Source organism: Schistocerca piceifrons, chromosome 3, assembly GCF_021461385.2.
Source record: "Schistocerca piceifrons isolate TAMUIC-IGC-003096 chromosome 3, iqSchPice1.1, whole genome shotgun sequence".
Lineage (NCBI taxonomy): Eukaryota > Metazoa > Arthropoda > Insecta > Orthoptera > Acrididae > Schistocerca > Schistocerca piceifrons.
This window is the reverse complement of record NC_060140.1, coordinates 556869630-556941718: the sequence shown is the minus strand read 5'-3', so window position 1 is coordinate 556941718 and position 72089 is coordinate 556869630. Positions and strand designations below refer to the sequence as shown.

The following is a 72089-nucleotide window of genomic DNA, read 5'->3' as shown; positions in this document are numbered from 1 at the left end:
GTACGTACGTGGCTTGAAGAGCTCGGACACCAAACTCCCAGATTTTAAACCCAATTGAGAATCTATGGAACCACCTCGATCAAGGAGTTCGAGTCATGGATTCTGAACCGAGAAATCTAGCACAGCTGACCACCGCACTGGAGTCGGCATGAATCCACATCCCTGTCAGTACCTTCCAAAACCTAGTTGACTCTCTTGCTGTATATGTTCTCGCAATGGCCTGCACTGCAAATGGTGGTTATTCAGGCTTTTGACAGGAGGTCACATTGATGTGACTGGAAAGTACATTGTTGAGGTCTTTGGAATGAAGACGCACGTGTTCACGTTCCTGTGCGAACCTCTTCTTCTCTGTAACTATGCAGTTTGCACCGAGTTGAACATGCTTAATGTAGGCAAGTCTCGGATTCCCTCTTCAATTTTTACTTCTGAAACTTACCATAATTACCAAATTGACATTTCTGCGATGCCTCAGGATGGGCTTACCAGCTGATTTCTTCTTCCAGAGAAATTATGTCGTAATTTTCTTTTCTCTTTAAATTCCAGTTGTGATGTATCCTTTCTTGCTGGCAGAATAGAAATCGGAAAAAAATATTTAGTTGCAAACAACATGTATGCATTACAATTAAGAGTTTTAATCTGCCAATTTCATATCAGCACACACTCCGCTGTAGAGTGAAAATTTCATTCTAGAAACATCCCCCAGGCTGTGGCTAAGCCATGTCTCTGCAATATCCTTTCTTTCAGGAGTGCTAGTTCTGCAAGGTTCGCAGGAGAGCTTCTGTAAAGTTTGGAAGGTAGGAGACGAGGTACTGGCAGAAGTAAAGCTGTGAGCACGGGGCGTGAGCCGTGCTTGGGTAGCTAAGTTGGGAGAGCACTTGCCCGCGTAAGGCAAAGGTCCCGAGTTCGAGTCTCGGTCCGGCACACAGTTTTAATCTGCCTGGAAGTTTCATATCAGCGCTCACTCCGCTACAGAGTGAAAATCTCATTCTGGCTCAAAGTTTTTATTTCTTCTCCCTGAACTTTAATTACTACTCCAAATTTTTCTTTTGTTTTGTTTACAGTTTGCTTATTATACATTTTGAATAACATTGGGGGATAGGTTACAATCCTGTCAGACTCCCTTCTCAACCACTGCTCCCCTTTTGTGCCCCTCGACTCTTATAACCGCCTTCTGGTCTCTGTACAAATTGTAAATACCCTCTTGCTCCCTGTATTTTACCCTTGCAACCCTTAGAATTTGAAACAGAGTATTCCAGTCAACATTGTCAAAAGCTTTCTCTAAGTCTACAAATGCTATAAACGTAGGTTTTATCTTTCCTTAACCTATCTTCTATCACACCTGTCAACGCCTGCTTTCTTTGGGATTGGAATTATTATATTCTTCTTGGAGTCTGAAGGTATTTTGCCTGTCTCATACGTCTTGCCCACCAGATGGAAGAGTTTTGTCATGGCTGGCTCACCCAAGGCTATCAGCAGTTCTAACGGAATGTTTTCTACTCCCGGGACCTTGTTTAGAATTAGGTTCAAATGGCTCTGAGTACTATGGGACTAAACATCTGTGGTCATCAGTCCCCTAGAACTTAGAACTACTTAAACCTAACTAACCTAAGGACATCACACACATCCATGCCCGAGGCAGGATTCGAACCTGCGACCGTAGCGGTCACGCGGTTCCAGACTGAAGTGCCTAGAACCGCACGGCCACACCGGCCGGCTTAGAATTAGGTCTTTTAGTGTTCTGTCAAATTCTTCACTCAGTATCATATCTCCCATTTCATCTTCATCTACGTCCTCTTCCATTTCCAAAATATTACCTTCAAGTACATCACCGTTGTATACACTCATTATATACTCCTCCCACTTTTCTGCTTTCCGTTCCTTGCTTAGGACTGGTCTTCCATCTGAGCTCTTGATATTTATACGAGTGGTTCTCTTTCCTCCGAAGGTCTCTTTAAGTTTCCTTTATGCAGCATCTATCTTACCACTAGTAATAGGCGCCTCTATATCCTTACATTTGTCCTCTAGCCATTCCTGCTTAGTCATTTTGCATTTCCAGTCGATCTCATTTAGACGTTTGTATTCCCTTTCACCTGCCTCATTTATTGCAGCCGGCCGGTGTGGCCGTGCGGTTAACCGCGCTTCAGTCTGGAACCGCGTGACCGCTACGGTCGCAGGTTCGAATCCTGCCTCGGGCATGGATGTGTGTGATGTCCTTAGGTTAGTTGGGTTTAAGTAGTTCTACGTTCTAGGGGACTGATGACCACAGCAGTTAAGTCCCATAGTGCTCAGAGCCATTTATTGCATTTTTTATATTTTCTCCTTTCATTGATTAAATTCAATATCTTTTGTGTTAGCCATGGACTTCTACTAGCCCTCATCTTTTTACGTACTTGGTCCTCCGTTGCCTTCACTATTTCGTCTCTCAAAGCCACCCATTCTTCTTCTACTGTATTCAGTTCCCCTGTTCTTGTCAGTCGTTCTCTAATGCTCCCTCTGAAACTCTGTACAACCTCTGGTTCTTTTAGTTTATCCAGGTCCTACCTCGTTAAATTCCAGACTTTTGCAGTTTCTTCAGTTTTAATCTGCAGTTGATAACCAATAAAATGTGGTCAGAGTCCCCATCTGTCCCTGGAAATGCCTTACAATTTAAAACCTGGTTCCGAAATCTCTGTCTTACCATTATATAATCAATCTGAAACCTTCCAGTGTCTCCAGGTCTCTTCCACGTATATAACCTTCTTTCTGTAACACTGTCGTTCGAATATTCTCTCCTTGTATGAACTGTGAAATGAAGTCGTAGCACTTCTATTCATTTTCGATGTACGCAAATTTTGTGTTTTGAGAAATGCTAATCTTGCTAACTCGAAAGTTTTCATTTCTTCTCCTTGAAGTTTAATTCCCTTTTCAGATGTCTCCTTTTTTGCCTATACTATTTGCTCAATGTACAGATAAAGTATCAGAGAAGATAGATTTGTTGGTATACCAACGCGGACTGTTCAACGTGCCTACGAAGCTCTAAACTTGACAGGAATTTCTGTTGTCAGTGAACGCAGATCCCTTTCAACGAGTTTTCGAGCGAACATTGAGAAGAGATGTTCGTTTTGTAAACAAAAACTGTCTTTTCTTGCTGCAGTGTGTTTTATTTCCTTTAGACGTGTCTTGCATTTTACTTTAATGCATCTTCAGTGGGATAGTTCTTGGAATCGGAGTTTCTTCTCATCTGATCACATGCGGGAGGTGGCACTTTAACTTGACTTACGAAAAATAAGCGCGTTTTCATATTCCGAATTTTTTTCTTAACAATTTTCATACTGTTTGCCCTTATTGCTTTGGAGCACTAGTAGTCTTTTGTCACTAGTTGTAGATATTTCAATTAAATTTGTGATTTAAAGCCGTAACTTCTGTGAGTTCTGAACTCACAGCATTAATTTCGTTACGCAAATTCTCTTTACTAAATGTGACTGGCTTTTCGTCACTGCCAGTAGTTATGTTACGGATTTTGTCTACTTCATTGTTCAATTCGTTGCACTAGATCCGTACGCCGTTAACCATTATACTCATCGATTTTTGTCCTTCTTGCTTGTATTATTGGTTTTAATGATCTCATCATTTTGCGCCTGTGTTTTCTCAAGAGCTTTACTAACCAGTTCAATTATTTACTTCCATTTTTTTGTCAACGTGGGTCCGAAATTCTTGGGTTTCCGTTTCGATTTCTTCGCGTTTGACTTTACATCAATTCTGAGCTTATCATGGTTTTCATCGAACATCTCAGTAAGCTCGGATCGCAAATTATTGACAGTATCTGTTAACGTGTTCAATTTAGTTTTGATTTTCTCCTGAATTTATTTGTTTTCCTCCCACATTTCTTTGTTTTCCTCCCGAACAGATTGTAAAATCCTTTGCGATTATTTCATTTTGTCGTCCATCATTAATTCCATTTCCCCTAATACCTGAATAGAGACGTTATTACTAACAGCAGTGGTCCCCCTTTTGTTGAGTAGCCAACGGCGTTGAACTAGGCTTGGGCAGATGTTTTCAATAAGCATCAAGTTATAGAGAGATGCAAGCTGCGATTGCTGATGAGCTTCATCGTCCTGCCCGTTGAACGTATCCTAGGTGGCCAGTTATCACAAAAGGATTTAGCAGCCTCCATCAAGCATACTTAATTGACATGATTGCATATTCGAAATGGAATTCTGGATATAAATATTTATCAACTGTGGTTGACGTTTATTCCAAATAAGCATGGGTTGGTGCTCTGAATACCAAAGGCGGTGTTGCAGTTGCAAACGCGCTTAAAAAAATTTACACAGATATCAGGCGGGTTCCAGTACACTTACAAACTGATCTTGGGAAATAATTCTCCAATACTAGCTTCAAAAAGTTAATGCAACATCTCAGAATTAATAATTAGTCCACTTTTTCGAGTATGAAACCTTCCGTAGTTTAACGTTTCAGCAGAACTCTCAAGAGTCTTATGTTCAGAAAATTTACTGCTCAGGGCTCCTACAAATTGATTAGTACTGTACAAGGATTTGTAAAGCAATATAATCACACGAAACACAAGACAATTAAAATGCAGCCAGCGGAGGTGTATAATAAAATCAAAATGATCGTTCCACGCCCTTCGAAACTTAAAATTGGCGATTGTGTCAGTATTAGCAAACAGAAGACAGTCTTTGACAAAGGATACACTGCAAACTGGTCAACGGAAATTTTCAGAATACGTAAAGTGCAGTTTCTCAGATGCAAATGTTGGTGGTACGTCTTCCACTTCAAAAATTTGCGAGCTCGCAGGCGGGCTCTTACCTGCTACCTTTAGTTCCCATTACTGCAAGGGGTGAGGAATCTTGGCTGCTACATTTCGCTACAGTTCTCCTTGCCGCCGCCACTCTTCTGGTAAAGTCGAAGAATAGCGACAGACTTGATCAATCGCGGTACACAGGACGTGGTACACAGAACGAACTATCTCCTTGGTACTTAAACCAGACTGTGTTAGTGGTTGACCGATCGACCTATTTCCGTGGTACGCAAATCGAACTAACCTACATTTGCAAAACACACTGAAAAACGACACATGCAAGGTGTTTTTTTCCACCTCAATTGGTCTAAACCGATCCTTTTAATACTTGAACTGATAATTCGTAAGAAAGGGAAGTTCACAACATTCCCATATTAAATTATGCAAATTTTAACCTCTTGTACACACACACAGAGAGAGAGAGAGAGAAAACTGTAACTGTAAACCTTGTGTGTGTGTGTGTGTGTGTGTGTGTGTGTGTGTGTGTGTGCGTGTCCTTCAAAGACCTTTAAAGAAACAAATCAAAGTATATTTGATCACAAAAGCAAATTGTAATTGTAAATATTGTGTGTGTGTGTGTGTGTGTGTGTGTGTGTGTGTGTGTGTGTGTGTGTGTGTGTGTATGTGTGTGTGTGTGCGTGTGTACGTAACCGACTCATCTGGACGGCAGCCCGACCTTGCGCAACTGCCAGAGGGCGATGACTCAGATGTGTTGTGATAATACATACGAGGTGTGGATAACGCACTTTGTTTAACAGAGGACGTTTTGGACTTAGTATCTTTGAAAGGGACTACTACAGGTGCGGACTTACTCCAAGCTGTCGAGCAAGCGATTGATGGTGTCGGTATGGACTGGAATCGGTTAGTCTCAGTGGCCATAGATGGAGCACCATCAATTCAAGGCCATCAGAGAGGACTCATATCACGGATGCGCAAAAAGCTAGGGCGCACAGCCGAGACGTTGTATGGAATTCACTGCATTCTTCATCGAGAGGTGTTTTGTGCAAAATCAGTGACGTTAGCAAACGTCATGCAAATTGTTGTGCGTACTGTAAACTATCTGAAGACACATGGGATTACGCATCGCCAGTTTCGGCGGTTCTTGGAGTAATTAGGAGCGAAGTACGATGACATACCTTACTATACCGAAGTACGCTGGCTGAGTCGAGGTAAAATGCTGAAAATATTTTTTTGATTTACGTTTGGTCATAGTAACATTCTTACATGAGAAGGGAAAAAGTGAACCTATGTTGGAAGACCCTTGTTGGATAACAGGCCTTGCATTTCCCGTGGACATTACGTCTCACATGAACAGCCTGAACGTCAGTTTGCAAGGTGAAAATAATTTAATTTCTGACATGTTGGAAAAACTAAATGCCTTTGAAACGAAGCTTGCGCTTTGGGAGAGCCAGCTATTGACAGAAAACACTGCACATTTCCCGACCCTTGGACTGGTCTATGAAAGTGCTAGATTTCAATAATACGCGTCAATAGTTTGTAAAAATTAAGAAACAATTTCGAGCACGATTTGCTGATGCTACGAGTTTGTCTCCTCTCATTCGCCTCTTTGCTCGACTGTTCTCGTCGTCGGTTGAAGATGCTCCGAGTGATCTACAGATGGAACTGATGGACGTACAGTGCAATACAAGACTGAAGGACAAGTTCCTTGCAGTGCGAAGTACAAAAGAATTCTACGAAAATATTTCACAATAAGAATTTCCACGCCTGCATTGAGAATCCGCGAGCGTTATGTCCATGTTCGGGTCGACATATGTTTGTGAAAGATTTTTCTCGGTGATGAAAATGAGTAAATCAAGGTTTCGATTAAGCATAAGTGATGAAAATCTTCGCAACTGCTTGCGTTTGTCAATGAGCAGTGCTTTCTTGCCCGATATTAACTATATCATTTCTCATGACCAGTGATAAACGTGTTTGGATTTATTCCTTTCATAATTAAAAATTATTGTTTAATAACTGTGCATTATTGCCTCATTCTGCTCCATGTTACATTATTATCAGGAAAATTGGTCATTAAACCGATTGTTCCAATGTATACTTACATTTAAGTTTTTTTTTAATGTGTGAAGGGCTACGCTCAGCTAAAGTCGATAAAACACAACATTCATCTAATTGTCGGTTATTATGCAGATTTCAGACGGAACTGATGAAAGATATAGCAATAATGGTATTGAAATAACAGGTGATCATCGAGAGGTCTGCGGTTATCATTCTGTTCAGAGGTCAGTGAGACAGAAATTATGTGGGTATAACTGAGGGCACCGAGAAATAGTTATAGGAAACCTTGCATTAGTTTAATGTTATTTGAAATCATGAATAAGGTTCTTTGGAAGTCGCTAAGTGCTCTTTTTCTTAAATACTAGATCAAAAACATTACGCGTATTTACGTGCCGTCAGTCAAGCTGCCTTAATGAAAAACTACGGTTATTAACTGTATTACTTGTCTTTCTGGGTTAAACTGTTAACATAAAAGTAGACGTCTCAATGAGTAGCCTGTGACAGTATTTTAAATGTTTAATACGCGAAATACCTCCCCATGGTTGGCCTGCAAGTTGTGGAAAGAGCACTAGAATGCGCCTGTACAGGGAATCCCAGCAAGTGGATAAAGCGACATCTGTGCGTAGAAACATGCACTACATGAACGCTGACGGCTGCGACGTGCACGCTGTGACCCCGAAGTTGCACATGTATAGGAGCACCGCACGCCTGCAGAATTTCTGGCCGGCCCTGGCCTTACACTATGCAAGATGGAAGTGTTCCATTTCACCTGAACACTTTGTTTAGGTGGGCGAGCTGTGTAGGCAAACTATCTAGATCCGAGACAGTGTGAGCTCTGTGTCGAATGTCTTTAGCATCCTCACAGTTTTCGACAGGTGATGAGAATGTAATGCTTGCAAAACAAAAAATCAATATGAGCAGGGTTGCGATAAACCTGAATGCTCTAGACAGCCATAATTTTTTCGGCCAACTAAGACATCCAAAAAGATAAACAACCGTCTTTCCTTATTTTCGTAGTGAGCCGAATGCTATCTTCAATAAGGATAGAAGGTGAAGTAATGAGTTAAAATCTTTGCTAAGACCACAACTTGAACCCATGCCTCGTGCTTATTAGGCAGGTGTGTTATCCACTACAGCACCCTGAATAACAAAGCTGCATGGACTGCTCTAGTCCAATGACCTCCGTAACACAAACTTCACACAGCCCAACTCCTTCTTAAATCGTCATAGTACCCCAGCTTTGTACGTAATATAGTTCGTGTTAGAATGAGCATTGGACTAGAGTACTTTGTGTAGCTGTTGTAGGCGCTTTTGCAGTGGTGTACTGGATAATACAGCTATCTGGTAAGTGGGAGTCACGGGTTCAGGTCCTGCCAGTCTCACAAATTTTAATTCATTACTTCGGCTTCTATTCTTATCGAAGATGAAGTTGAGACTCAGCGTGCCTCGAGGCAAATGTACTTCCATTAGATCAATAGAGCCGAATGTTATTACGAATGGAACTAACAAGGGAACCTCCCCATCGCCCCCCCCCCTCCTCAGATTTAGTTATAAGTTGGCACAGTGGATAGGCCTTGAAAAACTGAACACAGATCAATTGAGAAAACAGGAAGAAGTTGTGTGGAACTGTGAAAAAATAAGCAAAATATACAAACTGAGTAGTTCATGGCAAGATATGCAACATTAAGGACAAGAGAAAGGCAAGAGCGCCGTGGTCTCGTGGTAACGTGAGCAGCTGCGGAACGAAAGGTCCTTGGTTCAAATCTTCCATCAAATGAAAAGTTAAATTTTTTATTTTCAGTTTATGTGACAAACTCTTATGTTTTCATCACTTATTTGGGAGTGATTATCACATCCACAAGAAAACCTAAATCGAGCAAGGTAGAAGAATCTTTTTACCCATTCGCCAAGTGTACAAGTTAGGTGGGTCGACAACTTATTCCTGTCATGTGACGCACATGCCGTCACCAGTGTCGTATAGAATGTATCAGATGTGTTTTCCTGTGGAGGAATCGGTTGACCTATGACCTTGCGATCAAATGTTTTCTGTTCCCATTGGAGAGGCACGTCCTTTCGTCTACTAATCGCACGGTTTTGCGATGCGGTCGCAAAACACAGACACTAAACTTATTACAGTGAACAGAGATGTCAATGAACGAACGGACAGATAATAACTATGCAAAAATAAAGAAAGTAAAATTTTCAGTCGAGGGAAGACTTGAACCAAGGACCTCTCTATCTACAGCTGCTCACGCTACCACGGGACCACGGCGCTCCTATCCTCATACGGCCCACAATGTTGCTTATGTAGCCCATGGACTACTCAGTTTGTATATTTTGTTTATTTTTTCACAGTTCCACACAACTTCTTCCTGTTTTCTCAATTGATCTGTGTTCAGTTTATCAAGGCCTATCCACTGTGCCTACTTATAACTAAATCTGAGAGGGGTGCGATGGGGAGGTTCCCTTGTAAGGTGGTGAAGAAACTCCATCAGTTTATCTTCTCCATGAGAACGCACTACGAAGGTATCGTCCACATAACTCCAAAATGCAGTTGGTTTAATGGCAGCTGATTCAAGCTCTGTCTCCTCGAAGTCCTCCATAAGAAGGTTGGCCACCAACGGAGTCAGAGGGCTGCCCATAGCGACGCCGTCAGTCTGTTCAAAACATTCTTGGTTGAACGTAAAGTAGGTTGAGGATAGAGCGTGCAGAAACAAACCAGTAATGATCATCAGAAACTTTTGGCAATTAATGCCAATGAATCTGCGAGAGGGGGTATTCGTAAAAAGTTATACCACATCAAAGCTAACTAAACGGTCAGGACTTCTTAGAAGGAGAGCCCCAGTCTACTGATAAATTCAGCTGTCTATATTAAGCAAAGAACGCAATTTTGCACTACACCTAAAGTACTGCCTTTAATAAGCTTTGTGAATGGCGTGGACGGATTGATACATCATCTTCCTTCGGATACTGTAGAAGAAATAAGAAGGGAAAGTTGTCGTGCTCTTTCGAAACCTCCTCCTCAACGTAGTAACTTATAAGGTAAATTGAGGGAGTTTCTTCACCATCTCAAGTCTATTCGTGACAACATTCGGTTCGCTACGGAAACAGAGCAAGATAGTTGCCTGCCTTTCTTGGAAATCTTGGCTGGACGAAAGAATGATGGCTCTCTGGGCAGTCAGTTTGTCGTATGCCACCTAATGTTGATTTGCTTTTGCAAGCATCACATTCTCTTCACCTATCGCAAACTACGGGCGTGCTTAAAAACACTAGTACACAGTGCTCATATTGTCCTACATTTAGGTAGTTTGCCTACAGACCTTGCCCACCTAAGGACAGTGATCAGACAAAATGGATGTTCCATCTGGCGTATTAACGATTCACTGCCAGTTAAAAATTAAGAATCAGAAAGTAGATGAAGAGGAGAATACACCTCCAAAATAATTAGCTTTCTTCCATTTGCGGGCAATATGACGTTTAAAATAGCAACAATCGTTAGTAAATTTGAGGTGAAAGGGATTTTTTGTCCACCATCTAATGTTGCAGACCTTTTGGGACCAGTGAAGGACGACTTGTTACTGCGGAAGGGCGAAATTAACAAAATACCTTGTCAGTGGGGAATAGCTTACAAATAACAGTGCACAGACACTTTGAATGAACGCTACACTTAACATCACCGTTGCCCTCGCCTTCAGTAAACAAGCAGGATCGCTATTGCCTAACACTGTATTTCCACTGGAGGTTCAATACAACATGACAAAACTATGATTCTTACCACAGCAACATCTCTTTGGGACTCCATTATCAACAAATCCGTGGAAATATGCCTGTCGGGAAATCTGATGAACCGTGATAGCGACTACCAGTTGGACAGTGCATGGAACCCATCATCTCCACTATTTGTTCTAATCGAATACGACAATGTGTGCCGACGGCCGCGGTGAGTGGTAATGCAGAGGACAGCTGAGTTCCGCTGTTCCACCAGAGTGTACATTGCCGCCGGGAAGTGTGGTCCGTATGTCAACTTGATTTTGACTCATACGTGGAATATCCGCAGGGCGGTATTCAGAACTGGGCAATACGTGGTTAGTCTTCGATGGCTCACTTGAAGATAAGTGGCAAGTGCACATTTGAAATATGGTGGGATGTTTTGAACGATGACAGGCTCCAAGCTCGAAATTTGTTTGAACATTCTATTCGCCGGAAAAATTTTAAAATTCACACATTAAACCGTCACATTCATTCTACTGACAAGAGCGCTTTCTCCCTAAAGCTCATATGTGCACATGTAACCATCACCGTCTATACAGCTATCAAAATAAGGGACTGAGTTTAATTTGACTTTACAAAGTCCATTTACTAGTGGTTTTCTTTAGCACTTAATACGACATACCTCAAATCTGTCAATATTCTTTATCTTCGTCTAACTATGCTTCTTTCCTTTTCCATTGTTCTTGCATTCACCGTTTTTTGCGAAGCTGTAACTTTCAAATGCCGGAAATTTCTTTCAAAAAGTACTCACCAAACAACTCAACTCTTAAATCTGTTTCCTAGATCAATCCCTGTTGCTCTTGTTGTGAGTAATTTTTGAAGTTTTATGAATAGCTACTTTCCATACGCACTTTTCTTATTTTCCTGGTACAGCCTCCGTCTGTAATAATCATGCCCTCTCCCACCTCCCCAAGTAATTGAAGGAGTTTATTCGTTCACATTTCTATATTTTTAGTGCTGTATTTATTACAACTGGTATCCTTGCTACGTTCATCACTTTTGTCTCGGCAATGCTGAAGACCTTCACTTCGTGCCATGACAGCTTTATAATCTGCAAACTTAATAACTTTAACTACCTATCAACTAGTTTCATCTAGTCAACATAAATAAATATTAAACATGACTGGAGAAAGGCAACAACGTTGTCCGACATTTCTTGTAATAGCTGCTTCTTCCTCCTGCATTTTCATCACTTCTCTTTGGCTTACGTATAGTTCCGTTAGTGTCTTTCAGCTTTCCAGTCTACTTCTGTTTCCTCAAATATTTTAAACATTGTTTTACTCCAAAAAAACTTTCTGATAGCCTACAAAGTAGTTTTATCGTTCTTATCACGAACGTTCTCATGCATCCAGTGTCCTCTCTTGTTTACCTTCCGCTCCTGAACCCAAATTGCTACTCTGACAAGTTGTTTTCCATTTATCCCAGTGTTAATATGTCAAACACTAGACATGTGACTCATAGATATGTACGTTATCTTGTCAATAGTATTCAGGTACTTGTTAGTCGACATTACTGTAGGGTTTGTCCAACATTGGCCTTGATGACAGAACGAAGTCTGCTGGGGACACTTTCAGTGAGGCGCCTGAATATCTATGGAGAAGTGGTAGCCATACTTTGCCAAAAGCCGAAACCAAAACAGGTAACGAGTTGGACGCTGGGTGCTGGAGCGAAGTCGACATTCTATCTCATCCCAAAGGCTGGCTTCAGATCGGCACTCTGTGCAGGCCAGTCCGTTTCAGGATTGTTATTATCTAGAAATCGTTGGCTCACAGATGCCGCATTGTCACGGTCATACAATCAGTCATCATGGCGAACTGTTCCTCTGGTGTACGCAGAGGACAGTACTATAAAATGCGTCTGTATCCTTTCGTATTTAGTTTCTCCTTATGCGCACTAAAAGGTCCAAACCCTAATCACGACAAACGGTGCCATACCGTAACATCATATCCTCTGTGATTCACTGTTGGCGCTACACATGACGACCGGTAATATTCTCTAAGCTGTCGCCAAACCCAAATCCTTTCACCGGATTGCCACGGGATGTAGCGTGATTCATCACTCCATCTCATTCGTTTCCATTCATCAATTGTCGAATGGTGTTGCTCTTTCCACCAACTCAATCGTCTCTTAGCACTGAGTATAAGGAGCTGCTCCAGCTTTGGGGCTGATTCTTGTAACTCCCTAAGCGCAGTCACTGTGCTAGATGGAGTGCTGGTAGCTGTTTGGAACCCACGAGTGAGCCCTTCCACTGACTCCATGCGATTTTTTTCAACCTGCCTTAGCAACACTCGACGGTCCCTGTCGCTTAGTACAGAGGCTTACCTGGTCTCCCCTTAGATATGGTTGTTCCTTCACGTTTCGACTTCACGCTCATATTACCAACAGTCAACTTGAGCAGCTTTGAAATGGTGGAAATGTCCCTGATGGATTTGTTTCTCTGATGGCATTCCAATAATAATTAGATCACTTTCGAAGTTGCTGAACTCTTCTGACAACCCATTTGGCTGTTACTGCTTTTCTAGTGACAACACAACACTTCCCAGCTGCTCTCATACTGGTGGGTCGGCCTTTCGCGACATCTAGTGGTTAATTTCGCACTGCATAGCGTTATCCGGATACTTTTGATCAGATATTGTGTATCTTGCAATCGTTTACATTTGACTTCTTTTATAAAAGGACAAGGCTGTCTCAAGACAAGATTTCCATAATATTCCGAAATAACATATTTTGCTCGTGAGTGATGAATGACGTTAGTCTCCTTGTTGCACCATGTTCTGAAACGTTCTGAAACTTTCAGTGTCTCACTGCATGTGCTGTCAGTGCCCAATGCCTTTATTTTCCTTTTATTTTTCTTAGATCTGTTTTGACCTTCTTAACTTCCACTTTTGTAACTTTACGACAGATCAGTCGCCGTTATATTTCTCTGCTTCTTCTAATTCATTGCACCCTTCCACGTAACTCCGAGTGTCACGTAGTTCTTCTTCATAATGAGTCCCTAACCTTTTTCTTAGCTGCTGAGTCTTAGTTTACCATATCTAACCATCGCCGTGTTTCATGCTTATGTCATTCATTTATTTCTTTCTTTTTTGTCAAATTTCTGGCATTTTTATACGTTTCGTCTCTCATCCTCTTTCTTCTAGGATGTCTAACTTTGTACACTGCGTATCTATCCAGATTCCAGGTACATTAGTATAATTCCAAACACACTATGATACTGTTTGGAAGTCTATTACTCTGCCGCACAGGCGGACTTCGCAAATAAGAGGAAAAGGAAACAGATTTACAAAGTGATCTGAAAATAATGCTTCTTGCAGTACAGATAGTAGTCTATCTTTTTGATTACACATCCGTCCCATCCACTGAGGAGACGATGACCTTCAATCTTTCCCATGTTCATTGAAAACACGAATTACACTTCGTGCTGGGAAAAAAGGACTCTGGCAGCTGTCAATGCTACTGCCAGTTCCCAACTGTGAAACGCATAAGGCTCCTGGCGGTATCGAATTGATCTATAGGGCTGCTGCAATACATGAAACAGCATTATCAGTGCTTGACTGATTGTTGTAAGTGGTTGAAGCACCCACGACAGAAGCACTTTAACTACCAGAAGTCTTCGACACGGACTAAAAGGAGGGATGTCATGTATCATTCTCACATACTGGCATCTACGGGATCACACCACAGGAGAGACAAGATCAGTGGTGTCATCCAAAAAGCGGGGAGCCGAAGCAAGGTTGGCACCTCCCGCCAAAACTACAGAAGTATACAGTCGCTGCTTGCCCCCCAAACAATGGCGGCCCAGTCACGCCTCCTAGAGGTTCTCCACGCCATCACAACGGCTCGTTTGCTTACGTCTGAGCAGAGCAACACTTTGCACCATTCTTAGTCATCGATCAAGATGACAACACTGCCTTTGATGGCCACCTCTGTATTAAATATATCAGATGAAACGTTAATATGAACAGTACGTCGGTTATTTTTCAAATGGAGGGTGTTGTGAATTTGTTTGTATCACAGACAGTTGTAAATACTCAGAACATATCTGTGGAAATGTAGTGTACATAGTTGAGTAAAGCTTCATGTCTTTATTGTAATAAAATGAACTAATACTTGATATGTAAAGTTCCCGATGGCGTTCAGCCATAGTCATGCAATACCTTCTAAAAGAGTAAACCGCCATTTGACTCTTTGTTATTATATTTATCTTTTGTACTACCCACATTTCGGCCTTTATGCCGTTATCAAGTACAATGCTAAAAGTCATTAGAAACGTTATTAAGTCATATTTGTTAAGGCAGTTCAAAGCAGGTAAACAAGGCTAACGCATTTCTTTTAGATGTAGTGCAGGCCCAGCTGGCCCACCGACCAGTCGATGCTGCTACCAGCTGTCGCGTATGTCAGACACAGGCACACACAATCACACATCTGCCCACTTGTCCTTCTCAGCAGCGGTCGACAGTTCATCGGTTCTGCACTGACCGCTTAAACTTTGTAAATAATCCCATTTGAAGATAACTACTTACACTGTTACATCTTAAAAACATGTGTTAGCCTTGTTTAGCTGCTTTGGACTGCCTTAACAGATATGAATTTGATAATGGTCTAACAGCTTCTAGAGTTGTGCTTGATACTGGCATAAACGCCAAAATCGGGACAGTACAAAAGACAATACAATAATACACAGTGAAATAGCGGTTTATTCTTTTAAAAAATAATGTTTGATATATTATAGTTCCCATCAATCTGCTCCTGGAGCAAACCAAAGTACCCACAATTGTGCCAGCGAGTTTATTTTCGTAAGGCACAATAAGACAGTTCTGACGGAGATCAGCAGGATACGGAAAGGTATTAATGGTGGAGGACAAAACGCAAATGTTTAATGTAAACGTACTTTATTTCGCATTGGATACAGTCAGTGGATTAGGGTCTCTAGTGGAGCTGTTTCTTGCTGCGGAGAGCTGCCTGCACGTCCTCGAGGATGGACAGGATGCTGTCGAAGGTCTCCTCGCTGGTGGGGATGATCTGGTCCGCGGGCAGCAGGAAACCGTAGCTGCCCGTGTCCCTCAGCTCCCACACGAACGCGTAGCGCAGGCCCAGCTGGCCCATCGCCCAGTCGATGCTGCTGCCGGCTGCCGCGTCTGGTAGACACGCAGACACACAGTCAAACTACCGCCCACTGGTCCCACTCACTAGTCAGCGGTCCATCGGTTCTGCACTGACCACTCACACTTTTTAAATCATCCAAGCTGAAGTAACTGCACGCACAGTGTGCTCAGGTGATGATGACATAACTGTCATGGATGGTAGATAATGTCACATGCGTGGCAATGTAGTCTGCAAGTGAAGTCGGAGACCCTACTAATCGTCTGTCGTATGATGACATAAGGAAATTTAGTATGTACACTTAGCGTAATAGTGTAGCCAAACGAACAGCATGTCGGCGTGTATCATCATGGACGGTGGCAGGAAACTCCACTAACACAATACAGATGGCCTGAATGAACATTCGCACCGCCATTCTTTACCTGAAGAACAGTGTGGACATTTTAAAGTGACGGTGGGCTGCGAGTGTAATCAGTCAGGACCTTAGACCAAATTGGTAAGGGGATCAAGTCTCATCCTCTTATCGCAGAGCTGGTAACCCACATCCCTGAATGGCACTTCCGCACACGGATGGCGTTCTCAGGTCCTTTTTCGGGGCGTCGGAGCTGTACTCGAACAGCCATATGGCTCAAGTGTATCTGTTCACTCATTTCCAAACAAAAAATAAAAACAACGGGCAACACAAGACAAAGCGAAGCGAAGTAGAAGGTGCATTCGATAACGTGTACCACGATTGCTTTCTGAGATCTGCAGCACCGTAAGCGATGTATCAAAGATCAAAGGCCTGACATCTACCAGTACGTCACGCAACGGTAGTTCAAAACGCCCTCTAATGGACAATGATATCCTCTAGAATATCATATTATGAATATACGGTAAATTTCAGAATTTACCCCATTTTATGGTCGTTCGCATATGTGGTTCCTTCATGATAGAGGGCCTTCTCGTTTTGCATATTTTGCACGTGAGTAAATTGCACGTTAAGGACTACTTCAGATCATATGTAAATACAGGCAAACACAGTCCACATCGTAAAATGCTTACGCGAGTATTTCATTTTTCGCCCTACCTACTCAATTGAGCCAAGGAAATGCATAACAAAATCTTCGATTGCACTCTCAGAGCTTCATATCCAGTTTTGATTCTGGCATCTAACTCTGTAATAATCTGCTGAAGATATTGCCTCACTTAAAACAGTAGTACCTACACTGGTGAAGTAAAAAGACGAAATTGTTGTAAAAGCCTCTGACTACATTTTTTAATTGCTTCTGATTACTTCAAATATAGTCTCTCTGATATTTATAAGTGAGGAACAGTTCTTCTGATACAAGTCGTAGGTTGATTACAAGTATAAAATGGAAAGAGAACAAATTGCTTCGGTATAAATGGATATTCTTATCGACAAACACAATGGAAAAAAATATACGGCCTACCCCTATAGACCACATTCTTAGTTTCATAAAGGACTTTATCCATAGCTGACTTGAAGCGAGTAAAAGCTGTGTAATACTTACAGATAGCGTTGACGATGCTGCCGACGGTGTACTGGGTACCGTATCTGGATGCCAGGGCCTGGGCTGATTTCTCAACAATTTGTTGCTGAAACAGAGGAAAATGTCCGCTTAGCGCTCACCCATTCCTGTACTTTTGAAGCCATACAATAGAACTCTCCAGCTGCGTTTTGTTTAAGAACTATCAGTTTACATGTGACATACACTGGGCGTAATTTTATTACTTTTTTATGAGTTTCTGTTTCGAAATCAAGATTTTTTGGCGTCTTTAACTATTCAAATATATCCATGTAACACGATATCTTGACTGACTTTCTACATGAAGTTAAGGTGCAATTTACGCCTAATCCATTCCTTGTTTCAAATGCGTAGAGATTTTTGTACGCATTAAAGAGTATGAAAACTTTATTTTTCATTACGGCAACGCCTTAGAGCTGGTGGAATATTTTTTCGACGCACATACTTGAGAGCATGTAACAATTTATGTAACCTCTGCTGCTCGTCGGTTCACATAACTAACGGAACCCAACGAAAGACATCACATCCTTGTACCCTAGGAGGCATGTATTGGACCATAATTACAGGAATGAGTCAAGCAGGCAGTTGGTATATTGATTAATGAGTTTAACCATAGCCAAATACGTGAACAAGAAGAACATGCCAATGTCACATCAAAGAGAGTCCAGAAATTGACATGATAATAGATATATGTATCGTGCACTAAACATGTGAGTAATCAAACAAACAGTTTGCACTGAAATCGAAATAAAACAGTGCACTAGTAACTGTTAACAGGTTTCATTGTTTGAAAATAAAACAATTAATTTAAAAATTTTGCACAATATTCTGATATTTAAAGACGACTTCGTCGAAAGGTCGACACTACGATGTTATCTGAAGGTCTCTCATCTCTTCTAAAAGTGTGAGTACGCAGGGCTGAAATTCCGTTAGTATGAGTATGGCGCATAGGACGAGGCCCATTGTGGTAGACACTGACTACACAACACAGATGCTACGTGTCGGCTGCTGCAAGAAACTGAAAAAAGACAGGCTGATTGATTCCGCATAGTCCTCTTTACTCAGTCCTAGCAACAATAAGCGTGTGCTGAAGTTGGCACGATTTACTATTGCCCCATAAATCGAATCCCCTACAAAAAAATTAGGCTGCTTTATAACCGAATTCTAAGGGGACTCTACAAACGCGTCCTAGGAATCAGCTACCACCCAGAAGAGGCATCATTTCGCTCTTGTCATTCCTCATACATCGGAAGCTATCAAGTGTCATTGCTATCTTACTGAAAATTAATAATTGTTAATTGAGAGGAGTTATATAAAAACTGATAAAAGCCAAGAATACTTCCGTACCTAACGAATAATATTACCTAGTTTCCACATGTCTTTTGCCTTGGGAACACATATACACCGTTTTTCAAATTTGCGTTACTTAACTAATATCTTACGTGCTAAACAAAGGACATTACTTTCATCCAACTGAATGTCCCTCCAGGTCGACCGAATGTAGAAAAACATCCACCGTTTTGTCACACTATTGAGACATCGGCGTTTGTTCCAGAATAACAGCTTTTTAAGTTAGCAGACACTCACCAGTTCGGCGGCGTTGTCGGCGACGACGTTGGACAGGCCGTAGGGGTACATGAGCAGCTGCGAGTAGCTGTGGAAGCTCAGGTAGACCTGCAGGTCACTGCCCAGGCCGGTGAGGAACTCAGACAGGGTCTTGGTCTCCACCTCGGAGAACGCCTCCGACCCGGCGTACGTCTCAGAGCACGAGATGGAGCTGGCGCCCTCCTCTGTGGACATCCAACGGTTGCTCAGTCATCAACGCTACAGTGCTGCACTAATCAAACATATCCTGAAATATTGGTTTTGGAAATAAACTCACAGTGGCTACGCGTTGCTTTTATCTTTTGCTCTGTATGCGACTAGTTTTGGGGAGGCAGCCCCATTCTCACACAATCATTTCCACCATCACCCAAGCTGTTAGTCTGGGATCCGGAATCGCCACTACTCACAACCAAATTAAAATTGCATTCTAATGAAATTTTAGTTTGACTGTGACCAGCGGTGATGCTGTATCACACCTTGATGTCTTGCCAATCAGACTACAGAATCGTTGCTATTTATCCCATGATGTGGGAAATCAGTCAGGTTCCTAGGGGCAAACTGAACAAAAATTTTAAAACCAAATAGTGAGCTTTTGGAGGAGAGTTTATTAACTGGTTAATGGAGAAGGATTACATTGCTTGTAGACAGTGGGAGAAGTGTAACTTTAATATATGAAATGCTGTGAAGAGTACTTGTGCAAAACTGTCATACGTGTTTTTGGTTATAGATGGCATAGATTCGACGGAAGATTGAGGTACAGAGCGTCAAACAGGAAGTCAATTACAGATCATAACGTCTCAGTGCATATACACATCAATATAAACGATTACTACTGTCCACACTTCAAAACAGATTCCTGTCCTCTCGGAATGCATAAATACATTTTCTGCATAGTTTCCAAGGAAATGTTACATCATTTTTCCTGCAAAGTAGTGGCAGTTTCAGGTAATGAGATGGAGAACGATAGTGATCACGCACCCTTCTCTCCAAAGTAGAGCGCAGAGGTTCAGTAATATTGATATCTGGCGACTTTGGTGGCCATAGGAAATGCGGAAATTCATCCTAGCGCTTCAGTACCAGTCTTGAAAGATTCGAGCTGTGCGGAAAGGTGTACTGCCGTCTTGGGGACACAGCATTACCATTGGGGAGCACACATTTTACCATGGGATATTATGCTTACATAATTCCTAGCAGGAATACAACCAAGCAAAGAAATCATCAGGCCTATGGAACACCATAACACGGCTGCCAAAATCACCACCGAATTCGCTCCATATTTCACTTTTGGGACGTAAACTCGGCCAAAAGTTGGAAATAGCGTAAAATAAGACTCATCCAACAAAACGACAATCTTCAATTCCTCCATGACCCAGGTCTTATGGCTTTGGCACCGTGTTTTCCTGTTACGGGCATTTGCTTCATTAATGAGTGGTTTTGGAATTTCAGCTCGCCTTGCATTTGCGTCTTTATGGAGCTCGCTTGATGTTGTTTCTGTGCTGAGAAGGTTTGCGAGTGCGACCTTCAGTTCTACAACGACTTTGCAGCTGCCATCCTCTCATTTTTCTTCGCTATCATCAGCAGTGACGGTCTATCACGGTCACTCCATACACTCTTTCGTCTGCGTCGTTACGTAGTTGATGGCTTTTTCCCCTTGCATGTCGTATAAATCCGCGATACGGCTCCTCTTGAAACACCATATACTTCGGCACCCTTGATTACGAAAGCACCAACCACACGACAGCCAATGATTTTCCCACTTCGAATTCACTTAGCTCCGACAAAATGCAGACACAACTGCATACAATACCATTCTAACCAGGACTGACACATGCAACATATTGAGGATACTGCACCAGTGCAGCTCGTAGCCAAATACAATCTCACAACCTGCATGTTTGGCTAACAAGTTCATTTATGTTCAAGCATGCGTTTCTCGCGGGGTTCCCATCTTTTTGTACAGCTGCTCTACCTCAAGACTGTATCAGGCCCGTATCCTATACTTGTCACTAAGAAGATCCAAATAGGATATTCTGCAAGTATAATTGTTTAAGTCACACCAAATGTATTTAGTTAGTACTACACCTTCCTTCCCATCTAATTGTACTATTTTCCACCTGAAAGTGTTTCCTCCTTTTGCTTCTAATTCTAATTTTTCGGTTGTATCTTCTCATTATCTTCTCGTCCAAGAGATAGTGGAAGACCTCTTTTGTTAGCGTATTTTAGTACCACCTCTACAAACGCCCAAAGATTAGTCTTCGTTTCATTAATATCTTTTATTTTTCTATGTGCTCATATGTTACGCTATTATTTTTTATTTTAGTTTCCAAACCTGTTTCTTTTATTTCACCTAAAAAGGCCTCAAAATTCTTCTCTCATGGCTGTCTCTGTTATAAGAGAATGCTAGACCCTTTTCCCTACTTATTTTAGTAGCATTTGCACCATCCCTTCATCATACTTGAGGATTACTGAAACGTGGACAAATGCAAGATGACATTCATAGCAAATAAAAGAGCCCCAAAACAGATAATTGCAATAGTAATGGTAAGCTTGTGGATATCGAAAATTGTTGAAATAGCTAAGAGTAATACCCCGAAGTAATGAGACGAACTGGTTAAATCAGTAATAAAGAAGATAAACTGAAGATTTAGTTTTGTTTGGAGAGTTCTGGAAAATTATTGTGCACCCATAAGGGAAACAGCATACAGGACGATTGTGTGATCAGTTGTAGAATACTGCATAACCGTTTTCAGTCCCAATCAATAACGGATATCAGTAAATATCGAACTAAGGCACTGATAACAACTATGTTTACCGCCCTTAACCCAAATAAACAAAAAGAATTCAGAGACGCGGCTCTACTGTCGTAACAGGTCAGTACAGCTTATGCAATACGACAGTAGGAATCGGAGAAAGAAAGACAACTTTGTTCTTGCGAAACCATGATGGGCAAATTTATAGAACAGGTATGCGAAAAAGATTTTGCAACAGTCAGCAGCCTTCTTCGTATATCAGACGTAAGGACCACGACCATAAGAGAAGGGTCGTTAGAGCGAGTACGGTAGCACTTAGAAACTCATTTTACCATTGCTCCTCACACAAACACAGAGAACAGCTACCGCACGAAGCAGAGGCCAATAGAAAATACCAGTTGACGTACAATTAGGTAATGGATGCAGATAAAAACTTAAATCAAAAATTCTGACCGCTGCTCCCTGTATGCACCTCTCGATAGTCCACCTCCCCCCCAACTCTCACGCTCTTTCTCTCTACCTAACTTCATGCCACACTTATCCACAAGCCGTACGAACTGTTTAAAAGAGATAATTTTGCACGTATGGCTGTAAATGATTCTATTCCGCTATTGCAGTTTCGGCATTACGCCTTTGTCAAGCATAAATAAATCACGCAATTTCACGGGAAAGATGTAAATTATCAGGAGGCCTCGGATTTTAATGAACTAAAAACAGCGAAATATGCAAGCACTTATAACCAAACATATAAATAAATACGACTTTACAAAATAAAATATTACGTTATATAAGCTTATATAAACATCCCAGTTGACTTTTTTAAATTATCCTATGTAATACAAAATTCATTTCCGAATAAATTCTGAAAATAGTACTTAATTTTTGCAGTGTCTGAAAATAACTAATTTTTTTTTCTGAAATGTCTGCTTGTGTCTGAAACAAACACGAAGTACAGTGAAAACAACAACACCACCTATCCAAGCAATAAAACCATGTTGTTACTACACACTGTTTTCCAAATTAGTTAACACGTCCTGTCAATCTTCAGTTTCTGCAGGGTTGCAGTAGATCACAAAGCGTAACTCAGACTTTCCATTTTCCAAGTCTACAGTTGTCGCTGAGTATTGCTTTGTACCCAGAAAAGCCGCATCACGGAACGTCACAGGAGCATGACTGAAGGCAGTGAGGTCACAACAGGCCAGCGTTTATTCATTGTCTTCGAATGTTCTGCCATTCCCAGAAAGACTGTAACTGACTTTGTACATTGTAGAATACCATGGACTACGCTGGAGAACACCGTGCAATGTTTTTATTCACTTCGTCAGCCGCATGATCACGATGTCCACCCAACTCACACTGCACTTGCTGCTCAATACCTAGGCCGTCACACAATTAAGTACCAGCAACTCCGAGTCGTATGACGACTTTTCATACCACTGAAAACTTGGCTTTCACGTATTCCAAGTTTCCAAACAAAGTATCTGTAACCATATCTTTCACAATTTTTATATCACTTGGTTCATCGCTTTCAAGCTCACAAAAGATTGCCTTATATTGGTGTAGTTGGTGTAGTAATACTAGGCAACATTAGGCCAAGAACCCCATCATGTAAGAACAGGTTGACAGGGGAGGGGGAGAGAAGGTGCCGGTTCCCTGAATTTCTGCACCCGTAGCGGAGCTTTCACATAGATTTTCTTGCAGCAGGAAATTAATTCGTCCACGTCAGTGCAATCTGATCGCACCTCTTCTGCAAATCTTTGTAATGCAAGTCCAAGACAAGTGACTTACTCCACGCTGGATAGAGATTCTGAAGCCCCTTGGCTGCTTTAACCATGTACACTAGTGGCCATTAAAATTGCTACAACACGAAGATGACGTGCTACAGACGCGAAATTTAACCGACAGGAAGAAGATGCTGTGATATGCAAATGATTAGCTTTTCAGAGCATTCACACAAGGTTGGCGCCAGTGGCGACACCTACAATGCGCTGACTTGAGGAAAGTTTGCAACCGATTTCTCATCCACAAACAGCAGTTGACCGGCGTTGCCTGGTGAAACGATGTTGTGATGCCTCGTTTAAGGAGGAGAAATGTACACCATCACGTTTCCGACTTTGATAAAGATCGGATTGTAGCCCATCGTGATTGCGGTTTATCGTATCGCAACATTGCTGGTCGCGTTGGTCGAGATCCAATGACTGTTAGCAGAATATGGAAACGGTGGGTTCAGGAGTGTAACACGGAACGTCGTGCTGGATCCCAACGGCCTCGTATCACTAGCAGTCGAGATGACAGGCATCTTATCCGCGTGGCTGTAACGGATCGTGCAGCCACGTCTCGAGCCCTGAATCAACAGATGGGGACGTTTGCAAGAAAATAACCATCTGCACGAACAGTTCGACGACATTTGCAGCAGCATGGACTATCAGCTCAGAGACCATGGCTGCGGTTATCCTAGACGCTGCATCACAGACAGGAGCGCCTGCGATGGTGTACTCAACGACGAACCTGGGTGCACGAATGGCAAAACGTCATTTTTTGGGATGAATCCAGGTTCTGTTTACAGCATCATGGTGGTAGCATCCGTGTTTGGCGACATCGCGGTGAACGCACATTGGAAGCGTGTATTCGTCATCGCCATACTGGCGTATCACCCGGCGTGATGGTATGGAGTGCCATTGGTTACACGTCTCGGTCACCTCTTGCTCGCATTGACGGCACTTTGAACAGTGGACGTTACATTTCAGACGTGTTACGACCTGTGGCTCTACCCTTCATTCGATCCCTGCGAAACCCTACATTTCTGCAGGATAATGCACGACCGCATGTTGCAGGTCTTGTATTGGCCTTTCTGGATACAGAAAATGTTCGACTGCTGCCCTGGCCAACACATTCTCCAAATCTCTCACCAATTGAAAACGTCTGGTCAATGGTGGCCGAGCGACTGGCTCGTCACAATACGCCCGTCACTACTCTTGATGGACTGTGGTATCGTGTTGAAGCTGCATGGGCAGCTGTACCTGAACACGCCATCCAAGCTCTGTTTGACTCAATGCCCAGGCATATCAAGGCCGTTATTACGGCCAGAGGTGGTTGTTCTGGGTACTGATTTCTCAGGATCTATGCACCCAAACTGCGTGAAAACGTAATCACATGTCAGTTCTAGTAGAATATATTTGTCCAATGAATACCCGTTTATCATCTGCATTTTTTCTTCGTGTAGTAATTTTAATGGCCAGTAGTGTATACGCACCATATGTTACCAGCAGCAAAATGTTGCTGTTTTGGCAACGTATGGCCACAGTACGTTTGTACAGTTGTCAAACAAAATGGCAATTATCGAGTTGTTCAATCTCTCGAGAGCTTCACACGCTAAGAGGAACATTATGGAGGGTCGTCATCCTTTAGAACACCACGAACAATACTTGCAACATGATGCCCAACTGGATTGGTAGTTTCGTCAGTGGACACCCAGATCTCTTGGTCAGGAACACTAATTACTATTTTAGTAAGCACCTCCTTGTAGCACGCGGATACATAGGCCTACTCCTTTCTCAATGTAGATTCATGTGGAACTGAATGTGTTGCGTACTTCTCCAACAACTGCCTGAAGCGTGGATGCTTCAGCTTCTCAGATGGGATGTTGCAAGACACCATCATCACACACGACGCCTTGAAAGGTGATTCCATAGTTGAAGATTGATCTGACTTTTCAAGTAACAGCGTTTGCCTTCTGTCATTTTCAGCGCTTCTCTTCACACAGCTCATGTGTTTGGTGATATTATGGTGTCTTTGCACGTTAAAGCGCTTTTCTGCACTAACTTTAACTTCACATAATTTAAAAATAACAACCCCTCGTCAATGTCGCAGAACTTCTCCCCAAAATCAAGAAAAACCTTCGGAACTTCATCCTACTGGAGCACTCTACCTTCGGCATGTTGAACCAGACCGAGTTTCTATTCAAATTGAATAAAGTTATTAAGAGTGCAATGTTTATTACGTCGGAAGCTGCCTTTGTTGGCCTCGACATTGTTTTGTCGAGCCCACGCTACATCGTCTTACGTCAGCGAAGACTAGTGAATAGTGAAATACGCTGCCTTTCTGTTACAGTCCCGATAAATAATTGTGTTTAGTTGTGACAATATCACTTGAAACATTGTCATGTGTGCAACATTATCATATTTTTATTCTTTTGTCGTTAGAGATACGACAAACATATGCATTTTTGGCAAAATTTGACCGAAATATGACGTATTACTAAGAAGGTGTAAATATGACATTATATGCACGATAAAAATACATTTTCCTACACTACAGTATGTGGTTTCGTGCATAAATGGTTGTAAAATTCAGCCTGAAGTTCAGGAAAAATCTGACATGTTAAAATCCGGTATCAGTACCGTTGTATGGTTGTGCTCTATTTTGCACGAACGAAGGCAACATCAGTGACCAGAGACATAGATAACGTTATCTATAACTTACATATGAACTGTGGCATGACGTTATTTACGATTCACAAAGGCATAACGCCGAAATTGCAGTTGCATAATAAAAACTTCTACAGCTATAAGCGGAATATTATGTACTTCGAATCTCTGTAAACAGTTCTAGTTCTGGAATATCTTAATCTCAATTCTAAACACTGTAGTCCGCAGTTTTAGTATTTTGGCGTTCGCTAGCGAAAATGGTATCACTATCTGGTACTTGCCTTTCAGCAATTATATCACTGACGTTGCCCATTAAGAAAAGTGACTGCAGTTCATCACGTCAGACAATAGAGGCTATTCAGACTACTGCCTTCCCTGGTTTCGATCTCCACTAGTGATATTTCGTAGCAGACTCGAAAGACCGTATAAGACGCTGGAAGGTCCTAAATATTCCTAAAGAAAGATGTACCAGGCCTACACCTAATGCTTTAAAGAATTTTACAGTATATGTACGGCGACGCAATAGCTGCCGCTCCTCCGTCCGCTTACCTGCCCAGTGGAAGTCCCAGTTGCGGTTAGGGTCGGCACCCACGCACAGCAGGTACGGCTTACGCGTCTTGCGCCACATTCGGTTCTGAAAAATAAAAAAAATAAAAAATTGTTAGTTGCGTTGTAAATTACATGTATACATCAGGCAGTCAAGAACCCTGCAGGTCGAGCTCTGACGTCACTATCTGCCTCCATCGTGCTCTATACTGTAACGTGTGTTCCCATTGCCCTTCGTTCTCTGCAGCGTCTACAATGGGAATGACTGCAATAGGGGGCGCCACACAAATCGAATATCTGCCAGGATTGTTGGAAGGACAAAGCATTCAGCGTGTGCGGCCAGTCTGTGTTACGTCACAGGCGAATTCTCTGCAGTAAATGGTACGATACCCATCGAACGTCAGCATTTATGAGGGACGCTGACACTCAGCAGTAAGCAGGGAAAAGACAAACCATTTACCGTTCTTGTCAGAATTTGTAAAGAAAGGTTTAAAATTAAATACTTCAGTCATCAGCGAAGGGACTCATATGAGAAATTCGAAAAAAAAGAACCATTGCTTTACTGATGTTATTTGCTCCATGTATGTAGACGTCATTCAACCTCCGTTAAGATAATTCCGAATCGGAGTGTGACATTAATACTCCTATGTATCATGAAAAGGCTGGCAATACTGCCACTCGTTCCAATTTCAGAACTACAGAAAACATAAACGTTCGTGGCATTAGGAGGGTTATGAAGAACAATTTGCAGCTGCTGTTCTTCAACAGAATTATATTTAGGCAGTAAGATGAATGTGACACATTGAAGAGGAAAAAAAATTACGATTAACTCACAAAATTCGTTGTCAGCGTGGCACAAACGGCCAAAATATTTTCGCTGTATGACCAAATCGAAACAATAAAGTTATTTGGCATGATAAATGCAACATACAAGAGAGTGCTGAAAAGTAATGCCTGTGAATTTTTTATGTGGAAACTCTTAAGGTATATCAACATTCTACATAAATTTTTATACGTTTATTTGTCAACATAGTCACCCTGGCGACAAACACATTTCTCCCAACGAGAGACGAGTTTGTTGAAACTGTCGCTGTAGAATGTTTGACTTTGTTGACGGAGCCACAACTTCACCTGTGCTTGCATCGCTTCATCACTGTCCAAGTGAACAGCTCAAAGGTGTTCTCCAAGTTTTGGAATCAGATGAAAATCGGATAGCGGCAAATCAGGACTGTATGGAGGATTATCGATGACAGTGGACTCACGGTGTCGGATTGTTGCAGACGTCGCTGCACTCGTATGTGGTGTGGCATTGTCGTGCTGAAGGGAAGTGTGTTCAGTGCATCGATTAGTTCTTCGAATTAGAAACTCTGTTACAACACGCTGTTTCTCATACACAGGCAGAATTGCGTTACCCACCGCTATGTTACACGCTACAGTTGCATCTTGCACCAGCAAAGCGGGGAAGTCGATTGAGTAATACGCATGACATGCAATACGCCAATCGATATTAAGAACAGCACAAAAAATTCGGAAGAATTACTTTTCAGCGCACCCTCGTAAATTGGTACTGATAAAGAAACATCAGTATCCGCATTATACGACATGACAGCTGGAGAACACCGCAACTAGGCTTAAAAACAGAAAGGAGTTTATTCAGCAGCATCGGTAGAGAGAGCGATCTCTCAAACATTCGAGTTAAAAGGAATTGCAATAAAAAATTTAGGTCGAACGCAACCTGAATTAAACTTGCGACATGCTGTTCCATGTGAAAGTAAAACATAACTGTTCAGTTAATATAAATGCGTATACCTTACAGTTTACACTTTAGTACAAAAGCCGTTCCAAATTGTGTGTTTTGTCTGATTAGATAGCGCGGTAGTAATCCTAGGCGAGACTTTAATGTCTCCTGCGTTATTTGATAATACTGTACAGAAAAAAAGTTGTCATCTTCCATTAACTACATGGAAATAAACAAAACCCTCCATGATAATTTCTTTCACTGTTGATTTTCTGCTCCCATTCCTTTTCTCCTCATGAAGTATCATACAAACAAAAATAGTTTCGTCACTGTCTCCCATTCCTTCACAGTCTGACAGTAATGTAGCAAAAGATGGAAGTCACTTTTAACTTCCAAATGTACATGAAGAGAACACGACACCTGCACTTGCTCGTAGCGCTGGTTAGTGCAGGCAGACCTCTCCAACCACACGTGTCGTATTAGTCTTGTCGGAGAGCGCCACCGAAATCTTACCTTTACGCTGTCCGGTTGCACGTGTCGTGAGGCTTCAAGTGATCTGTGCACTCACCTTAGTTATTTCACTAGCCTTCAGCTGCCTAGCAGTGTGTCTACTGCTGTACTCATTGTTCTCTTGTACTTTCTTACTGGCGTATTGCTTTTTGTAGTCTTCTGCACACAAACCGAACATCTCACGGTTCATTCTCATTCTCCGGCCCTCTACTTCCTTAAGCGGGTACTTTGTTTCACTATTTTTCGTCAAATTCTTTTTCGTTGTGATCAACATATCTGATGCAGATGTTTGCTGGACGTGTAATGGTACGATGTAGATTTCCTCTTAAACTGTAATAGAATAATTCTGATATTCGCTAGCCAGACCGTAACTGGTGCACTGGCCAGACTGAGGGTGGTTTTAAGGCGGTGTTCCTCTCTCGTTTAGACAAATGTTGGGCTAGTTTCCAGTTTCCGCCTCAGAAAATACGATACGCTAATGTATGGAATACGGCCACACACAGAACAAAGTTTGTACACTCACAAACAGGTGGCGGACTCGGCTTCCCTTCCTCAGGGAACTGATACAGTGGCAACCAGAAGGACATCCTGTCGCAAAGTTAAATAAATTTAAAAAATTGTAGAACAGCGCAGCCCATACAAAACGTGATTGACGCTAACGAAAATGGTTATTCTGGTCTTCATTAAACAATGTTACTCCGAATTTAAATTATGCTTGTTCTGAAAAGCTTCGCGGAGCCAGCTTCGATAGTTAGAAAGTCGCCGTTCTTTTTAGAAGTTGTCATCATCTATGCCGTTGATTATTAAATATTCTGCTTAACCCGAGACATTTCTTTTCAATTTCCCTACCATTTATCCCAATTCAACCTCATTCACGGCTGTTAGTGTTCGTAGTTTTCATGTATGTATTTGTTTCAATAAATCCTTCTCCTTTCCAGTATCTTCTAAAGTCTCAGTTCTTAGTAAACTTTACCGTAACACAACTGAAAAGGAGGGTTTTGCCACAAAATCATTCATCTCGCACTTGATTTTGTAAAACCTTGTATAGGTACTAACAATGTTGGATCAAACTCTTTAAATATATTTTTTTTTTTCACATTCTGTTAACTCCTTTTCTACTATTTTCACATAACGTTTCCTCCCCTTGTAGTATCAGATGTCTGATGGAAACCATTTGGAAAAACGATAGACCCCAGATTGTTTTATTAGTGGAATCGAAAAGATAGTGTCCTGAAAAAAGTTGTTGCAAAAGGAACATCAACAGAACTGAAACAAGGGTAAAGCAGTATTGTCGAATTAAATCAGGATATGCTGAGTGAAGTACATTAAGAAACGAGACTCAGAGAGAAACAGAGAAGTATTGTCATTTGGCAACAAAATAAGTAATGCTGGTAGAAGTAAAGAGGACGTGAAATACAGGCTGGCAATAGCAAGAAATGCGTTTCTGAAACTAGCAATATGTTAACAACAAATGTAGATATTTTTAGTCTAGTACAAAAGTGAAACGTGAAAGACAAACAATTCAGGCGAGAGGGGAATAGAACAATCTGAAATGTGATGCTTCAGGAGAATGCTGAAAGATAGACGCGTTGACCCGATAACTAATGAAGAGATACTTGATCAAATTAAGGTATTACTCGATTAAAAAACGGGGCAAGTGAGGGAAAACTGTTGTTTGCTAGCCGTTTGGGAGCAGCGTGGCCGGCCGGTGTGGCCGAGCGGTTCTGGGTGCTTCAGTCTGGAACCGCGCGACCGCCACGGTCGCAGGTTCGAATCCTGGCTTGGGCAGTGATGTGTGTGATGTCCTTAGGTTAGTTAGGTTTAAGTAGTTCTAAGTTCTAGGGGACTGATGACCTCAGATGTTAAGTCCCATAGTGCTCAAGGCCATTTGAACCATTTGAGCAGCGTGTAAGAGCAATTAGTAGGAGCAAGCTACCCATAAAATGGATTAATATTTGATGTGGCATGATATGGGAAGTCCCTGGATAATGAAACGCACAAGATGAGTTTCAACAAACTACACATTTTCTGATAATTTTGGACTGTGTGACAACATCTTATTTTCGTATTGACAATGTTTAGACAGACATTCAGCAATTTTGAGATCAATCCTCTCAATAGTTTTCCTGTAATTAAATGACAATCGTAACGTTTTCGCACAATTTTGAGATAGAATGTTAGTATTTAAATTGTACATGTAATTCTAAAGTCTATCGAAGATTCTAATATGAAAGTTATTTTTAGACACAAATATGTATATAACATTACAGTAAGAGTTGTTAAAAATTAATTGAAACTGTCAGATAACATGCCTTCTAAATAAAAACTGTAATTTGGAATGGCTAAGCGGATACATTTTCTTTAATCATAAATATGTTACAATGTTAACGGCTGTGTCCCAAAAAATGTAGCTGTCGACTTTTTTATATAAATAGCACGTAATAGAGAAGTTTTAGTCCTCAACTGTTTAAAAAAAAAGAGTTTTCCGAGATTTTGTAGTTGAAGACGGAGATTTCTGCTGTAGATAGATACTTTCCGCATGTACCGAAACAAAAATATTTCGTGCTGTTAGATTCACAGATGCAGAAACAGTTCACAGTTTCCTTTAGGAAATCGAGGACATTAACACGTGCAGAATAGAGTTCGATTAAGTCATACAGAGGGGCCTGAAAACAACCATCCAATAACGATCACTAAAACGGCATGAGAAGTGCTTCTCTTGACGTACATCAAAAACTTGCCCATGGTTGGATTTTGGTGCGAACGGGTCAATTTGTAGAATTTGAAAAGGCTTTTTGATTAAGCAAGGTGTTACTCAATATATGGTGAAAGAGCACCTAGTATTATATGAGTGACTTTTCAAAAATGGCTCTGAGCACTATTGGACTTAACATCTGAGGTCATCAGATCAGTCCCCTAGAACTTAGAACTGCTTGAACGTAGCTAATCTAAGAACGTCACACACATCCATGCCCGAGGCAGGATTCGAACCTGCGACCGTAGCGGTAGCGCGGTTCCAGACTGAAGCGCCTAGAACCGCTCGACCACAACGGCCGGTAGTGACTTTTCGTTAGTCGGTTATTTGACTCGGCGAATGTGTACATAAGAAGTTCTAGCACAGAAAACCATAGCTGTAATGTTCGGTCATACTGGAACTATATGTCAAAAATGGACAGAAGATAGCGAGTCTTACGTTGCCGAAAAAACTTTTCACGTGGCAACACCGTAGCAGACTTGAACTTACATGCTTTCTTTATAAGCATTGTTGGTAAGCAATGTGTCGTGTGTGAACTTCACCATCGACAAGCGAACTTCAAGCATGAATTGATCTTTCGACAGTGCTTATCACAAATGTTGTATAGTAATTAACTATATCAGTACATTTTCATGTTTAATTGGAGTAATTAGAGAGACTCGAAAAGTTTTGAGTGATATCTGTAGAGCACCTGTGGTACCCATGTAGGCTAAGGATGTTGTAGAGGTGAAAGCGACATACGAATAAAGTCAGGCTAGCTATTTTCGCTTGTTTTCACCTTGTGGAGAGGACAGCGTTTCTATCTGGGTGGCGAGTGCCGAAAGTTGCCTTGCGTTACCCAGTTATAGTGTCGGGAGATCGGATAACTGAAGTAAGTGTACCACAACATACTTACCCACGAAACTATTAGGTTGATGGAACACAGTGTGAGGCATCGAGGAATAACCGATTTCAAAGTGGAGCAGAGTGTCATGGCTACAAACAGTAGAAGAACACCACAGCTCGACTACAGCAGGATGTTTCAACTAGATACTCGTCGCATCCCTAGCTCGAGATGGACTAACAGTGAAAGCTTTATCAAATCAGACCTCGCCATTAACAGTCTGACGCGGTGTAAGAATGACAAGAAACTTTGTGGCAAGTCAATTCTGGTCATGAAAGTCTAGGGACACACGTTTAGGAGACAGCCACTTACGTTCGTCCAGGTGTACTCGTATCCGTCGGGGTTGGTGCTGGGGAAGATGTAGAAGTCGAAGCTCTCGACGATGCTCCTCACGCTGGCGTCGGTCGAGGTGAGGATCTCGTTGATGAACCACGTCACGCTGGCAGCGCTGATCCATTCCCTCGCGTGGATGCCTGCAAATAGCGCGCCCTCAGACCGTCAACAACATTGTAACGAAATCAATATAAGAAAGGGTCTTTTATAACACTGAAAAGGCTTCGTTGTCCGAGGCGACAATGCATAGTTTCGACGCTGTGGTACGTCTAAGTTTGAGAATGATGGTAACAAAGATTCTTTAGACTGCCTTAAGTACTCTAATTGATTACCAAACAATTAGGTGTAAGTGTAAAGTGGACCACAGACTGATCCTTTGGAAAGTTTAGTATGTTGAGTAGGACGGTGAGCTGATGATTTTTCAAGGTGGAAACTATGTCTCGAAAGGTGCACGAGTGCTATTATTAGTCATAATCCTGATATCAAACACAGTACGATGTACGATGTGTGCAAGGAAAGAAATTACGTTGATTTTTTATCTACCAAAGTTTTTTATGTCTTTTTTTTTCAAACAACGATAACGTTCCCTTCGAAGAAGCTTTCCTCGACAGCTATACACCGACGGAGACGTGGTAGCAGCGCTGAAAGGTTCGAATTGGTAGGACCTTTAGCATGTTGGTCACATTCTCTTGAATGTTCTCCATATACCAAAATGACGTCCTTTTAAAATTTTTTCAATGTCGGGAAATATAAAAGCCACTAGGAATCAGATCAGGTCAACGACGGGCTGTAGAACAACAGGAATGCTTTTTGAGGTCAAAAATTCCATGGGGAAGTGGCCGTGTGCCTTGGGACGTCGTCACGATGCAGCATCCACTTGTCTACAATGTCCAGTCTCACTCGATTCCCCCTTTTCCTTAGGACTTCAAGGAAATCTTCGTAAAATAGTTGGTACTGGAGGAACAAATTAGCTACACACGATATCCCTATTATCTTTGATTTGTTCATTCAGGTATTTTGCGGTCGAGGAGATGTCTCAGCGTGCCACTCCTCACTTTGTTGCTATGTCTGAGGATCGTACTCAAAAACCCAAGACTCATCACTTGTGATCAAACGACTGAACGATTTGGAGTCATTGAGATTGCTCTCAAGAAGATCAACGCGTATGTTTCTTCGTTTGTCTTTCAATTTTGTGGTCTTTCACTACCATTTTGGCACAAACCTTTCATGAGCGGAAAAGGTCGGTCAGAACCTTATCTTTGGTGAAAGAGTTTAACAAGTCACTCATCATCCCATCGTCAGCCTGATCTCACAAGAGCAAGCACACGTTCGATGTGTTCGTCGATTTTTGAAGTTGAAGGTCTCCCTGAGCGATGTTCACATTCAAAGTGTTCCCGGCCTTCCAAAACTGATTTGCGCTAGCGAAAAACTTGTGCTCTTGATACGCAATGTTCCCCATAACCCTGTTTCAAGTTTCCAAAGATCACAACAAGAATTGCTGGCATAATGTTGATCTACATTCCGCTGTTGCATTTTCGTAACACAGAACAAAAGCACAGCTTCACTGATGGGGCTCTCAAACATCACGTGACGGCTGCACAAAGTTGACACTCGGTCTGAGCATGTAGAAGGGGTGAACACACCGGTCTATACAAGTAGAACAACAAAGCTTTGCCAGATCGCTCGCAACTTGGTCGCCATCGTTCTCGAACACTCTGTAGCATCAAACTTTGCGGATAGTGGTTTTCGCTTGAAAAATAAACAACCGTAGACCCGGTATAACACACTAAACATTGTGAGTGTATTGGTGACAAATTTTTTGTATAGGTCAGGGTACCAAACCATTTCAAATAAAATTTGTCTCCTAAAGGTATTTGTAACCTCTTTTTTACTTAATGACTGGAAACTGATAAAACAAAGGCTAATTTATTCTTGCACCCTCATTAAAAGTCAAATTTTCGTTTGATATAATAATCAGATCTGCGAGAGACAAGAACAGTGATGCAAAGCTCCTGCCCCATAACGACAGTGTGGAATAAAATGACACTGGATTTGGAACTTCCGTACTGTTGTGCTGTTTGAGGCTTTCCCAGCGCTGCATCTGCTTGATAGGTTCCCGGGAACTACGCCGGATAATATTGTAAAAACCGCACAATATTTCAGCGAGACAACTGCCCGCCATCTTCATGTGCTACTGTCGCGTCGCTTTTCTTTCCCCCCTTTATTGATTTTCAATTCCCCCCCAAAGGGGGCCGGCTGGCAGCAGCCTAGTACGCTGCTCTACAGCCTACAGGCTTTTATTTTAAAAAGAGAAGAAGAAAAGAAACAAGAAAAACAGGCGATGAAACGGTGACGTAAAGTGTAAAATGGCGGAAAAACGCGGAAAGTTAAAACAGAAAGCAAAAGGGGTTGGCAATGTTAATAAAAGACACAGGAATCAGCCAAGTAACATAGTACACACACAATTAAAAAACACGACGACAGTCTGGTTTCTGTTCGCAAGAGTTAAAGGCACACCCAGAGACAGTATGATGGCCGTTCGCAACACTTCCCAAAAAACACAACACGGAACACTCACTGTAGAACACTCACTGTAGCACACTGCACGAAAGTGTCGGCAGAAAGATGACACTCCCGAGCCAAAGGCAGATGGGGTGGGGGGGACCTGGAGAAGGGGGAAGAACAAGGAGAGAGGAAGGAAACAAACGAAAAAGGGGGAAGGGAACCAAGGAGGGAGAGGACTAATGAAGGGGGAGAAGGGCAGACGCAAGAGGGAATGAGAGGAGGCAGAGGAGGGAAATGTAAAAGGACTTGGAGGAGAGAAGGGGGCAAAGAGAGGGCTGGTGGGGAAGAAAGAGGATGGAAGGGGGGGAGAGGGAGCCCAGGAAAAGGACAGAGAAAAGAAGGGGGAGTGAGGGTCAGAGTTGATAGGAGGGATAAATGGAGGGAGAGAGGGCATCATCCGGGAAAGGAGATGTAGTGTGTAGAGATGGAGGGTAGGGGGGACACAACAGTGCCGATATGGCAGGGGGTGGGGATGGGAGAGGAGAGGAGCAACCAGGGGGTGAGGGGGATCAAGGCGGCGGGAGGTGTAGAGAATGCGGATACGTTCGAGGAATAGGAGCAGATGGGGGAAAGGAATGAGATCATAGAGGATCCATGTGGGGGACGGGAGGCGTATACGGAAGGCGAGGCGGAGTGCATGACGCTCAAGGATCTGGAGGGACTTATAGAATTTGGGGGGGGGGGGGCGATATCCAGGCAGGACTGGCATAACAGAGGATGGTACGGATTAAGGATTTGTAGGTGTGGAGGATGGTAGAGGGGTGCAACCCCCATGTCCGGCCAGAGAGGAGTTTGAGGAGTCGGAGGCGGTTGTGGGCTTCGGATTGGATGGAGCGGAGATGAGGGATCCAGGTGAGGTGACGGTCAATGGTGAGGCCAAGGTAGGTGAGGGTGGGGATGAGGCGGACAGGACGGGCGCAGACAGTAGGGGAGAAGTCCAGGAGCCGCAAGGAGCGAGTGGTATGACCTACGATGATTGCCTGGGTCTTGGAAGGATTGATTTTCAGGAGCCACTGGTTACACCATGCAGCAAAAAGGTCAAGGTGATTCTGGAGAAGGTGTTGGGACCGTTGGAGGGTAGGAGCGAGGGCGAGGAATGCACTGTCATCAGCATATTGCAAGAGGTGCACTGGAGGGGCGGGGGGGGGGGGGGGTTGGGGCATATCTGCCGTGTACAGGAGGTAGAGGAGAAGGGAAAGGTCAGAGCCCTGGGGCACACCTGCAGAGGGGTAGAAGGTGTGGGAATTGGCATTATGGATGGTAACATAGGAGGGGCGGTGGGAGAGGAAGGAGGCCATCAGACGGATGTAGTTGATAGGAAGGGCGTAGGTTTGGAGTTTAAACAGGAGACCGGGATGCCAGACACGGTCGTAGGCCTTTTCGAGATCAAGGGAGACAAAAATGGCGGAGCGACGGGAGTTAAGCTGGAGGGAGAGGAGGTGAGTGAGGTGGAGGAGTCGGTCATCAGCAGAGAAGGAAGGTCGAAAGCCACATTGGGTGTTGGGGAGGAGGTGGTTTTGGCGGGGGTGGTGATGGATGCGCCGGGAAAGGATGGATTCCAAGAGCTTGCTGAACACCGATGTGAGACAGATAGGACGATAGGAAGAGGCATCAGATGGAGGCTTGTTGGGTTTCGCGTCGCTGAGAAGCTCGTCAATTTATATGTTGGCTTTCTAGAACAGCGTAGGCGCCAGCGGGGACATAACGTCATCGAAGACCAATCGTAGACGGCGTTGAATGCCAGAGCCCTCTGCTGGAGAAACGGGTCGCGGTCTGCAGAAGCGCGCCGCGGCGCGGGAAAATGCGGCCGGGAGCGACGGACCCCGTTTGCGCGCCAACATCTCGCTGAAATGTTGTGCGGTTTTTACAATATTATCCGGCGTAATTCCGGGGAACCTATCAAGCTTGCGTCCGGCGGTTAGAATGGAAGGCTAGGCCACTCGCTGTGGAAACTTGTGCCTCCGTGTTTTGACCCACAGTCACGCTTAAGGGTTAAAATTTACAGCGGTTCTACTAAGCTTCGATTAACTCATCAGAAGGGTAACACGCAAGATATGAAGTATGTGTTCGCTCGACGATGCAGGTTTACGTGGAGAGTGGCGTGAACATCAAGCTCGGCTAGCCTCGGTGGCGCCAGTTTCTACGGAGAGTAGAGAACATCGCAAAGCAAAGCAAAAATGGCGAGTACAATTATGGGTGGTCAGTATGAGGGCCCCTATTAAAATTCTGACAAATGTGATTAAGCGTTAACGATCGGCTCGTAAATACTGCATGAAAAATTGACGTGACGCCGTGTTTACTCACCTCCCTCGATGACGACTGCGGGGTTGCCGGTGCCGTAAGAAATTTTGACTCCGCGTATTTCGCGGCCCTCGTAGCTGCTGCCGCCCACAACTGTTGTCACGACGCTGGGGTATGAAGCGGCCAGTGAGTCAAGCCATGCGTAAATCTGAAGGGCAAAACAGAACAATAATAGCACGCATCTGTGTTTGTGGGGATGAGAAGTATTTGTTGTGGGGAAAGTGAAGGAAGAGAAACTGGAGGTAACTGAGGATAGGCACATTAAACGGAGAGGTAAAAATTACGGAATGAAAATGTGAGACTGAAGAGGTGACATAGGAACATCTAACAAAACAATATGTGCAAAAGAAAATGTGTGCAGTATCTCAGGTGGGATTGTGTAACTTAAGTAATGAAGCATATTAGGCAATCAGGTAGCCAGTATCAAGGTGAGAGTACCGAATAAATTGGAGAACGAGATGGTAATGAGCGAAAAATAATAACGACAATAAAGGAACCCGCTTTAAAGTGATAGGATGCGAACATTTATCCTCTTGAAACCTCCTTTCTCTCCTATTATTCACGTGTCCATGCTTCGTGAAACTGTATCAGTACGGTTAAAAACTCATCAGTGCTTTAGATCGATAATCTAGTCACATTGTCTCCTTTCTACTTTTTAAATGCATGGAAAAAGTTTAGTTGATAGTCGCACCGACAAACCTTAATAAGTAATCTGCTAATGATATGTAATAGCAAGGGCTAAGGTCCAATGCCCAACCACAATAAAGAAATAATGATTCAAAATACGTCATTCCATTGTCATACTACCAAAGTAGCATTTAAGCTGCGGTTTTAAATGTGACAGTTCTGAGAGTACTATCCAGTACCTGTTAGTTTCTCCCCGTTTTTATTTGCGTTATGTATGCAGCTGTACAACAAACGTTTCTCTTCATTAGTAGACGAAATATATTTTTTTAATAAGATACTCCTTTTTCTTCTCCCACAACTGTTTTGTACTGTATCACGTCTTTATTATTTACTTCTTAATTTACATGAAGCTCAGCGTTATGCTTACTATATTAGTCACGGTTTTGCAGCCGATTCTATGCCCTCGTCGCCTTCCTATGCGAGAACCAGCCAACACAAGCAGTCATGTGCAGACTAAAAAATTTTGGAAACCAAATCATCTTCATCGCTGAAGACCACGGCACGTCATTCCATCCTCCGTGTGATCATCTGACGGCACAAGGCGAGCGGTGCACGTCGATGCTGTGGAGTGACAGGAAGACAGGCCAGAGGTGTGCGTGATCGCAGTCCCACTGCTAATAGCTGGTTAGCCACAGTTTCCGTTGACACATTTGAACTTACAAGCCCTCTTATCTGTGCTGTGGTTGTTGTACAACCAGACACTGCCGCCCTTAAAATGTAACGATTCTGAAAGGCGTCTGTGTTGTGTGGATGTCCAGAACCTTGTCTATAGGTGTGGGAATATTCACATGCACGTTGCACAACTGACGCAGCATGTCCAACTTGTGTGGTAATTCTTCGGAAGATAACTCTGCCATTCGGAGGGCCAGAGTTTGACCCCCTTCAAACACGCTCAGTTCGCTGTAGAAAGCACGAGTGCGTCTCCGTGGAACAGATCACTGCTTGCTTCACACGTTTGCACTACGCTGAGCATCCTGGCTGTGAGTATTCCCTATTAAAGAATTGACATTGATGGCGCTCTGATAGCTGTTCCACTGCGCTATCTGTTGGCGGACGATGTTGGAACCATTATCAGTACATATACTATCCCCCAGGTGGCATATGATGCTTTGTTGTAGCATGCTAAACTTGACATTTGTGTAATTGTTTGCAAAGAAATAAAGTAGCATTCCTTGAGAATTTCTTAAATACATAAATACATCTTTGTCGTTTATTTTGCGACTTAGCCTACCAAAAGTATCGACTCACCTCATCCACAGTGTAGTAGTCGTCCCAACCAAAGGATGCCCTCGCCTGCTTTGCAGGACGTTCAGCGTCAATAAGTCTGTAATAAGTGAGAGAACGTTAGTCGACATCAACATATAATGACTAAAGTATGACCAAAACCTAGCTGAAATTGAAATGACGACCATTATTCCACATTAATTTAATTATTTATTATAAAGTTCGACGTGTCAATCGTGGTCGAACCTCTTTGCCCACCATCGGAGTCTAATATCTCTGGAAGACGCACGTCCACGAAGCTCTCGCTAAGTTCTACATCTACATCTACATCTACATTGATACTCCGCAAGCCACCCAACGGTGTGTGGCGGAGGGCACTTTACGTGCCACTGTCATTACCTCCCTTTCCTGTTCCAGTCGCGTATGGTTCGCGGGAAGAACGACTGTCTGAAAGCCTCCGTGCGCGCTCTAATCTCTCTAATTTTACATTCGTGATCTCCTCGGGAAGTATAAGTAGGGGGAAACAATATATTCGATACCTCATCCAGAAACGCACCCTCTCGAAACCTGGCGAGCAAGCTACACCGCGATGCAGAGCGCCTCTCTTGCAGAGTCTGCCACTTGAGTTTATTAAACATCTCCGTAACGCTATCACGGTTACCAAATAACCCAGTGACGAAACGCGCCGCTCTTCTTTGGATCTTCTCTATCTCCTCCGTCAACCCGACCTGGTACGGATCCCACACTGATGAGCAATACTCTAGTATAGGTCAAACGAGTGTTTTGTAAGCCACCTCCTTTGTTGATGGACTACATTTTCTAAGCACTCTCCCAATGAATCTCAACCTGGTACCCGCCTTACCAACAATTAATTTTATATGATCATTCCACTTCAAATCGTTCCGTACGCATACTCCCAGATATTTTACAGAAGCAACTGCTACCAGTGTTTGCTCCGCTATCATATAATCATACAATAAAGGATCCTTCTTTCTATGTATTCGCAATACATTACATTTGTCTATGTTAATGGTCAGTTGCCACTCCCTGCACCAAGTGCCTATCCGCTGCAGATCTTCCTGTATTTCGCTACAATTTTCTAATGCAGCAACTTCTCTGTATACTACAGCATCATCCGCGAAAAGCCGCATGGAACTTCCGACACTATCTACTAAGTCATTTATATATATTGTGAAAAGCAATGGTCCCATAACACTCCCCTGTGGCACGCCAGAGGTTACTTTAACGTCTGTAGACGTCTCTCCATTGATAACAACATGCTGTGTTCTGTTTGCTAAAAACTCTTCAATCCAGCCACACAGCTGGTCTGATATTCCGTAGGCTCTTACTTTGTTTATCAGGCGACAGTGCGGAACTGTATCGAACGCCTTCCGGAAGTCAAGAAAAATAGCATCTACCTGGGAGCCTGTATCTAATATTTTCTGGGTCTCATGAACAAATAAGGCGAGTTGGGTCTCACACGATCGCTGTTTCCGGAATCCATGTTGATTCCTACATAGTAGATTCTGGGTTTCCAGAAATGACATGATACGCGAGCAAAAAACATGTTCTAAAATTCTACAAGAGATCGACGTAAGAGATATAGGTCTATAGTTTTGCGCATCTGCTCGACGACCCTTCTTGAAGACTGGGACTATCTGTGCTCTTTTCCAATCATTTGGAACCCTCCGTTCCTCTAGAGACTTGCGGTACACGGCTGTTAGAAGGGGGGCAAGTTCTTTCGCGTACTCTGTGTAGAATCGAATTGGTATCCCGTCAGGTCCAGTGGACTTTCCTCTATTGAGTGATTCCAGTTGCTTTTCTATTCCTTGGACACTTATTTCGATGTCAGCCATTTTTTCGTTTGTGCGAGGATTTAGAGAAGGAACTGCAGTGCGGTCTTCCTCTGTGAAACAGCTTTGGAAAAAGGTGTTTAGTATTTCAGCTTTACGCGTGTCATCCTCTGTTTCAATGCCATCATCATCCCGTAGTGTCTGGATATGCTGTTTCGAGCCACTTACTGATTTAACGTAAGACCAGAACTTCCTAGGATTTTCTGTCAAGTCGGTACATAGAATTTTACTTTCGAATTCAATGAACGCTTCACGCATAGCCCTCCTTACGCTAACTTTGACATCGATTAGCTTCTGTTTGTCTGAGAGGTTTTGGCTGCGTTTAAACTTGGAGTGGAGCTCTCTTTGCTTTCGCAGTAGTTTCCTAACTTTGTTGTTGTACCACGGTGGGTTTTTCCCGTCCCTCACAGTTTTACTCGGCACGTACCTGTCTAAAACGCATTTTACGATTGCCTTGAACTTTTTCCATAAACACTCAACATTGTCAGTGTCGGAACAGAAATTTTCGTTTTGATCTGTTAGGTAGTCTGAAATCTGCCTTCTATTAATATTGAAATAAGAGCTAATTTATTTGATATTACATTTTAGACTAGTGTATTTGTTTCTTCGCCAGGTTATCTATTGAAGGTTTCGCTTTTATGAGCGTATTTAGATGGAAGAATAAGTGTTTCCTAAAGGCCGATAGACGTTAGTTTTTTTACATTTTAGTCATAAATTTCTGGAAAGCGCAGATCGTTATTTTTTTTGCCTAGGCCTGGTGGTTCAAAGTTAAGTTAACTCGTGTCTGTCACACAGAGTTTAGATAGTTAATTAAAATTTTCGAAAGTAAGTTTGAAAGTTTGTTTACATTAGCGTTTAGTTGTGTATTAGTACGGGCTATGAAACTTCAGTGCTCTTGTGTCAAGTAATTCTCTGCATTTGTGTAAATTAAGTGTAAATTTTTCTATCAAATCATGTGTAACAAATTTGGTAATTGCCATAGAAATCTGAAGGAGGGGGTGTTCTGTGAAGGCTGTAGGTTAAGGTTTCATAGGACCGTAGCGGCGAGAAAACGGGGGAAGATAATGAGGTTCTTCCATGGCAATGTAGGTTATGTAGAAAGGACAGAAAAATCGCTGTACAGGAGGCAAAAATTTATGTCCTTAAGGCTGAATTAGAAAACGCGTATTTGGAATTATCTAGGCTAAGGAGGGAAAAAGAAACGGGGTTCTGGGAAAAGGTAGCAAGCGTAGGGCGAGAAAGGGAATCTGTTGGAAAAACTTCAGAAATTCAGTTAGTAAATCAGTTTGGCTTGCTATCTGAAGTAGTGGAGGAAGGGCCTCATCAAGATGTAGTTGAATGTCGGCTGAAGCAGAAAAAAAAGACTGGTCGGAATCAAATCAGAATAGAAAAAGAATTCTGCTTCTAGGTAGCAGTCATAACAAGGGTGTAGCCAGCAGCTTCAGGAAAAATAAGGTGAAGGGTACCAGGTCACAAGTTATGTGAAACCGAGTGCTAGCCTTAGCCAAGTGACAGGAAACTTAGGTCAGCTGTGCAGGGATTTTGAGAAGGAATATCAGGAAATTACAGTTGGGGGAGCAGGAAACAGCCTGGCTATGACTCCAAGATATAGTATTAGTTGTGACCTGAATAAAATAGGAGCAGAAACTGGGCACTTAAATGTGGGGTTTGTGGAGGTCTTTCAGCACCATGATCGGCCCTGCGTAAATACTGCTTAAGGCATGTTAACACAGAGCTGAACAGGATTCTCCATACACCGGCAAAATCCCACATAGGTGTTGTTCCAGTTGATGCTGTTGGTAGGTGGGGATACACTAAACATGGCCTGCACCTACATAGGAAGGGGAAAGATAGTTAGCTTTTCTATTAGCAAATACTGTAAGGGGGCCATAGTCACACATGGGACGATCCCTGTGATTAATGGGACCTGGCAGACAGATTCTTTAGGTTAAAGCCAAAGTCTAGAGAGACAATAGTCAAGAAAAATAGAATAAAAGAAGCTTCATGTACAGTGAACAGGGGTGATTCTACAGGCAGAATCAGTTTCCTTCATCAAACTAGCAGGGGAATAAAAAATAACGTAGATGAGCTGTTAGTGTGTTCAGATGATCTCAGAAATAAGAATAAGATTGATATATATTTCAGTGTGAACACTATGTAACTGTGATGATGGAAAGTTTCTGTATGAATGAGTATCATTTAGCATCTTACATTTGCAGATCTAGCATGGATAAAGGACGAGTTTCCATTTACGCAAAACAAGGGTACAAGAACAAAACTGTAGAAGTAAGTAAATTTTGAGTCGATCAGCACTTTGAACGTTGTGTTGTGAACTACAACTGCGTAATGCAGTTTCGATATTAGCAACAGTGTACAGGTCCCCATTAGGAGATTAAGACCTATTCATAAAGAAGTTTGAGTCCCAATTATGCTATCTATCAGACAAAACGAAGAAGTTATTCCAGAATGAGATTTTCACTCTGCAGCGGAGTGTGCGCTGATATGAAACTTCCTGGCAGATTAAAACTGTGTGTCGGACCGAGACCAGTATTAATCTGCCAGGAAGTTTCATATCAGCGCACACTACGCTGCAGAGTGAAAATCTCATTCTGGAAACATCCTCCAGGCTGTGGCTAAGCCATGTCTCCGCAGTATCCTTTCTTTCTGGAGTGCTAGTTCCGCAACGTTCGCAGGAGAGCTTCTGTAAAGTCTGGAAGGTAGGAGACGAGATACTGGCAGAAGTGAAACTGTGAGACCGGGCGTGAGTCGTGCTTCGGTAGCTCAGATGGTAGAGCACTTGCCCGCGAAAGGCAAAGGTCCCGAGTTCGAGTCAGGTCGGGCACACAGTTTTAATCTGCCAGGAAGTTTCAGAAGAAGTTATTAATATTTGGTGATTTCAGTGTAATCTTTCTAGGCAATTCTGATAGGAAAAGTGAGCTAGAAGTGTTATTAATGATCAATTTCCCTACACATATAGCTCAAGGCAGTACTACTCTTATAGATAATGCATTTGTACAGCAAGAGGATTTAAATCTAACATATGCTTTCCCTGCGATAAAGGGATTGTCAGACCATGACCCACAGCTGATTAACTTACAAAAACTAGCAGGGTGAACAGTTCAGAAATCTTTAAGGAAAAGTGTAAGGCTGGTCAACCTGATATCTATAGAGAACATCAGAGAAAGTTTAAGAAATGTTAGTTGGGGAGATGAAAATAATGAGCCAAATGCTAATGGTAAATGCAGTTATTTCCCGATACATTTATATTACTTTTTGAACACTGTTGCCCCCAAAAAATTACTAAATGTAACACCAAACAGTTTTCAATGAAAATTTGGGTTACTACAGATATTGAAGAGTCTTCCAAAAGTAAAAGAAAATTGTGTGAGGCAACAAGAATTAGTGAAGACCCAGAAGTAATTTTACACTGTAAAAATTATTATAACATTCTGAGAAACGTTGTCAGAAAATCAATATATATGTATATTGGAGATGAAATTAACAACTGAGGAAGTAAAATGAAATCAGTGCACAATGTTGTAAGAAGAGAGACAGGAAAAGTAGTCACTGGGATAGATAGTATTACTATTAAAGAGAATGAGACCATCTTAACCAAGTGAACACAAGTAGCCAATGTATTAAAAACCATTAAGTGTAGGTGAAAAACTTTGTTAGAATACCTCAAAAGAAAAAGCCAAGCTGTACATTGAAGATTCAGTTTTGAGACATCCTTGTCAAATTAATTTTCATCTAAGAATCTCTTGTAAAATAAGGAAAATCATTACATCTTTGTGAAATGGCTTCAAAATGGCTCTGAGCACTATGGGACTCAACTTCTGAGGTCATTAGTCCCCTAGAACTTAGAACTAGTTAAACCTAACTAACCTAAGGACATCACACACATCCATGCCCGAGGCAGGATTCGAACCTGCGACCGTAGCGGTCTCGCGGTTCCAGACTGCAGCGCCCAGAACCGCACGGCCACTTCAGCCGAAATCTTTGTGAAATAAATGTTCTGTTGCAGTAAGATATTAAAACAATGTGGAGCAGTTACAGCTGATGTTATGAGTCACATCTGTAATGCTTCACTAACTCAAGGTATTTTCCCAGACAGGTTAAAATAAGCCATTGTCAAGCCTCTCTACAAAAGAGGGGACACTACAGATGTCAATAATTACCGACCAGTATCCTTGCTTACAGCATTTTCAAAAATTGTCGAAAACGTAATGTACTCAAGAGTGGTTAGCCATCTCAACAGCAATGGAATCACATTTTGGATTTCGAAATTACTGTTCCACTGAGGCAGCAATACACAGTTTTACTGCCAAAATAATAGAGTCTTTAAATAGTAAAATGTCACCAATAGGAATTTTCTGTGACTTATCCAAAGCATTTGATTGTGTGAACCATGACATTATGTTACAGAAATTACATTCCATGGTATAAATGGAATACATTACGAGTGGTTTAAGTCATATTTACGGAAGAGGAAGAAAAAGTTTCTTTATATAGTTTAAGTGATTTAAGGAAGTTTCCCACTTCATCCAACTGGAGTGAAATTGCAGTAGATGTTCCACCGGCTCCGATTATGGGTCTCCTTCTGTTCTAAATATATGTGAATGACCTCCCTTTTTATCTGAGGCAAGAAGCTAAACTGATACCGTTTGCTGATGATACAAGCATCATTATTAATCCAGTGAAAGAAACTCCAATAGAAAATGATTCAAATAATGACTTTGGAAAAGTTATTGATTGGTTTCCAGCGAATGGGCTTGCTCTGAACTTTGAAAAGATACAGTACATCCAATTTTCTACTGCAAGGAGGACAATTCCTTCAATAAATATAACACATCAACGGAAGTCAGTAGCCAGGGTAGAAAATACTAAGTTTTGGGTGTACTTATAGATGAGAATCCTAATTGCAAAATTCATATTTTGGATCTCCTAAAGCGACTATGTTCAGCAAATTTTGCAATCAGAATAATTGCTAATTTTGAGGATTCATAAATTAGCAAGCTAAAATACACCACAAGATCAAAAGCATACTTTTTCATATTAGGTGCATTGTGCTGCCACCTACTGCCAGGTACTCCACACCAGCGACCTTAGTAGTCATTAGACATTATCAGAGAGCAGAATGGGGCGCTCCACAGAACTCACGGACTTCGAACGTGGTCAGGTGATTGGTTGTCACTTGTTTCATACGTCTGTACGTGAGATTTCCAAACTCCTGAACATCCCTCGGTCCACTGTTTCCGATACGATAGTAAAGTGGAAACGTGAGGGGACATGTACAGCACAAAAGCGTACAGGCTGACCTCGTCTGTTGACTGACAGTTGAGGAGGGTCATAATGTGTAATAGACAGACATCTATCCAGGCCATCACACAGGAATTCCAAACTGCATCATGATCCACTGCAAGCACTATGACAGTTAGGAGGGATGTGAGGAAACTTGGATTTCATGGTCGAGCGGCTGCTCATAAGCCACACATCACGCCGGTAAATGCCAAACGACGCCTCGCTTGGTGTAACGAGTGTAATCATTGAACGATTGAACTGTGGAAAAACGTTGTGTGGCGTGACGAATCACGGTACACTATGCAGTGATCCGAAGACACGGTGTGGGTATGGTGAACGCCCGGTGAACGTCATCTGCCGACGTGTGCAGTGCCAACAGTGAAATTCGGAGGCGGTGGCGTTATGGGGTGGTCGTGTTTTTTGTGGAGGGGGCTTGCGCCCCTTGTTGGTTTGAATGGCACTATCACAGCACAGGCCTACATTGACGTTACGTTCTTGCTTCCCGCTGCTGAAGAGCAATTCGGGAATGGCGATTGCATTTTTCAACACGATCGAGAATCTGTTCATAATGCACGGCCTACGGCAAAGTGGTTACACGACAATAACATCCCTGTAATGGACTGGCCTGTACAGAGTCCTGACTTGAATCCTGAACACCTTTGGGGCATTTTGGAACGCCGACATCGTGCCAGGCCTCACCGACCGACATCGATACCTCTCCTGAGTGCAGCACTCTGTGAAAAATGGGCTGCCATTCGCCAAGAAACCTTCAAGCACCTGATTGAACGTGTGCCTGCGAGAGTAGAAGCTGTCATCAAGGCTAAGGGTGGGCCAACACCTTATTGAATTCCAGCATTACCGATGGAGGACACCCGAACTTGTAAGTCTTCTCAGCCAGGTGTCTGGATACTTTTGATCACATAGTATACTTTCATATTTTCCCTCTCTGATGTCAGACGGAACAATATTTTGGAGTAACTCAACACTTATGCAAAAGGTATTCACTGCTCAAAATAAAGTGGTTAGAGTAATGTGTGGAGCCCATAGCCACACATCTTGTAGGCATCTGTTTAAGAGATACCTCACAGTACATTTACTCAGCAATAAAATTTGTTCTCAGCAACATGGACTAGTTTAAAAACAACAGTGGCAGTCATGATTATTATATCAGCAGAAAGGAAGACTTGCACTATCTTGTACTTAACCTATGTTTGTCACAGAAAGGGGTAAAATACGCTGCCGTAAAACTTTTCGATAAATTACCAGAAGAAATAAAATGTCTGACAGACAGCAGTAATAGTTTTAAAAATAAACTGAAATCATATATCCTTGACAACTCCTTACATACCACAGATGAATTCTTGAATAGGAATAAATAAATCTATAAGTACAATATAAGCATTTTGTGCGATTTAAGGGGGTAGGTAATAAAAATTTTAGCTTCTTAAAAAAAAAGAAAACTTTATTCATGTGTACATTTCGTATGCACTTGACACGCCCCACAACATAACGGTTACCGTGAGATTGATCAATGGAACTCATAACTAATTAACTTTCTAGCGACTCCAGGTACGTCATACTCGTGAAGAGTTTCGCAGTCAATTCTTGGTAGTAGATGAGTGGTAGCTAGGCCATTGCAAAGGATAATTGGCTGAGAGGTAACATTCATCCTCTCTACTTATGAAAATCTACAAAACGCAGCAGTCAACTGAGACAGTCTTCCTGACAATGTTTTGCGTAGTCGAATATCCTCCATAGGGTCAATTTTTGAAGGGAGGGAGAGAGAGAAAGATAAAGATGAATAGGACCTATTGGAAGATGCGTAATTGAGACTAGAAAAAAATGAAAGAGCAATTTGAGAATAAAAGAGGCTTTTTTCACTAGCGGAATAGCTCTTTTCCATCATCCCCGCTACTGTCAGACACTGCTGCCTTGTTTCCGCATGTTTCTTGTTCACTTTGTCCGACACGCGAGAACGAACTTCGGCAAATGATGGTCTTCCACTTGTAAGGATTTTTGATCTCATACTACGATTCAAAATATCATTTGTATTTCTTTTCTACAGTGGACATTGAGAGCTCTTCTAATAGTTTCCCAAGTTCTTGAATAGTTACCTAGTTTGTTTTAAGGATTCCAGCTGCAGTTACATGTGTCGCAGCGTCTGAGGATACGAAATGTGCTATTTTTTTCCAGTGCACCATTATCTAACCATATTGTGGAGTTTATTATACGTTTCCCTTAGGGTACCATAATTTCAGCTTTAGTTACTGATACCTCACATTTACCGCTTACTGTTGTATTAATGATCACTTGACCCGATAGTTGTAGAACGATTGCAGAGGCCGTTAATATATTCTTATCATCAACATCGAACTACACCAGTTATAAAAACGTACAATACGCAGTAGTCGACTGATCTGATGTCTGACAATGTTTTTTGATGCTGGGGATCCTATACAGGAGCACTTTTTTGTTTGTGTATGTGGAAAGGGGGGGAGGGGGAAGGACAGAACGAGAGAGATATAGAGAGGCAAAAGTTCTGTCCTGTGTTCAATGGCTTATATGGTCTTCACAAACTGAACTCGCAAACCCGCTCCGCTTAAAAGACAGATGTATGACACAGAGCCAGTTCGAAGAAAACCAGAGCATGGATACTACTAACTGTAAGTGTACCCTTAGCTATTTATCATATAATGTGCAAATCATATTGCTGTTCTCTCCGATTTCCATACAGCTGAATATACGAGATGTCTTCGGATTCTCAAAGTTTCGAATAGGGCTGCATCTTCAGAGCGTGACGTTTTTTGCCGTGTTACTAGCCAATGTCAATTCCATTAAAGAAAAGAGCATTTCTAAAGTATCCGCATTTATTGTCAATAGTAAGTAAATATTACAAAGTGTAAGTGTTAGAATAATTTGCGATTAATAAAAACAAGTTTTAGTATTATAGTGTAAGGAAATGTTCTTCTTTTCCTCTACCCATCTCCCACCCATTAAATTAATACCAGATGCTGCGTAAGCTCTTGAGCGACGTCAGACGGCACCAGTCTCTAGTGTCCTATTACATAATTCAAACAGCAACATTACACTCGTAATTAACTGTATCACAAAGTAACACTAGGAGTGCTATAAGCCAGAAACTATTTATTTAACACGAAGTATATTCGTCTCAAGACACAAATGGAACTACAGACTTGTTCCAGTGACGGAAGGTCAGCATTTCAACGTTTGTGAGGGGTTAAACTTACAGGGAAGAGTGCCGAACCAAGAAACTTGCTGTGGCGGATGAGCTTTTTGAGTTGCCTCATCCCAGCACGTATCTCCATCTGAGGGTGACCTTCCATTTAGACATAAAATCAGGTGAGAACTTCCTGTCGTTGCTGCAACAGTGATGCTGCTTTCAGAAAGATAACTGTCGTAGATTTTAAAAGCAGCTTCACATAGTTATCGTTGAAGTTTTGAATATGGGCCGCGAAGCCCATATCATATCGTGACTTCAGAAATCAATACCGAAGTGAGAAAACTAATTTTATCAAATAAACATACAGAATGAGCAGTACGAGTGAGATTTTTTCAAGCTGGTATAGGTCAAAAACATTATGTGACGTCAAACAAACGAATCATTTTCCAAAGCTTCCAGTCATTGCGTGCCGTCACCCTAGCGACAGTCAACTTCACCCTAGATATAAGTTGAACCACAAGCGATAGTGCTTCAGCGCTCTGAAGCTCAGCGTAAGCAATGCTAACAGGCAGGAAGACCGGGAAACAATGAGGATGATGGAGAACACCTTATTATGTGCTTTGCAGCTCCCAGATACTATACTAATTGGGGCTCGATTCCTCTCTGTTCTGATTACTGCAATGTGAAACTAAGAGAATTATACACAGATAAAATATGCTGTCTAAATTGAACACCCTGACTGTCTTTTAACGGAATTTTTAATTATATTTTACTGCTTCGGGCCACACAAATAAATTAAGTACCGGTTCGAATTATCAGCAAGTCGTGTTCGAATGATTTGAATACGTTTTAGAGTAACGTTAAGTAGACATCAAATGACGCATTCATATCGTTTGATAATGATTGCTAACAAGACTAAACCGGTATACTTATATTAAGCTCCAAAACACTTTGTGAACTTTGACAGCAAACGAAAATTCAAAAATTTGTAACTCAGTATCATTGGTGATGGGCACTTACTTTTGCACGTCTTCTACGTAGACAGAAGACTTCATACCCTTCTTTTCGAGCGCTTCCAGAAAGTTGTTCTGCATTTCCGGCGATACCATGATGTCTGCCGTCCTGTTGACGACTCTGGCATCCTTCCAGAAAAGGATCTGTTTTGGAACAAAAATCACCAATTGTGTAACTCATTTTGTAAAAACTATAGATATCACAATGGCGTTTACCATAAAATTTACTGTCGTTTATATTGTGGAAGACAGCTTGTTGGCAGCTGCCTCACGTCTAGACTTGGCGAAGACCGAACATTCTGGAAGTAGAAGAAAAAGATGGCGGAACAGCAGCAGGCTTTCAGTGTTAGAGGATAGGCTTCTAGAGCACCGTCAAAATTCATGAAATTTTTCATCAGTCTTTGCTTTGAGACGTACATTCAATTCTATTAAAAATGTTTTATAAACTAAAGCAGACGAACCCGGTCGCAAAATTTAAGGGAACGCTTGGACACAAAGAAATTTCGTGTTACCTCTAGCAATTTTGTGTTCTACAAGCTATGAAATTATTTTCAGTAGCTGGTTATTCACTGTTTGACTGTTGCTAAGGGACAGAGACATTATTGGACAGGAATAATCATAGGCGATGATGTATTACATGAAACACAGTACATACGTAATAGAGGTAGAGCGGTATATTTATAACGAAAAACGGTACAGATATAATCACATGGCAAAGCAGGATAACAGACATAAGTGACGTTCATTTCTACACAGGTCAGACTCTTGACATAAAGGTCGATAACGGACTCTGAATGAGGAGCATGCCCTCCTCGGGGACTAACGCACATTTCGCACCTGTTACTCATGTTGGCTAACAAGCTCTTGAGGAGTTCCTGAGGGTTATATTTCCACTCCTCTGTCATGGCGGTTTTCGGTACTTGCGCAGTTCTTGGAGGGGATGGCTTCTAAGAGCATCTCAGGCACGCACTGTAGGGTATAAGTCCACGGAGTACGCAGGCCATTCCGTACATTCTATATTTTCACTTTCCAGTGTGTCCGACACCTCAGCTGCCCTAAACAGACGGATAAGATCCTCAATAATCTCCCTGCAATACCGCTGGCCGTAACGGTACCTAGCGCAAAGATATGCTGCGGCGTTGGACCATTGTACATAATGCCTGCCCACACCATAACGCCTAGGCCATACCGATGACGTTCATGAATATTCCGTGGTGCGTAAAGTGTTCCTATTTCTCTCTCTCCACACTAACTGGTGGGGACGAACACATGCCACAGTGAAGCGGGATTCGTCGGCGAACATCACCCCGGACCACAGTAGCTGACGCCAATCAATACGCTCCCTGCCCCAAAAAACTCCTTCTAGACAATGGTGTGGTTGAAGTGAGATGCATTTAACAGGCTTCCGAGAATACTAATCAGTCTAATCGCCGCGAAATGGTTCTGGTAGAGACACATGTACCGGTCATGTTTGCACGGTTTGCAGAGACCTGGCTAGGAGCGAGACGTCTGTTCCTTGACGGCATTAGGGCTACGTATCGATCCTTTTGCATTATGGTGGTTCGTCGACGACAACCAGCTTGTTTTAGCATAGAATTTCCACCTTCAACGGCCATTTTAATCGCGAGATGACACTTTTGGACACTCCAGTTATTTTGGCCACGGTAGCGACGATTTGACCGACGTCGAACCGTGAAACTGCTCGTCCACGTCGTAAGTATTTAAATGATTTCTTGCAGATATGTTGCCGCACCACATGGAATGTCGCACTAATCAGTTCGGCAATAACATCCGTCAAACTATGTAATGCATAACTCTCGAATCCGTAGAGAGCGATCGTGCACAGGCTTCGCTGCAGTTAACAAGTCCCGCTCTCTGCATTTTCTTTTCCTGTCATTGGTCGGGTGTTCCGTAGCAATTGTCGGTTGTTCTGTAGCAACTGTCAGTTGTTCCTTAGCAAGTCTCGGTTGTGCCTTAGCAGCTGTTTAGCAGTGTAACCGTTTAGTGAAGTAAATCTTAGGTTTTGAGCACGTTTCCTGGCTACCAGATACATAGCTCAGCGTTGAGCAGCTTCCTTTGTTTTTTCGGATGTTCACAGATCTCTTAAAATGTTTATGTGCTTGTTCAAAATGGTTACCTCTATTTAGGCTTTCCGAAATAACTGTAATGAAAAAAGTAACATGCATAAGCTTAACAACTTTGAGAGGAAGGACAGAACTTGGTTATACCGACACATGATAGGAAAAGCCGAAAAATTTAGTTTTATGAAAGAGAAAGGAAAGAGATGTGTTATGTTGTGTGCTAGCTGGCTAATTGCGACTGCCTCTTGTGTCTGAGGTACATATCTGTAAACTATTCGGCTGTATCCGAAGATAATTTAATTACCACAGTATGACACTAAGAGGTTTTAGTGAAGGCTAGAGTCGATGTGCGCACTTTAACTCCATAGTTTTGTCAACTACAGCTGCAGTTTCTGACATCATTGAGGCACCAGCTCCAGTGGCTGATCAGCGTATGCATTGCTGAAGCTGCGGCTAATGCAAACCCGCTCACTAGAATAGTCGTCGTTGCAGCTGCAGATATTGACACGTAGCTCACATATTGTCATTGCCCAACAGCAGCCTCCAAGCGAGTGTTTCACCTCAGCCTGGTAGTAAAATAAGCGTTCCTTCTGAATTACCTGACAGATAATGCTGTTAGTAGAAATATACTTGATGTTTCAATGTCTCCGCACCAAACGTCTAGGAATGATAGATTGCATCCTAGGGAACAACTTCTGTTAGAGGCAAAATGTTCGCTGATGCTACCTCGCGATGCTAGCCATCTTTTATTATTGATTATGCCCCTGCGAGACGGGATGGATTAAGCACTTTGCGAAGTGCTTATGCTATGTGTGTTGCCTATAATATAGTCATCTATTCCACATTAAACTGGGTGGGCCGTATTTCTAAAATATCTTTCGCCCCTTAAAGACACTAATTCTTAAGATTTTCTTGTTGAAAATCATCTTAATCACTTTAACAATTTACGGAGGTCGTGTGTAGATGCAGCACACCTCACTAGTAGACCCTCGAAGTTGAATGAAATCGCCGGCTTCTGTGACCGACCGGTTCTAGGCGCTTCAGTCCGGAACTGAGCTGCAGCTACAGTCGCAGGTTGGAATCCTGCATCGGGTATGGATATGTGTGATGTCCTTAGGTTGGTCAGGTTTAAGTAGTTATAAGTTCTAGGGGACTGAGGACCTCAGATGTAAAGTCCCATAGTGCTCAAAGACATTTGAACCATTTTCAATGAAATCTCGTTGTCCCAAACACAGTGAATTATATGAAAAGACTACTGGGATCGCTGAAAACCGTAAGCGAACGTTATGTCGCTAACACTTCTTGTTCCCCATCACGTGATCTATCAACCCTGAAAATTTGATGCAAAGACTTTGTATCTCCCTCTATACACTTAGTGATTCATTAATACAGTTGCGTTGTTGTTGCTACCAAGAACGTCACATGTTCCAAAATTTTAGATATCAAGAAAAAGTTTTTGTCAAAGTGACGCCATTTTTAAAAACAAGCGGAGCCCTGCAACTACATAACACTTCAAAGTAAATTTTATGTGCACTGTTTGACTGTATGAACTGAGATAATTGTAACTGCTAAAATATTTACTGGGAACTCAGTTCTTTCATTTAAATCCTATAAAATCTTGTAACTGACAACATGTAATGTATAATTATATATCACTATCTACATATACTCAGTGTTAAAATCCTTTTTTTTTTTTTTAATGACATGTCTTATGTTCTTGAAGTGTAAGCCCAACATTTACGTTTTATTTTACATCTGTCTTTAACTTTATACTCTATGTGGTTTCTTCGTTTATGAAGGATATGTTCTTCCGCACGCGCTCTTGTGTGTGTGTGTGTGTGTGTGTGTGTGTGTGTGTGTGTGTGTGAGAGAGAGAGAGAGAGAGAGAGAGAGAGAGAGAGAGAGAGAGAGATGTTCAAATCGTAGTTTGTGCCACATCATGCTGCAAGTCTTGAAGTATTCACCATTACGTCAGCCAGATTCACCCAGTCAGGGTACAGGTAGGTCACTCTTTCTCAGTCTTTCTATTTCAGGCCACTTTGGCGACATGTGTGTCACGAAGATAAGACGAAATAATTAGGACAGTACGAACACCAAGGCTTGGAGTGAATAAAATTTCAGAGCTAGAAGGGAATCGAACCCAGGACCCTGCAATTGAGAGTCAGTGACTGACCACTAGATGTGGTGCTCGGATTTCTAATACTATACAGTCCTAAAAGATGACCCTTGTCCTAAACCACACCCATTCTGTAGCAATCCAACTCGTTCATCAGCTTGATGTCCAGTGTTTCATTTAAAAGATTGCAGGCAGCTACAGAATCAGTGTCTTCAAAAGGGCCATGTTTCTCTACTAAACCTCGGAGTGAATTAGTAGTGTCGGAAGGACTTCAGGTGGAAGTAATGTAAACAGAACTGCCAGTTACGCATTTACTGTCAGTGAATTGACATAATACAGCTGGCAGAATTACTTGAAAGATCCTATTACCTTACAGTCGCATTCATTGACCCTCAATAACGAACAGAAGTGTTATTTCTAAGATATGGCTGTATGGTACCGTGGCTTTGTAAGTGAACAAATTCTTATTCTATGAATGATTCGAAAAACAACGAATGGCTAGGGCTGTGCACTATCATAAGCAGTAATAGCATGATAGGCTGATTTCAAAAATAAAGTAAATAAATAAGAGAACTGCGAGAACTGTCAAAGTATCTACTTGAAACTGACATGAGCAGAGGGTACTTACGTCATTGTGGTACTTGCCGGCGAGCGCGTTGAGGAACTGCACGTGGTGCTTGTTTTTTGGCGTCACGCGGTACACACGGTGGCCGTCGAAGCGTAGGGGCTCCCCAGCTGCCAGCGACAGCGCCGCCAACACCAACAACGCAACTCTCCACAGCATCCTGAAACTGGAACCAGTGTCCGTTGCTACACTGCGGCAATCTTTGTGGGGTTGTACGAGTGTGTTGCACTAAGGAACTCGAAACTCGCTGGAAGGATAGTAACATGAAAGGGTCTAATATCAAGTTTTTGCAAACGACCTCTGTACAGTGCAGTTGAGGTGAAACATAACTATTGCTTCAAAATTTGTCAGTTACTGTTGCTTTATAATTGTTCATTTGTTATTTTAAAAAATAATGGTACCTGCTTTATTGGCCAAGTAGTAGGATTACAGCCAACGTTTCACGAAACAGTGTTGCAGAAAAACTGAAATTTCACTTAGTTGTGTTTGTTACATGATTTTTAACGATTTTAGTAACGCCTAACTCAATAGCGAAGAGTCAAATCGTTTCATTCTGATTTTGGTGCTCAATCCCCTTCAGAAAATACTGCTTATAATTGCTTTCCAGAATTTCGTTGGAGACGTGATTTCTGTTGTTTCATTTATCGATAACACCGCTCGGGCGTCTTTAAGTTGGCAACGGAATCGCAAGTTTCCGTCAGACGCCGATAGCAGTGGTGCGGGATCCGGTAGAGCCGGCAGTGCACGCCAGCTGAGCCGTGCCTCCTGCTGCGGCCGCGGTATAGGCTGGCTGGCGGCAGCCACGCAGCCCACTCGCGTTTGGAGCCTCTCCGCTGTCTGATGCTACGCAGACGCCGCCTAGTCGCGGCTCCGACACCATCGTCCTTGTTGCAGTGCACGCAGCGTCTTCCTTTTTGACACCGGTTGCTCGACTCTTATTTCTTGCAGCGTCATTTGTAATGAGTCTTTGTGCGCTTGGAGAAATACGAGTTAAGAAAATGTTATGTTTACTGTTTCATTTGTAATTTGTTCCCTAATCATTTCTGCTCCTGTCCAGTTATCCTACGATTACAGTTGTCGCACGACTTTGCAGCCCACCTCTCCTTACCGCCGTGAAAGAAGTTGTACACAATAATTTCACAGGTGATGAATTTTGTGATGGTTTGTTGTTCCAAAACACGTCCATGATGTGTGCAAAATGACTGAGGAGAATCAGAGGCACCCTTAGGCATATCGAAGACTGACGTTTATTCCATTTTACATCTCTTCCCACTGGATGCTGGACAATTTCATTGAAATTTGAAAACAGGCTTGTGTCAATCAGTGTAAGGAAACCCTCTGAAAATTCCACTGAGGAAATGTAATATCTTTATACATCATCATAGCAAGAGAACAAATGTGGATATATTCATTCTAATGGGAAACTACGTAGTTAATTAACTTTACGGCTATTCCAAGAGAAACCGAAAGCAATAGTAGTGGTTCGTTCATTAAGCACTTTCAAGAATATTATCGCCTGTTTCTTCCGTTAAATTCAAAATATCGCTATCCCTGCCTTAGAGACACGAGGAACAGTTAATCCTGAATCGTACACAACAATTTGTTTTCCACAAGTCGCCAAAGGGATCAATAAAACAACTGAAAACGTGTTATCATTCTTCACGATCGCAATTCCACCTGTCACACAACACGTTGAGCAATTGATTATTTGACAGAGAAAAACATCGAATTAATTCCTCATTGCCCCTATTTGCTTTATTAATTGTCTAACGATTCTTTTAATCATCTTTTTGGGGTACCAACACCAAATTGGATTAAATGTTTCCTGAACCTATTTCAAGACAATCAAGAAGGTAACTTAAAAGTTTAAATGGAGAACATTTTGAAGCCCAGTAGACGATTTCAGTCTAACAGGTGTTTTCTGCACTTTGTTTTTGTAAAAATTTTAAAGGGGACTCGTATCGAGAAATAGAGTTCCGTTAAATTTCTCTGATTTTCTCTCTGCGTCATAATGCACAGTGCTAACAAATGTTTCGACTACCGTTGCTGGCAGCTTTCATCAAAATGTCTACTTGTCATGCGTAATAATAATTGTGATTTGGCCACATCTAACAATCATCAGGCAGCAATATAAAGTCTCCCTGCATATAGGGGAACAAATGTGGATATGATATTCGTTCTAATAGGAAACTAAGTAGTAATTAAATGTTTGGATGTTCCAAGATGAACCCAAGTCAACAACACAGATTGGTTCGTTAAAATATACGAAATACAATTTTTCAAGATCTTGGAAAAATTTTTTTGCTAAGCAGTCAATTAGCCATGGAATCCAAACCTTACATTACGAAAAATAACGTACAATATCTGGTTCAAAATGTGCAGTACATTCATATATCCAAAAGCGTGCTCCTTTTGTAAGACAGATTCATCAGACAAACTGAGTACAACCGCCGACAACAAATTATATTTTAACAAAAAGTCTGCTGGTGTATGAAATTCGCTGTGATTCTACTTTTACTATCCTTCCAATGGCCTATAAGAAAAGGACGACAACTTGAAACTTTATGATTGATATACTAGCAGTTTCAGTTTTACAGCTGAATTCAAACCATTTGTGGTGAGAATGCGTATACGACTCTCGACAAGCAATAAACGTTTATGGCGTTAAAAAGAGTGTCTATTCTGAAAACAATCATTAGTGTTTTATTATATCTTAGTACTCTTTCAGATTAATATTCACTCCTTTTCAGTGCAGAGTTTTGTTTTTAAAGCCATAAACGTTCGTTGCTTGTAGAGAGTGGTATACACATTCCCATTATAACTGGTTTGAATTCAACTGTAAATGGGTTACCATCAATACACAGTACCCTAAGAGTGCAAAGACGGAAAATGTCAGTGGCCTAATAAACTCACTGGACAAAAAATTAGTCATCTCATTGTGCCCGCACAGATGAATCGTTAAACCTTTGTAGATGGCGCAGCGATCAAATCACGCTCTCATCCAGCCGTGCACTGCTTGTATGTGAACGTAACGCAGCGTCGATCAGCGTGACATTTATGTTTCACGCGGGCATGGCACTTATACATGAGTAAATGTAAGGAGGTAACAGAGTGGCAAAATGTGGCAATCGTGTTTGGCTGCTCCCATGGACATATGGTGGGTGAAGTTGCTGGATTTGTTGGTGTTTCGTAATGGACTCTTTAGCATTTCTACAAGAAACTGTGCAACACATATGGCCACGAAACACTGTGGCAGATTTATTTCACGGGTAGTGAATAAGAATCGGTTCCAGACTCGACGTGAATTACTGTATGCATCGAATGAAGGTCCATCCCCACATTTTAGTGGGAGAACATTGCGACGGAAACTGCATAAATGAACATCTTAAGTCGGTCACCTCGGAAGAGGCCAATTACTCACACAGCCACTTAAAGATAACATCAAAGTTCATCGGGATGAAAGAATACATGACTGGTATTATGAACACTCCCTCCCCTGTTACATCTCTATTGGCGTGCAAAATCACCAAACTTTCCATGGAAGATCTGTGAGACACTTTGGAACAGCGAGCTAAACGCCGGTCTCAGCATCCCCGCAATTTGGAGGAACTGCGCGATCGAAATCTCCTCAATGAGTGCCTCAACCCGGATACGACGTAGCCCCACGAACTTGTAGTCTCACTTTCTAAGCGAATTCGTGTGGTTATCAAGTTCAGGAGCAGAATTACGCGATACTAAAAAAACGTTTTGCTATGATTTCTCTAAGGCTGTTTACATTTTTGTCCGGTATTGACTACGGGTAATACTAATTTCGTGTACATCCTGAGTTAAGCACAAGGATTTTAACCTGATATCATTACCGGTAAGTTTGACGTCTTTCACATAAGAATGAGAAATGCTGTTGTGTTCTGTAAGCATTCGTGTAAGCTGTTACGTTCTGTAAGCGCTTCTGTAAGATAGTTTTTTGGCAATTTTGCTTTGTGCATAGGAGCATCTGATGATGGGGCTGACAGTTTTAAAATCGGCTATGCATTAAAGAAGTTACAAAACCTTTTTGCAGCCCGAGGCTATTTTATTTATAACTTCAGGTCTGGTTTGTATCCAAGCTGTTCCTACAGTGGTGTTTTTTATGACCAAGCGATCATCAATGGATCCAATCACTCTACAAATGGTGCTGGTATAAGATTATTAACAAACATACTAAGGCTTACGTTATTGGTCAATGCTGTCATAAAAATAAAATTGTTACTGTGACGAATACTGTCACTTTTATCAATAAATTCCGTATTTTAACGTAAAAGTAGAAACGTACTCCTGTAGATCTAGTCACTTTGCACTGACGAGAAGATATGGCAGATCAAGTTCGTACTTACTGTAGTGTCAGGTCCGTGTGATAGCCAAATCTCAGCGCCGTGGTAGCTTTATAGTGGATGGGGCGTCTTATCAAGACACCTGCGCGGCCAGCAGGCCACAGGGTCACCCGAGCACGTCCTCCTGATATCTTCAAGTGCCGGTTTATCAGTCTCGAGGGATCACTTGATACACTCACTTTGAAATCAGTTCACAGACTATACACTGCGAGATACCAAGCGAGTGGGTTTATCCCTTAACTTCCCAGCGTGTCCATGCGGACGCAGTTGTTGAATAGTTTTGTTCTTTCTTCATTGTCAGCTTTCAATTGTTTTTAGCTGTGGCTATCATGTATTCTTGTCGGAAAGGGTCTGAAATTTACGTTCATTGTTTTAACTCCTCATTGTTTCCGCACACAATGTGACTGTGAAAGTCTGTGTTGTAGTAAGTGCTCTGACAACAACAATGGAGCACACTGAATGAAGTAAGTAATGTTCTATGAAGAACTACTTCGTTTTCCCAATTGAAAATGTCTGCTGCAAATCTAAACATGTTTACTGAGATTTTGATTTTAGAGAAGCTGTTATCCATCGATTCACTTTCTGTTTATGAAGTTAGTATTTCAGACTTGTCCATATCGACATGTTCGGCAGTTGCAGGGTCGAAAACGATTTCGTTTCTTTTTACCTTTTGTTTCGTAACAGAGGCCTGGTTGAATCTTGACAGTCTGGTTTGACTGTTGACAACTCAATAGTTTTGAATTGTACCACAAAAGTCAGTAGATCAAATGACTGTAAGTGAATTTGTCTTTGTTGACATAAATTGGCTTCTTAGAATAATTTTTTTCATATATTGCCTTCCTTGTATTAAAATATGCTGAAAAAAGAATATCTATAATTGAATTTCAATGTCACCAAAAAATTTCAAACATGCAGCTAAATGCCCATCTTGTTCATATGGACACGCTAGGTTAGAGACACGATAAGACAGAGAAAGATCAAACAATAGCTTGTATGCCCTATTTAGCTGTATAAGAAGTCAATAAATTGAAAATAACGTAAAATAACCAATTCTGAAGCATTAGGATAGTTACGGGTTAATTGTAAGAATGACACTACCATTACTTTTGGAAATACCCAGAGCTTCTTTCACGGTTATTTAGGTAATAGATTATTTGTGGAGGAGTGAGAGAAAATCAAGAATCGATAAAAAGCCTCATGTAGATGAAACTACTAGAATTGTAACGGATGAAACCATGATGAATAGCTCAAAACATGATTTCGCATATGTTTGATCAGAGATAACCTGGCTATGAAATCGCTACAGATCACGTTATTCTTGGAGGGGTAACATGAAGTAAGTAATGGAGAATGTCACTTTACGAGAGTCGGATGCCCTGAATAGAAACGCATGGCAGATTATAACGGAAATAATTTGACATACTACCAAAAATTGGATATCTTGTCAATTAATGCTGTTTACAATTGCAGTAATACTTGGGAAGCAGTCTCGATAGAGACAACTTGAATGCTAAAGATAACACAGTTCTTCAAACGTTTATCACCTTCTTATATAGCCCTTTCCCATTAAAAATTGCAAGCAAACATGCAGTTCCAAGCATTTCTGCCGTCAATGGAGAACGTGCAATTAGAGAATATTTAACAAGACACCACTGTCGTTTCGAAGAGGACCACTTCAAAAATGTTACTAGCCACGTTCCTGATGACCATCAGATTTCGATGAGGGTCTCAACTGCGACTGACTGACTAATTCATCGAAGAATTGTGAGATACGATGTTCCGTGTCCAGTTCTCAATTATGACACATTTGCACTCAATGGATAACGTCCAGTAGTACAAATTATGGGAGTGAACTGCTTCGCTGGATAGATAACACAGTTCTTCAAACGTTTATCACCTTCTTACATAGCCCTTTCCCATTAAAAATTGCAAGCAAACATGCAGTACTAATGTAACCTATTTGAATAACAAATGGCATTAGAATATCATTTAAGAGGAAACTGGATGTCTTACAATATGCAGGACAATATATCCTGGTAACAGAATTTCACTACAGAAAATACTGCAAAAGTGAAGAGAAATGTCATCAGACAGGTTAGAAGAATGCACTACATCAACTGAATAAGTTGCTCCCACAACAGAAGTAAAACTGGCATCAGGGCATATTGTCGATAGTCAACATTTCACACACTCTAGTATGAGAATGAAACTGCTAGTGATTCACCTGAGTTGTCTAAAATGTTTAATAATCTCCTCTTGTTAATAGTCTGCATTTAAAATCAAAATTTTATTGGTACACGTAAATAAGAAGAACCCTTGACTGCTGATGTTCCGAGACAACTGCATCACATGCAGCTGCAGAAAACAATCACAAATGAAATTAAATCAGTTACTACATTATTAAATAATAAATGCTCCATGGGTATGATGAAATTTCAAGTAGAATTATGAAGAGCAGTGCACCATACATCATTTCTATACCCAATTACCTGTGCAACGTGTCTTCCTGACAGATTGAAATACTCTTTAGTGAAACCACTTAATAAAAATGGTAAGAAAAATAATGTACATTAATACCAGCCAATTTCTTTGCCAGTAGTGTTTTCAAGTGTTTTTTGGAAAAAGAAATCACATCTCCGTAACCCCGTTCATAATTTGCTATCAGACTCGCAGACTGATTTGAGGAAAGAAGTATCTATAGAAAATACAGTTCATTATTTTGTGTGTGTGTCACCATCAGGGCTAAACGATACGTCGAGGACAATAATTATTTTCTTTTATTTAATAAAAGCATTTGACAATGAGAACCATGCAGTACTTCCGCATAAGTTGAAGCATCGCGGGATTAGGGGAATAGCTCACTATGGTTCACTTCATTTCTGGAAAGGAGGAAACAGAAAGCTGTCTTCCATTGCCAATAGGCAACAGGTTTGTTTGTAACTGCGGTCATGTATACTAGGACGTTGGCAAAGAGTTCTGTTCGGAATCCATTTTCTTTGTCTATATCAATGATATGTCGCTAAACATGACAGCTGACTCAAAAATTTCACTCTTTGCAGTTGACACGAATGTCATGTGACAGTGGCTGAATGTAATGTAAATTATGTCGCTAACAGGTTAGTCAGAAACATCAGTTCGTGGCATTCAGAAAAAAGATTATTAGTCAAATGTAACAAAACGCAATGCACACTGTTTATGACACGGTCTCTCATAAAAGCGAAATATTATCGTTTGTAGGTCAGTGAAGTCGACCGTTTTAAATTCCGAGGATTGAGGGTAGATGAAACGCTTCTTGGAAGCACCACCTTCAAGAACTTGTTCAGAACCTCAATGCCGCTATCTTTACTATAAGAATGATATTCATTGTCTCTCTCATACTGTAAATCGGAGGCTTGTTTCCTTATTTTGCTTGCATTCACGCTATTATCTCGTATTGTGTTATCTTTTGGGGAACTCCCTGCAGTTTCCAAGTATATCTTTACCCCAAAAGACGTGCGGTCAGACCATGTGTGTTGTCATTTTGCGAAATTCGTGTAGGCTGTTGTTCAGCTGTCTCGGAATTCCGATTCCTTTATCTTTGCACATATATTCCATCATAGGATTTGTTGTCGACAATATTGTGTCATTCAGAATAAAATGCAACGTTCATTTGGTGAAAGCAAAATGAACAAACGATATGCAGTTCCAAAATATTTGTAGAGAATGGTGAGCACTATTAAGCACATTTCATTTTCAGTAGGCTTCCAGCAAAATTGAAAAAGTTGAGTGATGAACCCCAAGTACTCAAAACCAATTTGAAATGTTTTCTTGTGACACACTCCTTCTATTCTGTTGGCAAATCCTCACGGTAGTCGAGAACGTTTCTCTGTAATGTGTTATTTATTCGTATACTCTCTTACTGGTTTTTCGTGTTTTATTAATTATTTAGTTTATAAATTTTCTAATCATCACCCCTGTAAACTATGTACTGACTCGTCCCATGAACAAGTAGTAGTGACTCACATTGTCCCACGAAACCTGATGGATAAATAAGAATAAAAAGTGAGTGGGTCATAGCTTTTTCAAATACAATTTCACTTTCCTCTTCGACTGTATAATGATCACACTCATTTACTTCACGCGATCAGATGATTTAGACAAAGTGCCGTTTTTAAATGCCTCTTAATTTAACATAGTTACTCTGCGTGTGTGCTTACAATGTACGTCTGTTACTTGAGTATACAGGGTATCCGATGAGGAATGGTCATTATTCAGGGATATGACAGAAACGATCATTTGAAGATACAAGCTTCATATGCCGAATCCCGAATAGTTAATGTTTACAAGTGTACACAATCGTATACAACAGTCTGTAGACATTACAACATGCGTTTTTCAAAGTATCAGTCGAAAAGTACGTATTTTTAACCCAGTCGTCTCTAAGCATTATCGTGGACTGGTAAGTGCAGAAAGTCGACATTTGCTGATAGTAGGACTATTCAGCACCATTTTAATAATGTGTTGCTATTCCTTCGCAGGTTGTTGAACTGCAGGTTCAGAAGAAAAATGGGACCTTGGAAGAAAACCTGTTTTACGTAATGTGCTGAAAACTTTGGTGAACCCTACGACCTGGAATTCGACGAGTCGGAAAGCGCCTGAAGGCATTCTTCGAGAGCAGCAGAAGCATTGTCACCGCAGAAGCCATGAATATACACCAAAGGGCGCCGCAGGATTTTTCTCACGTTTTTCACGGAGGGTGGTTCCATCTCCATCTATACATTACACGATTATGATATAGTTAGTTTGTCCTACTTACATAAGAATAGGCATTTACGCTACATTTAAATAGCGCGGTTTTCCAATGTGAATCTGAGAATGCATCTTACGCCTATATTTGAATCCGCATTTCTGGAATACACCTCTGCTAGCGGCTCGCGCGGTGCGCAGTGTGTGCGTGTGTGTGTGGGGGGGGGGGGGGGGGAGGAACGTTTCGGTTGAAGGGGGGAGGGTCCCGCACAAAAATGAAACAATACGTTGCTTGGCCTAGGAGTCGGGAGCAATTGTTTGTGTACGGGATTTTGCTTTCTTAAATTATGAGTGGCGTAAGATATTTTCTATGCAAAAAGTTCTACATCGATGAAGATACTTCTCACATAACGGCATCCGCTTCAGATATGTTTGTGTATGTACTCAAAATAGTTCCTGAGGCATTTGTTGTCCTTACACATATTAATCTCGTTACTCTCTAAAATTGAATTAGTGAAGTTATTCCCAATTTCACGGGTGTTGTACACGCGGTAAATCTCGCACGTATCGATCGTTTGGTGTTGTCATGTCTGGTTTACCGGTTTATTTGTTTTGATTTAAAAAGTACGATCAGGATGTAGAGAGTTACGAGGACTGCACTCACTAAAATACCGAAATAGGATTGACTTTACAAATTTCTGAACCACGAAAAGAGAATATTCACTGATTTCTTGTGAACACTCTAGTTCAGTTTGAGAGTGTAAACGAACATACGTTAGTCAACAAAAATCTATTCTTTTGTTTAAAGCTACCAGTAAATATATTCTACAAAATGAAGCGCCCGATTTCACTAGCAGTATCGCAGCTAATTCATTAGTAGATATTGGGTTGTGTTTGGACTCTTGTTACCAAGTAACTGACAATCTACGTTTGAAGTTACTAAGAAATTCTTGGACGCCTTATAAAGCGTACAAATTTAGAAACGACGTAAGACGTGATCGTAAACGAGCCTTTTGATATGAAAGGCTTACAATTTACCAGGATTTGGAGTACTCGGTAATAGCTAAAGGACCTCTGTTTGGAATATGTGATTTCTTTAGACCTCCTCCAATACAGGGCGGTTTACAAGGACAGTTCGTAATTTCTCCAGTTTCATCAAGCTGCACAGTCTCATGTGAAAATAAAGTGGCATCGTGACGCCTTGGCTTCTTTTAAAACATCTGGACTATGGACAAAAAGGAGCTAAGTGTTCATAAATGCTTACATGCAGTATATCACAATGACGTAGAAGAAAATAGTGCGAATCTTCGGTCACTTGTATCAACAATTTTATTTTGCGGACAGCATTATCTTGCACTTAGCGAGAAAGTCAGTGGCGGCTCTGTTTAACAGATGTGCTACAATTTCGAGCTGAGTCTGGGGACGAGATTTTAAAACATCATTTAGAATCTGGAGGTGAAACCCTCTTTTGCATATCTCATCAAATTCAACATGAACCAATTGAAAGTCTTGGCGATTTCCTAAGAAGCAAAACAATTGAGGAGGTGAAACAGGCTTCTGCTTTCTTCGATTTTGGCATATGACACTGCCGACATTAGTGGTACACATCAATTAGCGATTGGAGTTCGCTGTCTGTGTTCTGAAAAAGGTAACAAGAAGCCAATAATTTGAGAAGAATTTTTGGATTATGTGCCTCTCCAAGAGTTGAACGCAACAGCCATATTCAGGTTAACTAACCTAAGGACATCATGCCCGAGGCAGGATTCTAACCTGTGACAGTAGCAGTCACGCGGTTCCAGACTGAAGCGCGTAGAACCGCTCGGCCGCCCCGGCCGGCAATGACTGGCCATATAGGTAGTGTCCAAAACATTACTAAAGATAAATATCCTAAAGCCCCGTTCTTTCACTGTGCAATCCATATCGTAAATGTTGTCATGAATGACATAAACGATGGCAGTGAAATGAAAAATGCTGCTGGGACAACAAAAGACATCATACATATTTTTAGAGAGAGTACATTGCTGCGACATAAAATCTCAGATCCCTTCCGTGAAACATGTCGGACAGCAAAGTACAAGAACATCAGAAAATTTTCTAAAAACCTTGGGTATTATTGTTATACGAGCTCTAAAGAGCGTTCGCACAACGTATCAAACTCGAGAACGAAAATCAAAGCATATCATCTCTACACGACTGCAATAAGTCCAATATATAGTGTGACGCTCTTAGAGATTGCTGCCTATTCTGCCAAACATGCAAACATGAACCCATGTTTAGTCAACTTCAGCACGTAAATATAAACATAAACACGATAGCATAAATAAATAAACGTCTACCCTTCAATCACACCGAAATAATGCCTTAATGGAATTCATAGTCATCTCCGCGAAACCTAAAAATATTGCGAAGTATTAGGCCCTGAATTTAATTGCCTTCCAGTAGTGGCAGGTCAGACATGCAAATCAAATCAACCATTCGACGATGTAGAACCAATTCTTCAACAAACCTGTATTCATCTCATACTTAGACTGTAATTTCCTCTCTGAGAGATCAACTCACAAAAAGCATTTTTACTTGTGCGGCTTACTTTACACAAATCTTCATTTTTGCCCACTGCAGTGGACACAGGAGTACAGAATTTTTACACAGCTTTTTTTACAGAATTTTATTCCTGACACTACCACGAAATGTTTAAGATGTTTCCTAAGAGATGGAAAGAAGGGTGAACCGTCGAATGAATGATTACGTAAGATATCAATTGTATGAGGAATCATGAACAATGTCTGAGTGTTTTTTTAACGACGTTGCTCCATTTGTAATAATTTTTATTACAAATTATAAAGATTATTACAGTAAAATAATGACGAGACGATTCAAAAAAATTTACCTAACTGTGGCTTCAGCCAAAATAAGAATTACACAAGCAAATGATGGAAAAACTTTTTTACTGAAAATACCTTATTCTCATGTTTTAAAAGACTGTATCACCCACCATTTCTTCACATTTTACAGTTAAATTTATTAAGCGATTTTTAAAGAATTTAACAGCTTTTATATAGTTAAAATAATTTAAAAAGAGGTGTAATGAATGTATATGACGTTGGTAGCACTGCTGAAAACCATCTGCTGGCAAAAAAGGTCGATTCTATTTTTGTGTTAACAGATTTTGTTTTGTTTACTGTCATCCTAACCCCACTTTCCCGTTTCCTGTACATGTGCTCAGTGCAATGTCAAATCGTGGTTGTAAAATCTCTGCTGACGGTTTTTGTTATATTTGTGGTGAATTTGTGACTAAAAAACTCCAAAGAAACATTACGCACTTTGTGAAAAAGGTTTAGCCATCATACTTTGGATGTAAACTTGGTGATCAAGATAAATCTTGGGCGCCACACAAGGTATGTTATGTGTGTTTTGAAGATCTGAGAAAACTGCCCAAAAAGGAGAAAAAAGGCTTTAGATTTGTTGTTCCTATGATATGGAAGGAGCCAAGAAATCATTCCTATGATTTCTACTTTCGCAGTGTTGATATTACTGGTCAGAATTCGAAAAACAAGAAGGTAATAAGCTGCCCTAACGTTCCATCCGCCATCTGACCAGTAGTGCATGGTGTAGATTTGACAGTTCCTGAACCACCACATGATTTAAATTCCATTCCAACAGAAGTATTTTTTGATGTACTACCTGCTTTAGACGAACCAGATGATGAATTCCATTGTAATACAGAAAGTCTAGAGCCCAAACTGTTTACATAGACCGAGCTTAACAATTTGTTTAGGGATCTGGGCTTAACAAAAGAAAAAGGTGAATTGCTTGGCTCTAGATTAAAAGAAAAGAACTTATTGTCAGTTGGAAAGAGAGAGCAGCAATTGTCCGAGTTTTTTCAACAAGAAGGTGATTTAGTCTACTGCTCAGACATTCCTCGTCTGATGAATGAGTTTGGTATTGGACACTAAAAGGAAGACTGGAGGCTGTTTATTGATTCATCCAAAACTAGTTTAAAGACTGGTTTATTACACAATGGTAACGTGTATGCATCTATACCTGTTGGACATTCTGTACATATGCAAGAAAGCTATGAAAACCTAGAAATAGTGCTAAATAAAATAGGCTATTCTGCTCATAGTTGGATGATATGTGGCAATCTAAGAGTAACATGCATGCTCCTTAGTCAGCAAGGTGGCTTTACCAAATTTCAATGTTTCTTGTGTGAATGGGACAGTGCGGCTAGGGATCAAGACTGGTGCAGAAAGAATTGGCCTGTGAGGGAGTCCTTAAAACTTGGTGAGAAGAACATTCTACATAAAAACCCTGTAGCTCCAAAAAACGTACTGCTATCACCTCTACATATAAAATTAGGCTTAATGAAACAGTTTGTAAAGGCTTTGCCTATAGATGGTCCGTGTTTTATGTATCTCTGCCAAAAGTTTCCACACCTTCCAGAAGCTAACCTAAAAGAAGGCGTCCTTATCGGATCTGACATTAGAAGACTGATGTTTGATGTTAACTCTGTATCCACAATGACCTTAAATGAGAAAGAAGCATGGGTATCATTCAAGAAAGTCGTTAAAAAGTCCTTAGGACATGAAAAACACCCAGAATATTTTTGTATTATAGCTACAATGTTAAAGAGGTTTAAAATTTTAGGATGTTTAATGAGCCTGAAAGTTCACTTTTTGAACAGTCACCTTAATTACTTCGCAGACAATATCGGAGATGTTAGTGAGGAGCAAGGAAAGCGTTTTCACCCGGATATTAAAGTGATGGAAAACCAAGGCCGCTGGAACACCAACATGATGGGGGACTACCGTTGGTCGCTTCACCGAGAAGTTCAGCAAGCGACTAATCGTAGAAAAAGCTACACAAGAAGCTTCAAAGGAAAAAGAGGAAAAACACAAATCAATTCCAGCTGACAAGTGAAACCTCTGTTAACACATGTCATTGTTTTAAGTAGCTTACTGTAAATACAAACCATGCTTATTTTGTAAAAAAGCGTTTCATTAATTACCCGTTTACCATATAGCATAGGTTTTTTATACTATGTAATAAAAATCATATTGCTCGAAAACTATAGGTGATACAAAAAAACTAAGGCTAGATTTGGATTCAGCTCATAGAAAATCTACAAATATCAGCTATCAAAGTAAAAAAAGTTTTTCAATAAAGTATTTCGTTGGCATGTGGTATCAATTGGCTACACAGTTAATGGACCAAAGGGTTGAAATAATGGCAAAGCAGGAGCATCATGGGAAGATTTACATGTTTCCTATCATTGATGGATTTTCTCCTCTTTGACCTACAGGAGAGGGGGCGGCTGTTCTTCAATTAGCAGGGTAAAAAGCTTGTACTACACTAGTGGGGTAGTTAGCCTGATTACCAACAACACTTCTAATCTTGCATGTTGTGAATGACATATGAATGTAGAGATGTACACATGTTATATCAAGCTAACAGCCATGGCATATGTTTAGCACGAGAATAGGTATGGCTAATGTCGTGCTTTTGCTTGTCCCATGCACATTATTAACATGAAAGGGGCCCAGATAAGGGCGAGGGTGACTTACCGTCGCAATGCGTAAGGAGCCAGGCCGCGACCGTGTGTCTGGTGACGACGCCGACGCTAACCTGGCTGGCAGACAAGAAAGGAAGGGCTCTTTCCCTAGCTGCTCCTCCATGTGGTGGCGGCCCCTGGTAGAGCCACGAGGGCCGATGACTCGTGCAGGGAGATGTGCTGGTGAGTTGGCTGAGAGAGAGTTAGCCAGCTAATCCACGCCTCCCTGTCCTTTCGCACGTTGTCAAGGACGGAACGGGCTGAAATTTTGCACGCCAGTATGATGCTGGAAATGTACCCTTCTTTCTTCATATGGGAGCACTCAATCAAGCCACTCCATAGCCTTGCACCTCTGTGCTTTCCAACGTTGTAGACACCCAAGCTATTCCCCGCACGTCGCATTCGAATCAGCAAACTGATTTCCATCCCATATGTTTTAGATAGGGTGCACACGTTGTGGACTCTAATAACTTCTTTCAGTTTTTGCTCTTGCATGAGCTGTCATCAGCTCTCTGTCTTGGTGCAGACGAGTTGAAGTCACGGGGGCGTCCTGTGTGAATGAGACTCCAAGTGTCGTAGGGAACAGTTGCCAGATAGTGGTCCTGAAGTCCGTGCCGGTTGTCAAGAAGCGACGGAAGCAGACATGTAACTGCTACCGCTGCACGTGACGACCACTAGGGAGCACCTGACAAGACAGGTGATGGAGGCCATGGGATCCATATCATTGTTGCGGGCACCGACACGCACTCCACTAGCTCACCACTCCCCGTGTAGAGACACAAACAATGTGCCACGCCCATCTGTTGGTCGAAGAGTAGTGAACCGCGTTCCAGCGTGTGTCTGACAGCGACACGCCCCTGTGTGTGTCTTATGACGCTCTCGAAAGAAAGAACTAGATCAGAGTATACGTTGAGTGCAGCTGTGCTTTTCTGTAGCAGACATTGCACCCAATTCCGTAAAGAACTTGTTTTTTTTTTAAATTGTGTATTAGAATTAAGTCAACATCAGTGACGCATTCCTCGTTCATTTTAGCATAGATCGCAGTTACAGATACATTAGGACATCCGAAAATCTCAATATCCGACACACTAAATCTTTTTGCCTCAATATGAATTTTATTGAAAGGTCGTAAAGACAACAACCGAAACTGTATCTTATTTACTGAAGATCAATCGATATTTTCATGTCTAAATAGGTTATTTTCACACATCAATATGAACTGCCATGCTCACATTCCTGACTATTTATTTCCTTAAAAAACGCTCGTAATCACTGGATCACTGTAAAATTCTTGTATGTGTCTACTTGTATTTTTTTATGCATCTGTTTTTCCAGTTTCCGATTAATACTGTCATAATTTAGCAGGAATGATTTTATTTACATATGATCATCCAGCAACAGAATCGCACTCTAAAAATATTTGAACTGTCACATGTTTATAAATTGTTTATACTCGTGTTTACGTATCTTCCTGATTCAACGATTTATTATTGTCTGACACCTTTTTCAGTAAACAAAGATTTAACTTACACCATTTTACAACATATAACTATGGGCCTTCTTTCATACGTCCGTTTGATAGCGGCATCAACTGTCACTTTCGTGTAGGTTGTCGCTGAATGAATTGGACCACGTGCGAGTGGACCTTCTGTCACCTACTATTGAAGAACAGGTGCCCATACAATGACGCCGCAGTTATAACTGATACCTTTATAGTAAATGTTGACTCTGA

General features: G+C 41.6%; 1 protein-coding gene across 1 annotated transcript; it reads right to left on the bottom strand.

Annotated features, from left to right (window-relative positions):
- Positions 1-15463: 15463 nt before the first annotated feature.
- LOC124789762 (zinc carboxypeptidase-like) lies at positions 15464-60145 on the bottom strand. The gene is made up of 10 exons (XM_047257217.1): positions 60088-60145; positions 55718-55880; positions 50900-51036; positions 39569-39644; positions 37637-37781; positions 32747-32907; positions 26552-26636; positions 18808-19010; positions 17206-17290; positions 15464-15726 (listed from the first exon to the last, which is right to left on the bottom strand). The coding sequence occupies exons 2-10, from the start codon at positions 55871-55873 to the stop codon at positions 15518-15520; spliced, it is 1257 nt and encodes a 418-aa protein (XP_047113173.1). The 5' UTR covers positions 55874-55880; positions 60088-60145; the 3' UTR covers positions 15464-15517.
- Positions 60146-72089: the final 11944 nt, after the last annotated feature.

Bases quoted from the DNA above. Each gene is read 5' to 3' on its own strand.
- LOC124789762 (XM_047257217.1), bottom strand. From the start codon at position 55,873: ATGCTGTGGAGAGTTGCGTTGTTGGTGTTGGCGGCGCTGTCGCTGGCA. The intron at 51,037-55,717 runs GTAAGTACCCTC...GTTCCAAAACAG, and splicing joins CCGGCAAGTACCACAATGAC to ATCCTTTTCTGGAAGGATGC. The intron at 32,908-37,636 runs GTGAGTAAACAC...CGCTATTTGCAG, and splicing joins CGCAGTCGTCATCGAGGGAG to GCATCCACGCGAGGGAATGG.